This window comes from Rattus rattus, chromosome 18 (assembly GCF_011064425.1).
Source record: "Rattus rattus isolate New Zealand chromosome 18, Rrattus_CSIRO_v1, whole genome shotgun sequence".
In the NCBI taxonomy this organism is placed as follows: Eukaryota; Metazoa; Chordata; class Mammalia; order Rodentia; family Muridae; genus Rattus; species Rattus rattus.
The window spans coordinates 34,355,937-34,428,025 of record NC_046171.1 but is presented as its reverse complement, the minus strand read 5'-3'; the positions used below and the strand labels follow the sequence as shown (position 1 = coordinate 34,428,025).

The 72,089-nt window shown below is 39.5% G+C and overlaps 1 protein-coding gene across 2 annotated transcripts; it reads right to left on the bottom strand.

The window, feature by feature from the left end:
* Positions 1–22,668: 22,668 nt before the first annotated feature.
* On the bottom strand, positions 22,669–65,282 carry Pkib (cAMP-dependent protein kinase inhibitor beta). Of its 2 annotated transcripts, XM_032888957.1 has the most exons (4): positions 65,211–65,282; positions 49,354–49,458; positions 31,906–32,082; positions 22,669–23,423 (listed from the first exon to the last, which is right to left on the bottom strand). In XM_032888957.1, the coding sequence occupies exons 2-4, from the start codon at positions 49,436–49,438 to the stop codon at positions 23,356–23,358; spliced, it is 330 nt and encodes a 109-aa protein (XP_032744848.1). In that variant the 5' UTR covers positions 49,439–49,458; positions 65,211–65,282; the 3' UTR covers positions 22,669–23,355. The 2 variants fall into 2 exon arrangements, with proteins under 2 accessions (XP_032744848.1, XP_032744847.1); XM_032888956.1 differs by lacking the exon at positions 49,354–49,458.
* Positions 65,283–72,089: the final 6,807 nt, after the last annotated feature.

Sequence of the window (72,089 nt, the reverse complement as noted above, 5' to 3'; positions counted from 1 at the left end):
CCATTTGTCTATGAATTTCATGAAGTCATTGTTTTTGATAACTGGGTAGTACTCCATTGTGTAGATGTACCACATTTTCTGAATCCATTCCTATGTTGGAGGGCATCTGGGTTCTTTCCAGCTTCTGGCTATTAAAAATAAGGCTGCTATGAACATAGTGGAGCATGTTTCTTTGTTGTATGTTGGGGCATCTTTTGGGTATATGCCCAAGAGAGGTATAGCTGGGTCCTCAGGTAGTACAATGTCCAATTTTCTGAGGAATCTCCAGACTGATTTCCAAAGTGGTTGTACCAGTCTGCAATCCCACCAACAATGGAGGAGTGTTCCTCTTTCTCCACATCCTTGCCAGCATCTGCTGTCACCTGAGTTTTTTATCTTAGCCATACTGACTGGTATGAAGTGGAATCTCAGGGTTGTTTTGAGTTACATTTCTCTGAAGACTAAGGATATTGAACATTTCTTTAGGTGCTTCTTAGTCATTCAGTATTCCTCAGCTGAGAATTCTTTGCTTAGCTCTGTATCCCATTTTTAAATAGAGTTATATGGCCCTCTGAATTGTAACTTCTTGAGTTCTTTGTATATTTTTGATATTAGCCCATTATCATATGTAGGATGGGTAAAGATCTTTTCCCAATCTTTTGGATGCCATTTTGTCTTAATGACAGTGTCCTTTGCTTTACAGAAGCTTTGCAGTTTTATGAGGTCCCATTTGTCAATTCTTGATCTTGGTGCATAAGCCATTGGTATTTTGTTCAGGAAATTTTCCCCAGTGCCCATGTGTTCGAGACTCTTCCCCACTTTTTTTCTATTAGTTTTACTGTATCTGGTTTGATGTGGAAGTCCTTGATCTACTTGGACTGAAGCTTTGTACAGGGTGAAAAGAATGGATCGATTTGCTTTCTTGTACATGTTGACCTCCAGTTGAACCAGCACCATTTGTTAAAAATGCTATCTTTTTTCCATTGGATGGTTTTAGCTCCTTTGTCAAAGATCTAATGACCATAGGTGTGTGGGTTCATTTCTGGGTCTTCAGTTCTATTCCACTGATCTGTCTGCCTGTCTCTGTAACAATACCATACAGTTTTTATCACTATTGCTCTATAATACAGCTTGAGGTCAGGGATGGTGATTCCCCCAAAAGTTCTTTTATTGTTGAGTATAGTTTTTGCTATCCTGGTTTTTTGTTATTTCAGATGAATTTGCAAATTTCCTTTCTATCTCTATGAAGAATTGAGTTGGAATTTTGATAGGGATTGCCTTAAATCTGTAGATTGCTTTTGGCAAAATGGCCATTTTTACTGTATTAATCCTACCAATCCAGGATCATGGGAGGTCTTTCCATCTTCTGAGATCTTCTTCAATTTCTTTCTTCAGAGACTTGAAGTTCTTGTCATACAGATCTTTCACTTGCTTGGTTAAAGTTTCTTCTAAAGAGCTCCAAAATTAAAATACAAAGTATTTGCTTGTTTATTATATCTGAATTTTCACAAAGAAACTTGAACTCATGGAAAAGTTGCTTGTGATGAACTTTTAGGTGGGTGCATAGATATCCATCAGGTAATGATCAGATTAACAAGATGTTTAGCAAAAGAGCCCAGGGTGAGTCAGAATAACACAACAGTCCAGAAATACAGTCAAAAACTTTGCTTCTAACCTAATATTTCCACAGGGTTGCATTCATCAGCTAACTCTTGCTTTCCTTTTTCTTTCAGCAGAGCCTTTGTTCTAGACAAAAGACTTCTGATGTTGCTACTATGGGCATCTCAGATCCTCTCATGATTAAATCTAGAACAGGTTTCTTGCTCTGCTTAACTGCCTTTAACATTGATGAGTTTCAGAGGAAGACCCATAAGTCAGGAAGCTCCTGTCCTATCTTCCTGTGCCAACCCTAGTTGCAGATGAGCCCTCTGTTTGTTTTTACAGCAGTAAGGAAAGCCAATATAGGTCAATGAATGATTGGCCTCCAGATGATCCAAGATGATTCATTATAAGAACAGATCTCAAGCAAAAGGATCAAATTGTCCCAGACATGATTTGCTCTAACTCTGGTGGGTAGGGAAGAAAATAACCTCTCATAGTATTTAAAAAGGGTGTTACACGGCCAACCATGTTGATAGTCATCTCCATGTCACATGACTTGTCCTAGTTTGAAAAGTCAAACCCAGCTGAGACAAGCAAAACAAAAGAATGCGAGGCCTGTTGACAACTAAACTGAACACTGACTTGAATACAACCAAGCCAGATACAGAGACTGCATATATTCAGAGCTGAGCAGCATTATGAATGCCCATAGAACTCCTCATCAGAAAATGCAATGACAGTCAGATACACAAATCAATGCTTTTCTCTCCCCCTTTACTTAAATACAGTGTGATTTGAGTTTGTCTTGCTATCAAAAGTACAGGTGAATGCTTCAAATTCTCCACAACATATTAGGTTTCTAAAAAAAAATGTAGCTCAAGATGACAGACACTATCTGGAAACTACAGTTAGAGGCGGAATATGGTAAATGCTCTCATTTTCAGGGGATGTGCAAGCCCTGCACACAGGCTAGAAAAACTAAGAGATCTTGAAGCTACTTACTAAATTAGGGCCCACAAACCCAAGAAACTTGACTTAAGGGGGCAAGGTTAAAATAATGACTGGTTACATAGTCTGAAGAGGATGGGCTCACCACTGAGAAGAAAGTCACTGTTGGGCCTTCCATCTGTACTACCTGTACTTATTAATGATGTACCCCTTCTAGAGAATGCAAGGCCCAGAAAGGGTAGGGCAAGCTTCATTATTGAAACTGTTTTAGTCTGAGAAATGTTTTTTTAACATGACAAAGAAATAAGAAGGCAGCAAAATTCGAAAAAAATAATAGAAAATGAGGTGTTTGTGAAATTTCACTTGGTTTTAATCACCACTTTATTGAAGCATGGCTGACATAAAGAAAGCTGTGCATATTTAGCATAAGTTGGGAGCTAAAAATACATAATGACTATTAAGGCATATGTGAAATACTAAGAGCTAGATGAAATGTTAAGGCCTAGGTAAAATGTCGAGTCCTGGGTAACTTACCTTGCCAGCCTAACATTTTGTTCATGACTAATACTCTAAGGAAGCTTTCACATACGTTGTTTCTTCCATTACTAGGAAATTGCTTCATGCCCAAGTTGACTACATATGCTGTTATGTTTGGTGCCCTTGGAAACCAGTCCCAATAGAAGTCAGTAGAACTGCTTTGTCTACTTATCCACAATAAGGCTGAACCAACCACCCAGCAGCTCTTCTGCATCTATGTATAAGCTTTTATAATATCTGTCCTTATAAGCTGCCTTTGGGATGGACTCCAACATAAGAGAGACAACTGCATCTATTTAAAATAAGACTTCTATTTTGAGTAGAAGTCCAATGAACTTTAAGTTCGTAGACATTTCTGGGAACTGACATTCTACTTGACAAAAGAGACATGTACGTGGGTAACTGACATCTAGGTTGGCAGGTTAAGACATGAATATTAGACAAGTCCCATCCTGGTATAAAAGTTAAGACATAAATATTAGGAAGGGCAAGTCTCCTACCACAGTTGAATACCCCAACCAATGGAAACAGGATAAATATATAACAAAGACATATTTCTAAGGGAATTTCTACTCCTAAATCCTGATTGGTGGAATAACTTGGCACAGGTGTTTGTGGATTTTAGGCTTAAAAATGCTAATGGATCTTAACTCAAGACACAGGCCAGTTCCCTAATCTGAACTTTGGCCTTGATCAATCAATCTTGGGGCATATCTGTCTGACTAAGATCAGTGTTCATGTGGTTTGTGAGGTGATTTCTGGACTCCAACAATGACACCATCACCACAGTTTATTTTATAGATAAATCTACTACTAGATTTGAGTAGAAAAATCTCAGGGCAAGCATGTGAATCCCAAAAGCTATCTTAAGGAGAAGTATGGGGGACGGAAGGAAAAAAACATATCACTTGTGCTGACATCTAGTTCAGACAACATGGCAGACAAACAGACACCTGACACGAAGAGATGCTCTAAAGAGTAAGGAAGCCCAAAGGAAAGGATCAGAGTGTTAAGAAAACACACTTGGCATCTGAATAATACTCCACTGTATAAATGTACCACCGTTTCTTTATCAATTCTTCATCTGAGGGACATATAGGTTGTTTTCAGTTCTGGCTCTGATGAAAATCTGCTATGAACATAGTTGAGCAAGTGTCCTTATGATAGAATGCAGCATCTTTTAGGTATATGCCCAGGAGTGGTATAGCTGGGTATTAACATAAATCAATTCCTAATTTTCTGAGAATCTGCCAGATTGATTTCCAAAGTTGTTGTACAAGTTTGCACTCCCACCAGCAATGGAGGAGTGTTCCTTTGTTCCACATTCTCACCAATATGAGCTGTCACTTGTGGTTTTGATCTTAGTCACTCTGACAGGTGTAAGATAGAATGTGAGTCATTCTGATTTGCATATTGAATTTCTCTGTCAATGTTTCTTGGGGATTTGAGATTGCTCTGTTGATGATTCTCTGTTTATATCTGTACTCCATGTTTAAATGGATCCTTCCATTTGCTGATGCAAAGTTTCTTGAGCTCTTTATATGTTTTGAATATTATCCCCCTGTGAAATGTGGAGTTAGTAAAAAAATTGCAGGCAAATGGATAGAACTAGAAAAAAAATCATCCTGAGTGAGGTGACCCAGACCTAGAAAGGCAGATGTGTCTTTCTGTACTCATTTATAAGTAGATAATAGTTGTAAAGTAAAGGGTAATCATGCCACAAGCCACAAATCCAGAGAAGCTAAGTAACAAGGATGGCTCCAAAGGGAACACATGGATCTCTCTGGGAAGGGGAATGAGAATAGATTTAGAAGATGGACTGAGAATTGCTGGGGATCGGAACAGGTAGGAGAGTTGAGGGGAGAGAGTACTTAGAAAGACTACTGGAACTGGGAGGGGACATTTCAGGGGCAAGGTAGAAACCCAGTACAATAAAAATTTCCAGGAATCTATGAGGGTGACATGACTGGTCCACCTTGAGACCCATGTCATGAGAGGAAGCCCATGTTGGAAGAGCAGAATCCAGAGGTTGGCTAGACTAGCAACCTAGGGTAAAACCAAATATGGCTGGAAACAAAAAGATAACAAAAGTCAGTGAAATGGTTCCTAATGATACTCTGCTATATTGTAGAATGGAACCCAGCATAATCTTCACCAGACAGGTTTCATCCAGCAACTGATGGAAACAGATGCAGCAGAGACCCACAGCCAACCATTAGATGGAGTTGAATCCTGCTGAAGAGGGGGACAAAGGATTGTAGAAGCCAGAGGCGTCTAAAATACTACAAGAAACCCCACAGAATCAACAGGCCAGGGTTCATAGCAGCTCACAGAACTTGCATGAGTTTGACTGAGGCCCTCTCTGTGTATACATTATGGGTGTGTTGCTTGATCTTCCTGTGGGACCCTTAGCAGTGTGTGGAGGTGCTGTTTCTGACTTTTTTGTCTGCTTTTAAGAGACTTAGGCCTCCTACTGGGGTGACTCTTCCACCCTTAATATGAGGAAAGAGGAATGAAGGAAGCTGCCTAGTCTTATGCAACGTGGTATGCCATGTTCGGTTGACGCTCCTTGGAGGCCTGCCCATTTCTGAAGAAAAGAGAGGAGTAGATCTGGGGAAGAGGAAAGAAGGAAGCTCCAGAGAGACTAGGAGGAGAGGAGAGAGCAGGATTGGAGTCAGGGTGTAATATAAGAGAGGAGGAGAGGAGGGGGGAGATTAGGTGGAAAAAAAGAAAACTTACTTAGAAAATAGAAAACAACAACAACAACAACAACAAAAAGTTCTGTGCTTTTAAATAATGCAGAAAAGCCAGCTAACTTACAAGCCATGGAGATATTACCATGAATCCTTGCAAGCTACTATATGAGGAGCAAGAATTCTGTTCAGGAAATGTATAGCATATCATTAAAGGGGTAGTTATTCCACCTTTTAGCATGGTTTAAAGTAGGACTTCCTTTCTAGGGGTGGCCCCTGAGTCAAAGTAATAAACCTAGATCAATTGGAATGTGGCCCCACCGGGTCAGAACTTCTATACTTTTAACGTTATTTTCATTCTAAAAGGTCCCTACTAATAAAAACCTTACATCGCATAAAGAAATAAGCAATGTGGTTAAATTTCTGGCTTGTTTTATGTGATAAGTAGTAATACCAGTGCACTTACCAATCAAATAGTTGACTGAGTCTAGACCATACGTTGGCTTTTTGTTGTTTTTGAGGTAGGCACTTGAGGATTGTATCAATGATTATTACAAATAATTTTAAATAATCAACATACCAGCAAATTTAATTTTGGTATACAGAATGTCATGGTTAATTATTTAAAATTAAATCTAGATTTTATTACAAAACAGATAAAACTTCTCCTTTACTCTTTATGAGGATTTTTAAAAACCATTTTAACCTTTGTTCTTTCATGTGTGTCTGTGTGTGTGTGTAAAATGACATACTGAGTCAAAACAGCTTAGAACTAACTAGCCTTTGCTCAAGAAATATCTAGGAGCATGCAATTTACTTTAGCCCCAGACTGGAATATCTAGGTTCACTCTTGTATTAAACAAACAAACAAAACCTACTCAATGTATGTCAAATACTATTAAATATGACATCAATATCACCTATTTTTTAATTAAAACATCTGTACTCCTCTACATTTATATTCACTTGAATAACAAAGATCTATTTGAATAAAATATCAGTTACTGTGCTAACTAATAATTCAGCCAATTCACTATTAACCATTCTATGATGTGGGAACTATTTATATTTCCAGTTGGAAGTAAGGGATATAGATTTGCCTCACGTGTGTGTGTGTGTGTGTGCGTGTGTGTGTGTGTGTGTGTGTGTGTGTGTGTGTGTGTGTGTGTATTACATGACCATTTCTATCTGATGCGTCTTCTTCTTTGGCTCATGGTTTGAACCACTAAACCATATCTTTAATGTTGGTAAATAAAATTTTTTTAAAAAAAGATGAGATTGTATTGTTTTAACTTTTTAAATTTGATTGTGTGTGTGTGTGTGTGTGTGTGTGTGTGTGTGTGTGATGTAAATGTAGATGTGTCTGCATGTGCCATGATGTTTTGTATAGGTCATGACTCAGTTATTTCTCTCTACTATGTTTTTGAGGCAGAGTCTTTTGGTTCTGCATTGTATGGTCTTGTAGGCCTACTAAGTTCCAGCACCTACTGCCCTCTCTCCCTCCTCCACCAGATTGCTGGGATTACGGGTTTTCACAGGGATGTGTTCCAGAACATAGCACAGATAGTCATCTGTGGGTGGCAAGTGCTTTTAGCTCCTGAGCTTTCTTGCTAGTTCCTTTTATTATTTTTCAAACATTGGGTATCTTTTTGTTGGTCACTTATTTTAGGATTTGAATGTTTGAATTTTTATCATTTTATTTTACTATTATCTATGTAACTAAGAAATACTTCCCCATTTAAAAATCCTCCTCTTTGTTTTTTAGGTAAGTGATGCTTAAATAGAAAAAGAATTTAAATAGGGAAATAACTTTGTCAGAACATTTTAATAGGTGATCCAGACCAATTTCCTCAGGTAATTGTTGAAAAAACAGGAAAGTCACAGATTCCCCTAAATTCTGGTCTTTGAGTAAAGCTAGGGGTAGGGGCATCACATAAAGCACACCAAAGATTTCATCTTCCAATTATTAGTATTTCTAAAATTATTTCCAATATTATATTTACCATTGTTCAACTTAGTGTTTTCGTTAAAAATAGAACGTTTTCATATAGTATATTCTGATTAGTTTCCTCTTCCCCAATTCTTCCCAGATCCTCCCAACTTTCCAACACATCCAAATCATACCCTTTTTCTCATTTAGAATACAGACAAATGTAATAATGATGATGATGATGATGATGAAGAAGATGATGATGATGATGATGATGATGATGATGATGATAAAACAAAACAAGACAAAATAAAAATAAACCAGAATAGGGCAAGACACACTGAAGAAAAAAACAAAGCAACTAAAGAAAAAGTACAGACACAGAGATTACTCACATTAAACACACAGAAGAAACATAAAAACAAAACTGAAAACCAGAATATACATGCAAAAAAATCTTAAGGTTAAAAAAATCACTGCCACTGGGGAAGAGAGGATATTAAAATAAAATAATGCCCAGACAAAGCACTGTCAGATGAAAATCATTTACAAATGTCATTGAGTTTACATTGTATTGACCATCAACTACTGAGTATAGGACCTGTCCTTCAGTGTAGTTAGAATATCTATTGAGAATCCATTGGAGAAAACTGATTTTTCCTTTGTGAATGGTTATCAACTGGACAAAGCTTCTGGGTTAGTGATAGTGTCTTCTGTCTATTTCCTCTATGTCTCTGATATTCTATCTGAAAGGGTCAGGCTCCTTTGGCCAACAACTTTAGGATGTCATTTAGCTCAAGCATTTCTCTGTTTAGTTTTGGTCTGAGTGACCTGTATATTGGTAAGAATGGGCCATTAAAATCACTCACTCTCATCGTGTGAGAGTCAATATGTGATTTAGCTATAGTAGTGTTTCTTTTAAAATCGTGTGTGCTCTTCTAAAAAAGTTTCAAGCATCCTTCTTTGGGCCTCCCTTGTTATTTGGCTTTTGGGGGTCTGTAGATTATAGCATGGTTGTTCTGCAATTTATGGCTAATATCCTCTTATAAATGAGTACATACCATGCATGTCCTTTTGGATCTGGTTTGCCTCACTCAGGATAATATTTTCAAGTTCCATAAATTTGTCTGCAAAATTTATGATATTTTTGCTTGTAATAGCTGAGTAGCAATCCATCGTATTAATGAACCACAGTTCCTTTTTTTCCTTTTTTCTTCTCTTTTATGTTAGAATTTTTAAATAGGGAGCACAGAGATTGTTAGAGGCAGAGATTATGGATGACTTCAAAGAAATAGTGCTTTCCAGATACAACAGTGCAGGTGCACCTATGGACTCCCAGGGACTGTGACCTCACACACGAGATCTACAGAAGCTCCAGCTACACAAAATCTCAATGTGGAGGAGGGAAGGTAAGCATGCAGTCTCTCCCTTAGCTCGGATGCTTGTGGCACTGAATTCCTCCTGGAAGAAAGTCAGTTTTCTTCAATGGCGTGACACCCGGTTGCTGTGTTTTATAAAAAGCCAAGGATGTTTGACAGAGTGCAGTATGGTTTGGTGGAAGGAAGTCATAACCATGATGAGGTACCCCACACACATACCCATAGGACAAGTGTAAGTATAGAATAGAGTTTATTTGGGGGTGTGGGAAGGGGAGTTGAGAAGGGAGCAGAGGTAGAGAGAGGGGAGAGATGTCAGAGAGAGAGAAAGAGAGAGAGGTCATCTGGGAACACATGGAGAGAAAGAAGGAAGGGGAGAAGGGAAGAGAGGGAGAAAGAGAATCAGAAAGAAAAGAGGCAGAGAGCAGAACCATAGATTTTATTCATTCTTCAGTTGAGGTGCATCTGGGTTGTTTCTAGTTTCTAGCTATTATGAATAAAGCTGCCATGAATAAAGTTGAGTAAGTGTCCCTGTGGGATGGTGGGGAATCTTTTGGGTATATGCCCAGGTATAATTGAATCTAGAGGTAGAACTATTCCAATTTTCTGAGAAACTGCCAGATTAATTTCCAAAGTTGTACAAATTTGAACTCCCATCAGCAATGGAGGAGTGTTCTCTTTGCTCCAGATCCTTCTCAGAGGGGAAAATAAAATAGGTATCAGAGGTGAATGGAGGGAGAGATCGGGGTAGGAGGAAGATCAGGTATAGGGAGAGAGAACAGAAATCTGGAGGTGGGGGATTTAGAGGTGAGGAGTATCTCTAGGACATGGCAGAGACCTGGGATGGGGGGAGGCCCCAAGGAGTCTATGAAGGTGACTCTAGCTGACTTTCCTAGTGGTAGGACTTGAAGTGGCTACCTTCTGTAGCCAGGCAAGACTCCCAGTGGAATTATAAGGACAGAAACCCACACATAAAAACCTTATACTTAAAATGTGTCCTGTCTAGAAGATTCACAAGGAAAAAAGATGGAGCAGAGATGGAGGGAATGACCAATTAATGAGTAACCTAGACCAAGATTCATCCTACAGGCCAGAACCAATCTCTGGCATTATTAAGGATACTCAGTTATGTTTGCAGACAGAATCCTAGCATAATTATCATTGAAAGGCTCCACCCAGCAATGGAAATAGATGAAAAGACCCACAGCCAAACATTAGAAGGAGCTCAGGGAGTCTTGTAGAAGAGTTGAGGCACTGATTAAGAGACCCAAAGAAGATAGGGACTCTACGGAAAGACCAACAGTGTCAACTAACCTGAATCCTTGGTGGCTCCAGAGACTGAACCACCAACTAAAGAGGGAGCACAGGCTTGACCTAGGCCTTGTGAATATATGTAGCAGATGTGCAGCTTGGGCAAGTCCCCCAACAACTGTAGCAGGGGATGTTCCTTAATCTGTTGCCTGCCTGCTTGCCTGTGGATCCTGTTCCCATAACTGGGTTGCCATGTCTTACCTCAGGGGGAAAAGATGTGCCTAGTCCTACAGTGACTTGATTCTTAGAGTGGAGTAATACCCAGGTGGTGGGGCCTCAGAAGAGAAGGAGAGGGTGGAATGAGGGGAATTGTGTGAAGAGGGAAATGGGAGGAGGGGGCCGATATTGGGATGTAAAGTGAAATAATTAATGGAAATAATTGTGCTCCTGTGTTTGATGCATAAATATTTAGAATTGTAAAATCCTCTTGGTGAATTTTTTTCCTTCGGTGAGTATGTAGTGTTCTTCCTCGTTTCTTTCATTATCATTTTGGACCATTCATATCATTAATTTTAGTGTGAATTTTTTTTTCAGACATTAAAATGGGTACACCAGGTTGATTCTTTTGTTTGTTTGTTTGTTTGTTTGTTTGTTTGTAATATCTTTTCCCATACTTTTACCCTGAGGTGATGTTAAGGTGTGTTTCTTCAATGCAACATGATGGATTCCCTCTTTGCATTCATTCTATCAGTGCCTTTTTATTGAGGAACTAAGACCACTGATGCTGAGAGTTATCAATGAGTATTTGTTAATTCCTATTTTGGTGTGTGTGTGTGTGTGTGTGTGTGTGTGTGTGTGTGTTTGCGTGCGCGTGTGTTTCCTGCTCTTGATTTTCTGGTCTGGAATTATAAGATTAGTAATACATTCTTGAAGTTTTCCTTCTATCACCATCTGTAAAGATAGATATGGAGATAGATAGTGACAAAATTTGGTTTTCATCATGGAAAGGCTCCATCTATTGTGATGGAAGTTTTGCTGGGTATATGAGTCTAGTCTTAGTCTGTAGAGTATCTGTTCAGGCCCTTCTGGCTTTTAGAATCTCCACAGAGACTTTTATTGAGAAGTCACGTGTTACTCTAATAGGTCTGCCTTTATATATTACCTAAAGCTTTTAATATTCTTTCTTTGTTCTGAACATTAAGTATTTTATTATATTTGAGGGGTCTTTCTCTTCTGATACAGTTTATATTTTATATTGTGCTCTGTATACCTCTTGTAGATATCTCCTTTTTCAGATTAGGGGGTTTTTCTTCTGTTTTTGCTCAAAATAGTTTCTATGCCTTTGATCTTGGTTCCTCCTCCTCTTCTTTCTCCTCTTCCTCCTTCTCCTGCTTTTTCTTCTCCCATTTTTTTTATAAACTTAATCTTTTCAGAATGTCCCATATTTCTCAGATGTTTTGTGTCTGGCTGGATTTTTTTAAGACAATTTCTTTGACCGAGGTATCCTTCTCTTTCATTTTTGTCTTCACTGCCTGGGACTCTCTATCTCTTGGTTTCTCTTGGTAATGCTTATCACTGAAGTTCCTGTTGGAGTTCCTAAATTTTTCATTTCCAGAGTTCCTTCAGGTTGGGTTTTCTTTACTGATCCTAATTCTACTTTCAAGACTTGAACTACTTTCTTCATTTAATTCTAGGAGAGTGTTGTGGGTGAGGGTTCAATGATAGGGAGTGCTTCTGTATCCATGTCAGGAGTGGCCTCTAGGGAAAGAATGTGTTTCTAGGCATTAGGGTCTATTATGAAGAAATGGGGATGGCGTGAGGATGTTCCTGAAAGGATCCACAGAGAAGAGTAAATGTAGGTCTGCCATGAAGATCTGAGAAATCCCCAGGGAGTGAAGTAAGAGAGGTGAGACAGGCCCCTCTAGGTGGTCTGCTGCAGGGCTGGGGAAGAGTTTTGAGGAATTTCCAAAGGTGAAAAGGATGGAGAATGAAGTCTCACTTTTACTACATTTCTGGGCTTCCACCTTATTATTTCTTTACCTTTTATTTTGAAAAATATGACCACTTCTGCTTAGAAGTTTGCCATGGGAAATTCAATGTTCAATACGTCAGTGCCTATAATGTGTTTATTTTCTAGTTACTACTAGTAGAGCCAAGAAGGCAAATCACTGTATCCCTCAACAAACATTCAGGAGAGAGAGAACCTCTCACAGTTATATTCCCTGAGTAACCATCTTGGGAAGTTTATGTAGCTCATTTTCTGTTTTTCTAGAACTGTTTCATTTTCTCCATACATATTTTTCTTTACTACTTAGTATTTCTTCTCCTATGTTGTCCTCCCCAATCCTTTTATCTGTCAATAGTGATCTAGTAATTTTCCTTTTCCCATTGAGAACAAGTACACTGAAGTTGTCTTCAGACACACCAGAAGAGGGCATCATCAGATCCCATTACAGATGGTTGTGAGTCACCATGTGGTTGCTGGTATTTGAACTCAGGACCTCTGAAGAGCAATCAGTGCTCTTAACTGCTGAGCCATCTCTCCAGCCCCCTAAACCAGTGTCTTCAGGACTGAGACCTTAACTACAAATGATCCTACTACATTGCCTTTCCCAGGAAACAGCAGCCATGTCCTTTTTATCCAAAAGCTTGTTGTGAACAGCTTATTAAGCTCCCATTTTGCTTCTATAACCAGGCTTACATGCAAAATTCACCACTTTCTGGTTTTTGCCCAATAAAAAGAGTTGAAAAATTGGTTTGGGTGGATCTCAATAGCCCTTGCCTTAGAGGGAGACACCCACAGATTCAGTTTGGGTGTGTACACAAGTAAAGCTTGGTTTAATTTGGCCATGATTTGGGTTGATTTTCTTTTTCCTTGTGTCTGTGGGGTTAACAGTTATTGCTTTGCTCTTATCCATTGCTTTGCTCTTCAAATTCTCCTTAAGCATAGAAATTCTACTGACTTATGCTACCTGAGTGAGCCTGGTTTTGTGTTAGTGTTAGGGCCAACAATAGTTCAGAATCCAGTTTTGTTTGCCTATTACTTCCAATGCTATTTTTTTTTCAGGCAATTCCAAAACAAACAGAGAAGCAAATTTTCATCTAAGGAGAGACTGCTTTTGTCAAGAGACCATCAACTAAACGAAGGTAGATATGCAATAAATGTATCATGTGTCATCCAAGAGGTAAGTGTGAATAATGAGCAGAGAAGTCTGTGTATCAAAGGATTGTGGGTTTTTTATTTTGTTCAGTCAGATTTACTAATACCTTCCAGATTTTCTAACGGGACTATCTTTTTTGTAGTCAGGTAGGTATCTTTGTCAACTTCACCCAGCCTACAGTCATCTGATAGGAAAGTCTCAGTTGAGAAATTTTCTAGATCAGATTGGCCCATGAACATGTCTATGGGTGGAATTGTCTTTTGTTACTTGATGAAAGAGGGCCCAGCCCACTGTTAGGGTGGACCTTCTTTAGACATGTGATCATGAGCTATATGAGAAAGCTGGTTCAGCTTGAGCCTGTGCATAAGCCTCAGCTTAGGAGTAGATTTCCTGTATTTCCCTCAATGGTGAACTGTGACCTAGGAGTTTAAGCCCAATTCTTTCCTCCCATAAATCATTTTTGTCAGAATATTTTTATCATCTTAACAAGAAGGAAACTGCAAGTCACTTTTTGCTAATTGTCATTCACTTCACATTTACTGACGAAAAGGTAGGATTGGCTTTTGAGTGCATTTGTTTACAAGGGGAAAAAAACACAGATGTCTCAGCCTGGTCTTCCTGGGTCTTCAGGATCTTTGCAGAACCTCATTTTTGATGTTGAACCTTGTGTTTCTCATTGTTTCTGTGTGTACCGCTGTGTGTACTGCAATAATCCAGCTATGTGATTCTGTATCCACTCAGTACCTCTTGTGGGAATTATCTGCCATTCCAGCTGTGTTCAGCCTTCCTCTGTGAGTTCATTCCATTGCTTCGTTTGTACCCTTCAGTTATCACAGCTTACTCTGTCATGTGACCCACATGGATGCTGCTGCTCGTCATCTGGCTGATCCTGAACTGAGGAGACAGCAGAGGCTCTTCAAAAGCATCCAGAGACGCAGCCACAGGGGAGGCCCTCTTCTTGCTCTCTGGCCACTGAAGACCTCAGAGTTCAATGAGAGCTTCAGAGCCATCCAGAACCAGAATGGGCTGTGAAAGGAATGGGAAGCTGTTTCCACAAGGAAGGAAGTTCTTATGAGTTCGGTTCACTGACGTGGGAGGGCTCATCACCAAGGCAACACCATGTAACATGCATGCAACCTAGGAAAGTGAGGCAGGTGTCAGAATGAAACTAAATGTTTCTATATCTTGGAGAGGCAGTGAGGACTGAGGAGGGCTCAGCAGACACATGTAGAACTAAACTGACATGTAGCATTGAAGAACTTGTAAATAATACTTCAGTCAATGTTGAGAAGCAAAGCCACCAAGTTTGAGTGTACTTTAGTAGAGATCCCATACAATATACCCTATGTGTCTCTTCTCAAACTAGAAAAAAAAATCAAATAGTGCAGGGTAAAAATAAAATATAAATTTGTTTGCAAGAGTGCACATATCATCATTGTCAATGTTTTATTCTTTCAACTATCTTCCAAAATGAATCCCAAAACTCAGATTATCAAGTCTATGTTGTTAAATGGTTTTCCTATAACTTCAGTTTAAGAAAACTGAAAGTCTAAGAATGTGCAATAAGAGAGTGTCTGCAAAGAATCAAACCACTCTTTATTCCTCTTTTGGATTTGGTGACAGAATTACCCACCCGCTGAGCCTCATTTTCTGCAAAGTTAACTGACCAGTTCTCTGTTCATCAGGGAGTAATCATTGCCTCATTGCCTCCTGGTCCATTTCCTAAACTTCCATTTTCTTGAAACAGAGATGTTCTGATATGAGGAGAGAGACTGTTCATTTGTTAATTATCACTGGGAGACGAACGCATGATCCAGAGACCTATAGACAGCCTGACTGTGTCAACAGGAAATACTAGCAAAGACAGGCTGATGACAGGAAGCAAGCAGACATTTGTGTCATGGTCCTGCAACCTTTTGTAAAACTAGTAAAAACAGAATTACTACAGGGTGTGGCCTTCAGTGCAGAGGAAGTGAACTAAGTCCTGCCTTGTTTGTTCTGCATGTTTAGTGACTGTGTGTGTGTGTGTGTGTGTGTGTGTGTGTGTGCTGTCTGTGCTATGTGTACTTAAATCCTAGTTAATAGGTGCCAAGAAAAGAACAGAGATGATAGAAATCCAGTTTGAAAGCTTAGTTTCTAAAGCCAGCCTGCCTTGCTTTAAAACCTGGCTTTGCCCCTTACTTTGGTCATCGTGGGTAGCCACTACTTTGGGCCATGTCCTTTCATGCATAAGGCTATAATCAGAATGAAGCTATTATATATAAAGCACTCAGGATAATAGTCAATGCTTAGTGTTAGACATTACATTCTGCTTCTTCTCATGCTACCCACTTGCATGTGTTCTGTCTAGGAAAAGCACTTGCATGGTACCAGCAGATATACTCATGGCCTTTATCCTTCAACAGTTCCTTGCCAAGACATCTTGGCCAGCATCCTCTTTGTGCACTCAATGTTCCCACACAACACACAGTGAGAAAAAAAAATCCATCTCTCCCGTCCCTCATCCTGGAAAGACCCGGCAAATCACTTAGTCAACCTCATGTCCTTTCCTTTAGGAGTCCCATTTTCTCACTGCGGGGCTGTGCTCTGAAAGAAGATAGTCTGAATCAAGGCAAGAATAAAGCCACCCATTCACATGTTACTCACTTCAGCTCAAGCAGCTTTGAGAGCTCCAAATAAGTCTTAATTGGAAATAGCGCCGCTAACTTGAAAGGCCTCAAAGGCCTATTTGAGTGTTAAGGTTTTAGACAATTCAGAATTGTAATTTGATTTTAATGAAAAAAGTATTTGTGCACAACCATATTAAATTAATAAAAATAAAAAATCCAGCCGGTTGTGTTGCATATAAAAAAGAAACTCTTGGTTGAATAGAAAAAGCTGTAACCTTTACACACGCCTAAGTATATTTTAAAGGTGCTTTATAGCCCCCTCTTCTGGCACCTAACGACAACCGTGTTTCCTAAAATTGAAAAGAAACCAGTAGCCAGATTAGAGTACTTTATTATAGTCTAATAAACCATCTTTGAGGGAGAAATGTGTTTGAAAAACTGTAGTTTTGTGATTCCACACCTCCCCGCTTAAGATAATCCCCACCAACGCACAGCAGAATCAGTAAAAACAAAGCAACAACAAAACACCCTGAAACCTAGGGCAATTGGACAAAGGTTGGCTTTGATGGGTTAACAATGGAGTGACATCGCCACCTCGTGTCAGTTTTAGGAATTTTCATACATAAGCATTCAATTCGTGAACATGTAAGCAAAGTAATTTACCCAAGAAGCAATATAATTTATCCAATTTTAGGTAAAAATCAATCCAAATCCACATAAACTTGGCCGCCTTGCTCTGTCTCTCTTAGTAGCCATCACTTTGCGACACCAAAAATGGAGGGAAAAAGTGATTGCAACTCCACATCCCTTATTGTGATTGCAAATCCAAATCCGGCTATTTTTTCTTTTTTAATAAAACAGGGATATCTGAACATCTATTTGATGCACTGAGAGCTCTCATAGAACTGCCAAAGTCAAGTCCGTGGAGTCTAAGGAGGAGCAAGTCCTTTGTTCTTAATGTCTTCCTCTCTGAAGAACGGCTCCCTAAGGCCTCAACGACTTGACTAGCCCGCACCTCAGAGAAGCTCGAAGTCCCCGCTGCAAACATGTGCCCAACAAGACACAGGGAAGAGCACACATGAGACCAGCTCATGTGCTCAATGTGCTCTTTTTAAAATATTCGTCAGTGGATATCAATTGTTTTTATGCTTCCCCTGCTACAGTCTGCATCTTGACTGTACCGAAAGGGGTTCCTTCATTGGAGCCGTGGAACTACCCAGAGCGGTGGGAGGCAGGACCTATGACAGAAGGTTAGAACTCTGAAGGAAGCTTGTGACCTTGATTTTTTTGCTTCCCAGCTGCTGTGAGACGAACAGGTCTCCTAGACACAGGCTGCCACCACGACCTTGCACAGAAACCTGTGAAATCGCAAACACACCTGTTCAGTTTCTCAGTGATCACAGGTACTTTTGCTGTAGTACTCCGAAGGTGCCTGATACCGTTTCAAAATGTCTGCCCCAGGACACACAGAAAGGGTTAAGCTTGGGAGCAGCGCTTCTTCTCCCTCCCTTCTCAACACCTCACCCTTGCTTCCTGCAAGTGCTGTCATCTACGCAATCTGTGGGTTTCCTGTTCTGAAGATTAATGATAAGTTAAATGATTCTTGTGTTTGTCATCTAAAATCTTCCGTGTGTTGGAGGGGAAGAAGAGAGAGGGAGGGAGAAGAAAGAAGAGGGAAAGAAAGAGAGAGAGAGAGAGAGAGAGAGAGAGAGAGAGAGAGAGAGGAGAGAGAGGAAAGGAAGAGGAAGGAAGGGAAGGAAGGAAGGAAGGAAGGAAGGAAGGAAGGAAGGAAGGAAGGAAGGAAGGAAGGGCAAACAATAGCTCTTGAGCGATTCTCCCTGTATACAACTTTTTTGCTAGGATTGGGGCAGCCTGAATAAAACTTTTGCCTGAATGAATGTGGATAGAGTGGCCTTTTGGTTTAAGAGAGGCAGTGCACACCCTGGCTTAAAGAGTTCTGCCCTGGCTACTGTGTGAATTCTCAAGGCCACCCTCCGAATTCACTTTACTCACTTGTGCAAGTCAGCAGCAACACTTTTGTGTGGTTATTTCCCTGAAGCTTCAAATAGCTCTATTATGTGCTTAGCAAACACCAGTTCTCCAGAAGCGTGAGTTCACGGTTTCTACTGATCTGTGCTCAATGAGAAGTTGTCTTCTGGATACAAACAGGTGTTAACAACTCAAGCTTCAACCTTTCCTTTGAGCCAGGGATCTGATCCTTCAATAGTATCGAGTGATGTTCTGTCACTAGTAATTGGGCAGAGAAAAGGAAGGCGCTAATGAAGCAGTCGTAGTTTCAGACAAAATGCTGTGAAAGTGGAGAAAAGACTAAGGAGGGAGAAGGGACGTCTTGATAGATAACCTGGAAATAAATTGAGGACCTTAAAGCTGCGGCAAGCCTCTATGCTCTGGCAAATTGCAATTTCTGTTGTGTGGCACTGTGCTCAGAATTTTGCCAATATTTGATTACTTGACTTTCATAACAATTCGCCAGTTTATACATTAATAAATTGAAACAAACAGCATAAAATAATTAACCAGGGCCATGAAAGCAAGCGCAGCGCAGGGCTTAGAAGACGCCAGGTATGCAGAGACAGGCTGCGTTACATTCTCAGCACACCTTTGTCCCGCCCCTCTCCCACCTTCTCTTCTTATCTACTCTCCCATCTCCCTGTCCTTTCTCCTCTCCTCCATCGCCCCTTCATTCTGTCATCTTTTTTTCTGTCTTTCCTCTCTTGGTTCCTCTCTTTCTCTCCTCTTCTCCCTCTCCTCTCCTCCTCACCCTTTGCCTCTCCCTGTCTGTCTTCTTTCCCCCTTCTTCTCTCCCTCCTCCCTCACTTCTCTTCCCTCTTCTTTCCTCTCCTCCCCTTTTTCTTACTCCTCCTTCCTCTGCTCTCTTTCCTCCTCCTTTTTCCTCCCCAATCAACCTCTCCCCTCCCCTTTCCCATGCTCTCCCTCACCCCCTGTAATCCATCCAACATGCCCGAACCCCTGAAGATAATGCATTTCTTTTTGCAGTAAGATGCTTGAACCTTAGTCACATCCCAATAAGACCCCCCCCCACCCTCACCCAGATCACAAAAATATCTCCGGCACATGACACATAATGGATCACTTTCATTCTTTCTCTTCGTCTGCAGAGAGTTAAATTTGCGGGCAGCCACTTGATAGCTTTATTGTTCCACTTTAGCCTCCTTGTCTGACAGGGTTAATTAAGGCTGTCTAATAATTAACTCAAGCAGGAAGCTTACACAAAGACAATGCAAAATTTGGCTGAAGACTTTCGTCAATAAGCTACAACTGCCCAGCCAACCAATTTCTGTTGAAAGTGTCTACTTCCCTAAAACATAATAGTCTTTACACTAAAAACAAACTGATCATGAGAAATTTCAATTTTGTCTTTAAATAACTTCTAACCTCAAATTCTCCTTTGTCTTGGCTCCTCAGTGAAATAACAAATGCATTCTTTTTCTCTAAAATATTTTTATCAGCATGTCTGATATCTTTATAAGACAAACATACACATAATATATACATATAATATACAATATACACACATATAATGGGGCATTGTATGTGTGTGCGCACTATGTTATATTGTGCTACAGGAGCTACACAATACACAATATTTATCACTGCTAGAAATAATGAGGAAAGACATTTCGGGTGTAAGTGAAAGAAAATGCCATTATTAGATTATATGTTGCTTATTTTCCTAGAAAAAAATTACTCATTTAAAGACTGACTAACAATTATTTTGTTGAGCAACTGTCGTAAAACCCTAGTGGCATCCATTAAAAAAAAGCAATATTCAAATATTTGATCACATTGTGAACCCTGAGATTGTGTTATTTACTGAAAAACCTGTTTTTAGTTGTGGTGTGGTTCATTCCCTTGCACTCACCTTTAGTCCCTCTGCAGGAATACGGACACACCCTTAGTACACGCCCATCATTCCAAACAATGACGGGCAATTTAGTCTGTTAAAGGAAGCAACCTTGTTTAAAAGTGATATCTAATTGAGTGGCAGACAAAGTGATAAATCAGAGGAAGATTTGACAAGATAAGAAATGCCCAATTCTCAGGAAATGAGAGGAAAGGGAAGCTACTTAAGAGACCAGTGTACCTCATAGTCCTCCCTGCCTTCCTGCTATGTTCAACTGTACATCCCTTTCAACAGTGAAAAAGTACATCCCTCCTCCTTAACTTGATTGTCTAATGCGTTTGATCATAGCCACCAGAAACTTCAGAATACTGCTACCAAGAACAGAGTTGCCACGATAAACCTGGTTATGTGCTTCACCAGCCTTTACAACCAGCTTTGAGGAGGAAGAGTTTTGAGCTCCAGGCTGGAAAAAAAAGCCCTAGAATGTTAAAAAGCAGTGCTTGGCTGACATTACTGGTAGGCCTTGGTTAGCAGCCAGGGCAGTAAGCCAAGGATATGACTATTCTATCTGGCAAATACAAGACACATGTATACTCGTCACCTATCAGAAACTTATTAATATGACTGAACTTTCACGGATGTGGTAAATACTTCCAACTGTCCATTTCTAACAGTATCTATTCTCCCAACACTATGAATTAGGGACACTTGTAAAATTAGAGTCAACTGACCAATGAAGCTTCCTACTCACCTCCTGACCAATCAATAAGACCAAGTGCAATAGAGTGAAGCATGATGATAATAACAGCTAATATTTATCAAAGCATTTCTTCCAGGCATTATTCAAGTGCTTTACATGTACAGTCTCATTACTGGTTACACCCCCTGCTTTAGTTTACCAATACTGTTGTGATAAAATACCCTGACAAAAGCAAGTTGGGAGAGACAGGGTTTATTGTAGATAACAATTCCAGGTTACAGTCCATCTCTGAGAAGAAGGCACAGTCCTAGTTCAAGGCAGCTGTCCCATCACATCCAATAGTCCAGAGCAAAGCAGAAATCAATGTAGGCATACCTTACAGGTACTCTGCCCATTTTCTCCACTCATGAAATCTAGGAGCCCAAACCTAAGGAATAGTATCATCCACAACAGATGGGGTGTTCCCATATTAATATAATCAAGACAATCTCCCAGAGGTAAGCTAATATAGAAAATTCCTCAAAGAGACTCCTCCCCCAGGTGATCCTAGCTGTGTCAAGTTGCTGATCAAAACAGACCATCACACTCACTATAAAATGGAGATTGTTATCAGTGCCTTTCCGCAGAGGATAACTTAACAGACAGTATCTTCTTTGCTCAAGCTCCCATCGCTAGTGCATAGGAATGAAACTCAACCCCAAGGAGTTCTTTCTCCAATCTCTCCACCTCAATAACACTGACAGCAAAGGCTATACAACCTTGCTGTGGAGGCTTCATAAAGGCTGCTACCTGTTAATAGCAGCATCTTAGCCCTGCCCTCTCCATTCCAGCAGCAACTTCTTCCCCACTTCCTTTCTCCACTGGTCTCCAGACTGTGTCAAAGTCCTCTAGGAGGCTGAGTTGTAATCCCAGCCCATTTGGAAACAACTGTTCTCCCTGTCATGCTGATCATTCCTAAAAAAAAACTTTAAGAACTAATATATTTTGTTGAATATTAACTTAATACACACCTCATACTAGGGTTGATAATTTTATCAAAAAAGGTAAACCATGAAGCTCTTGGAAATCTGCCTCTGGTTGCCACAAAGTTGACCTTTATCCATACAGGCACCAGCAGCAGGGAACTTAAGATCCAAGACCTCCTCAGATCTTTCCTGTGTAATGGTCACTTTTTACCCAGCCCACTTCAGAAGACAAAATGAGGGAAATTTCTATCAGTTATGAATTTCTACTATGGAATATTATTCAGTTACTGTTTCTGTTCTCTTTTGAAAAGAAAACTATTCTGTGGAAGATGAGGAGGAAAGATTGTAGGAGACAGAGGGGATGGAGGATACCAGAACATGGCCTACAGAACCAGCTAAGCAGGACTCCTGTGGGCTCATAGAAGAAGCAAGCACAGGGTCTGCAGGGGTCTGAAGCGGATCTTCTGCATGTATGTTGTGGCTGTTAGCGTCATGTTTTTGTGGAACTCCTAACAATGGGAGTGGGTGGCTGACTCTTTTGCCTACTCTTGGGACTCTTTTCATCCTACTGGGCTGCCCTGTGCAGACTAGATCTGAGGGCGTTTGCCTTGTCTTAATGTATTTCCTTTTTGTGTGTGTGTTTCCTGTTGTCTCCTGGAGACCAGCTCTTTTTCTGAACGGAAAATGAGGGAGTGTGGATCTGAGTGGAAGAATCTGTGGGGAGGAACTAGGAGGAATGGAGGAGAGAAAATTGTGCTTGGAATGTCTTGTATGAAAGGAGGATCTATTTTCAATTTAAAAAAGGAAAGAAACTTATATTTAAACATATATTAAAAGCATTTATTTTGCTATTTTAACTTATAGTATTATACTTTAGAAAAAATATAAAAATTAAGACCAGCATTCCTGATGAAATTACTCTAGCAACAATTTGCGTACACACACAAAAACCTAGAGACAAACAGTCTAAGAAAAAGAGCACAATATCGTGTACAATCCACATTAAAATGAGAAGCACACGTATAACCAAGTTAAGGAATATAGTGAGATTTATTCAATACACATGTTTCATATAAGCAAGTTTGTCACAAATTTTATGTTATGTGGGTCCATATGAAAAATCACAATACATCCAGACTAGATGCAAAATACATTAGACAAAAACATCATAGAGATGTTTAAGTTGTTACAACTTTTACAATATTTCCAGATCTCTCCTAATATTTTGCAGGAAATATGGTGCAATTTTAATGAAAAATAAACACATTTTATAAGAGTGATTTTTTTACTACTAATTCTATCTCACCAAAAATATAATTTCCTACAAATTCTACAAAGTATTAAATTAATAGGTATCCATTTATACATACCAAGAAAAAGGTTCTAACTTGTTAAGACAGAATTAAACATATATCTGACTAAGTAAATCCCGAGATAGACAGATAGGATATTGTTGGGATATAAACAGTGTGTCCTTCCTTGGGTGCAATTTGAAGGTAATAACTTTTAATATTCTATTTCAGTATCATAGCTGCAGTTTAAGGATAGCATCATAACAAGTTTAAGGATAGCATCATAACAAAATTACTGAAAACACACACACACACACAGAGGTTACCATGGGTTACCATGGTTACTACCAGATCAAACACCCCAGGAATGCATAGCTATGTCTCTCAATGCGCATAAAATCAACACCCTTGATAAAGTCTAAGCCTTTATTTGTCTTTGTCTAGAGGCTTTTTCGGTTGGCCTTGGTCTTTCTCTTCATTCTTCATTTTTGCATCTGCAAAAAATAAAAGATTTCTCAATCATATGCAAAATATGTTGAAGTACATTCTATGTTTAGAATGTAAGTTCTTTTGTCCTTTGCCTCCTCATGTAGTTTCCATCCTGACTAGATCATATTTTGCCTTCAATATGGATAAGAATCTGCATAGAGAGGAAATACTTGAGTCCTTTATAGGTCTTTCTCCTAGTCAACTTCAGGGTCTATAGTTACTCCATGCCAGGCCAACTCTTAAGATGTCATTATACCCTCCACCAACAGCAGTGTTTCTCAACCTATGGGTCGATATCAGATAACTGCATATCAGATATTTATATTACAATTCATAACAGCAAAATTATAGTCACAAAGTAGCAATAAAATAATTTTACGGTTGGGGCAGTCACCACATAAGAGCTCTACTAAGAGGTCACAGCATTAAAAAAGGTTGAGAGCCACTGAACTAGAGGGTAGCAAACTAAAGTAGAATCAGATTAAATGACTTGTGGAAAATCACAACTTGAACCTTGATCAATTGGCTACTTGGGCCCTCAATCATTCCCCTATCCTGGGACATACTTTCTCTGTATTCTTTGTATTTTCTATTTCCTTTATTTCTTGGAAATACCCTTACATTCTGCCCTTTGTGAAAAGTAAAATAAACGCCATCTCACCTTCCTATGACCAAATGCCTAAGCTCTTCTGTTACCCAGACTTATTTCTGCCCCCTCCCGTAACAATGGAAAATGTGTCTCTCAGGAATCATCATAGAACTCATTGGCACTCATTGGAAAATGTAGCGACTGTACTGATAAGCTGTGAAGAAAGAGAAGAGGGCTAAGCAAATGCAACCCTTTGTGACTGCAGGACCCTGTTCATTGCCGAGGACACGTTTGCTGTTGGTCCTAGTAATGCTCTTACTTCCAAAGTCTAATGCCCTCATGGCTCCAAGTCCTGTCAGTTTCAAACTCATTAAGAAGCTGACAATTCCAGCCAAACTTCCCTACTCTTTATTTGACCGAACTTCCCCTTTATCTTATAGATTCATTTTAAATCACTACTATCTTGAGACATTCCTCCCCGCCCACCCCCAGAGAGGATCTCACTGTGTAGATCAGGGTAGCCTCAAACTCACTGAGATTTATCTGCCCCAGTTTTCCCCGTGATGGGATGGAAATATACAGCTCAGTTCTCAGTTGCAATGCTGTTTTTCTCTTTCATCTTTTGAAATGTTCCATATTTGGCTGTCTTCATTTAAATGAAATTATTTAAGTCTCAACCATTCCCTCAAACTTTCTCCTAACAAAACCATCTTTAGTATTTTGAATATAAGTCTGATATTTAGGAGTTTTCGTTTGCCAGCAAATTATAGCAACCTTGGCTATATAATGAGCTGCAAGCCAGCTTGGACTATAATGTGAGACTTCCATCTAAAAATAAAATTGTACCAAGCTAAGCACATGTAGCAGTTCTCAGGTAACATTCAGTTAGCGATGTGAGAATGACAATAAACAAAATATGTGGACTGTATCATTTTTAAGAAATGAGGTTATTAAATCAGGAGTAGAAAATAGGAATGGTTAAGCTGTCTCCAGGCCTGGACTTCAAACTGATACACAGTAAGCTGGAAATAACATCTAAAAATGGAGGGATTTTAGTGAAAATCTGCAAAGGGAGGGTAGTGTACACAGTTTGTATCACAAGAAGAAAGGAATTTTAATAAGGCAACAGTAAAGTCCAAGTCAGTGATTTGTGAGAGAGACAACAGAAAGAAATGAAAAAGCATGAGACGGAGCACCAGGTAACAGGGAGAAAAATGGCAGATGTATGGACCAGTTCTGAAAGCGTAGCTAAGAGTATCCATTAAATGATGAGAGACAGAATGTGCAAAGTCAGAGGGAAACACGGATGAACCAACACTCCTCCGCAACTGGAGCTGTCAAATACCTGCTCGCAGTGATTGGGAAAATGCAGGAAGAATGGGTTTCCGAAGGAAAATCCAAAGATTGCTTTTATGCCCACTAAAGTTGATAATCTTGTTCTGTACCCTAGCAGTGAAGTCATGCAGGTAGTTCACTCTATGAAAGCAAACTTCAGGGGCCTCCAGCCTGACATCCATGTCATTAATTAATGACAGTTAATCTTCCCTATCAACTTAAATGGATGTAGAATTACCCAGGAGATATGCCTCTGAACATATATGTGAGAGTAGCTCCAGAGAGGCTGAACTCAATGAGACTTATCCTGAAGACGCACAGCATCCCTTCACAGGATCCCAGACTGAATAAAAAAGGAAAGAGGAAAAAGCCAGCTGAGCGTCAACATTCATATCTCCCTGACTCATGCCTGCAAAGACAACAGGAATATGCACCTCGCCATCCTTCCTGCTATGTTCAACTGTACATCCCTTCAAACAGGGAGCCAAAGTACATCTTCCCTCTTTAATTTGACTGTAACACATTTGGTCATAGCAACAAGAACTTCAGAATACTACTACTAAGAACAGAGCTACTGTGATTAACCTGGCTATGTGCTTCACAGCTTTGAGGAGGAAGTTTTGAGCTCCAGACTGGAAAAACAAAAAACAAAAAAACTAAAAGTCACCAACCAACAAGTGATTTACTGAAAGGTCCACTCTATGACATGGGTGCCTTGGTGACATGGGTGCCTTGGTGACATGGAACCTGAGACTAGATAGCCCAGGGACATAGCATAAAACCAAATGCTACTGTTATTAAAAAAAAAAAAAAAGGAGCATAAAATGACTCCCAGTGACACTCTGCTATACTCATAGTTCAATGCCCTGCTCAGCCATCATCAGGGAAGCTTACTCCTGTCGCAGGTGGGAATAAACACAGCAACCCAGAGCTAGACATGCAACAAGTGAGAAATCTTGGAACACTAAGCCCTAAATGGGATATCGCTATCAAATCCCTTCCCTCAAGATCTAGGAACTCGGCATAAGAGGAGACAGAAAAAGTGTTCGAGCCAAAGGGAATATAGGACACGCACGCGCACACACACACGCGCACACACACACACAACACCACTGCTCTCTGAGTCAGCAGAATGGAGGCAGTTACAGAGACTGAGGCAATATGCACAGGGCCTACATGGGTCTGCACCAAATGGGGTCACAGAGCTGAAGGGAGAAGTAGACTCATGCCCCTACCCTTAGGCCAGAAGCAACTGCCATAGGATAGCCACTCCAAGGGAGTCCCAATGTAGAAACAAAGTTCTCAATGGTAGGCCGCAGGCCCAGCAGGGAATGGTCAATGAGAAATGAACTCAAAGATATTTTTGGAGGTTCCTTGTCCCATAATACTGGTCAGGGCTTTTTAAAAAATTTTTATCTTATTTTTAAAAATTTTATTTTATACATATATATTTTTTCCTGATCTTTTACCCTACAAGTCCTTTGCATACATATTATGGTTTCCAGTTTAGTGTTTTTATGAGATTTCCAAGGGTATACATGTGTGGGTTTATACTTCTATGTCTGTTTCTTGTGCTTTTTCTTGGGCTATTTTCCTGTTTATTTTGTCCTACTCCAATGTGTTAACTTTGTTTTATCTTATTGTATTTTGTTTTATTATTATCCCTTAGAAGTCTGTTTGTTTTCTAGTGAAAGACAGAAAGAGAGTGGATCTAGATGAGAGGGGAGGTGGAGAGGAACCAGAAGTAGCAGCAGGAGGAAAGTGTAATGAGGATATAATATGGGAGAAAAAAATCTGCTTTCAAAAAAACATTCCTTTCTTATGATTTTGTCAGTCTGTTAGTCATTGCAACAAGAACAGTAACTCATACAAGTTACTCAGTAACTCATAAATCTTGGAATCAGTAGGATAGAAACTATCCAAGGAGATCAGATAGCATTAGAAGCAAAAAAGCATTGACCAAGTTGTCCAAAAACTCTACTTTTTGCCTTCTATTCTTTTAAGTAATTAAGAAGATGAGCAGAAACCCAAAGTGAAAAACATCAATGAGTGGGGGAAAAAAAAAGCACGAGAGCAAAGTGTCCAGGGAACCAAAGGAGGAAAACTGTTTAAGGGAAGAAGTAATAACCAGTCATGCTAAATGCTCTAAAAGATTTCACGAGAGAAGAGCTAAGAGTTGACCAAGAAATATAGCAAAGGCAATGTCATAAATGTATGTGTGATAGGTTGACATCTTACTAGGAATAGAGGAAGAATGGAGAAAAGAAAATTAATAGTCAAGAAAGCAACACATTCTCATGGTACTTTTCTATGAAACAAAAACAGAGATGCAAGTATCCGTTATAAGAAGACTTGGGCTACGAAAGCATCTGGGTCATGGTCACAGCCAGTTTCTTTTCTGAAAGAACATGGTAGGCATTTCATTTTGTCATCACTGGTTCTGAAGCAACCACCCACAAAACATCCTTCTGGGAAAAGCTATTAGAACTGGTAATCCTAGACCATATTGGCTTCTTCTATAAGCCAAAGGAGCAAATTATTCTGCAAATTATATTCTTAGTCACGGTTGGTCAAATGAGGTAGTGGTGTGAAGGCTTCCTAATTATTCTTCTTAAAACCCAACTAGAAACTCCTAACAGAAGAGACAAACAGGATAGCACCTATTGAGAATTACTGATGAGACTATGAACAGTGTCTATGCCATCTGACGAGCTATTTGCAATGGATGGCTGCTGGGATGGCAAGAGTCAGTTTTCCTCAGGGATGCGTTCCATAGTCCAGCAGATATCCTTCACCCATGCACACAAAGGTAGCATGAGGAGGACTCAATGAATTCTTGTTTTTGTTTCTGTTTTTTGCTTTTTAAGAGCACAAAACGTTGTGAGGAAGAAGTGTAAGGAAGACAGGGGAGGAGTTGAAGGGGAAGAAATACAAGCATAATCAAAATATATTATATGTGTGTATGAAATTCTCAAACTTTAAATATATTTATTATATATATCATATATATACGTGTATACCTATACCTATACCTATACATATATTGTCGTAGTCAGGGTTTCTATTCTTGCACAAAACATCATGACCAAGAAGGGAGTTGGGGATGAAAGGGTTTATTCAGCATACACTTCCACATTGCTGTTCATCACCCAAGGAACTCAGGACTGGAACTCAAGCAGGTCAGGAAGCAGGAGCTGATGTACAGTTACTTACTGGCCTGCTCCCCAGGCTTGCTCAGCTTGCTCTCTTATAAGAGACTACCAGCCCAGGGACTGCACCACCCACAAGGGACTGGGTCCTTCATCTTTGATCACTAATTCAGAAAATGCCTTACAGCTGTGTCTCATGAAGGCATTTCCACAACTGTGGCTCCTTTTCCTGTGATAACTCTAGCTTGTGTCAAGTTGACACACAAAACTAACCAGTACATATATATTACGTAAATAATTAAATTCAGGAGACTCTCCATGACAGTATGTTGAGAAAGCTGGTGCTGAGTTTAGTGGTCTTAAAGGTAGACACCATGATGTCCTTGTTTTGCACATAGCCCATTAGGGCTTAACTCTTCACAAAAGAATATATAAAAGTAAGTAAATGGAAAGATTAGTAAATACCCTGAAGAGAACCATAACACTGAACTGCCCTACAAACCATGATCCTGTTGACTGGGCGTGACTCTTGCAGGGAAGCAGTGGATAAAGACACTATAGTAGCTCATGTGGCACACGGGGTTTTTGTAGCTCCATTGACCTTGTCTCCCCGAAGTCCCCTGGTGAAAGGGAGGCACAGAGAACTGACCCCTAGTCTGTTTTACCACCCTGATAAAGAGTCCCATGAAAGAAGACTGTGCTCCCAGGCTGTCTGCTGACTTTCTGTAACTGTACACCGCAGAATAGTCTGGGATTGCATGTTTCCTTGTGAATACAGAAGTTTAATTTGGCCTAAAAAGATTTTTTCCAATGGGAATTTTACATCCATAATCTAACATAAATGCCTCCCTACCACCCATTTCCATTTCATATTTAAAGAAAAAGACTTTAAACATAAATCAAACGCCAACCGATCGCTAGACCTCCTCTCCTTGGAAATGAAAATCCTTTTCTCCACCCACATTTCTAAAATTTCACAAGATCCGGCCCTTGCACCTGTGCCCAAAGCTATCTTGAGGAACTTGTTCTCTCACTCACCCTCAACCCACAGTGGCCAGTTTTTATTTCTAGACTGCATCAACAGTTCATTCTGCATTCTTATTCTTCCTTCTCCTCTATCCATCACCTTAGAGCTGGATTATTATTGTAGACACGGAGGAATCATTATATTTTCATTTGTTTTTAAGTATTTTAGAAGTTGTGAGTTTCTTTGAGGACTTCATTCATGCACACTGCATCTGAGAACTTCATTCATGCACACTGCATCTGAGAACTTCATTCATGCACACTGCATCTGAGAACTTCATTCATAAGCACTGCATCTGAGAACTTCATTCATAAACACTGCATCTGAGAACTTCATTCATAAGCACTGCATCTGAGAACTTCATTCATAAGCACTGCATCTGAGAACTTCATTCATGAGCACTGCATCTGAGAACTTCATTCATGAGCACTGCATCTGTAGTCACTCCTTTCTCTAAGATCCTTCCTTTCCCACACAAATTCACAACCTCTTTTATTTAGTGTCACATGTATATACACATATACATACATATTAACATACAATCATATATGTATATTCACTTGTATGTATAACCTACTGAGTCTATCTGGCTTGTGTGTGTGTGTGTGTGTGTGTGTGTGTGTGTGCACGTGTTCAGGGCTTACCATTAGGGCTTGGGCAAACTTAGTGGGAATTCCTCTCTGGAAGTTAACTGACTCTTTCTCAGTGGGCACTGACCTTCCAAAGATCTACTTAATGATAGGACCACGTGGAATTTCACCTCTGCCTTGGTGTACAAACTGATATTGTTATTATGTTGATTTTGTTTGAGAAAATATTACATTGTAGCTAGCACAGGCTGTCCTGGAACCTACTGTCATTATAAGATATTTGAACTTGTTTGTAGTTAGAGTATGGCTCAGTCCTTAGCCATACCTTTAACCCTCCTGGCTGAAATACAGACATGCCCTTAGTATACACCTTTAATCCCAAACAATGAAGGTAAAGTTACTTTGTAAAGTAAGCACTCATGTTTGAAAGTGATGTCTAATTGAGTAGCAGACAAAGTGACAAACGGGAGAAAGATTTAGGAGAATGGGATATGCCCAACTCTCACAAGAAGGGAGAGGAGAGGAAAGCTACTTACGGGAGAGACAGACAGTTCAGGAGTAAGAGAGAACAGTACAGTATAGAGTAGAGTTCTTGGAGAGCAGTGCAGCAGAGGTGAGAAGGAGAGTAAAGTAGCACAGAGAGGGAGAAGAAGGCCATTTTTACCAGGAGAGTTTTATAGAGACAGATTGAAGAGAGAATAAGCTAGACTCACATAAAGACAGAATGAACAAAAAAAAATGAGCAGACAGAAGAATAGAAAAGACTGCTAGAGTTAGTGTGAGGCCAAACAACAAATTTGGAGAAACCGAGAGAAGCCAAATTGGGAAAGGGGTTTGAGCTAGAACAGATGAGTTGAACCAGTCAAAGCTCAGAAAGAACTAGAAAGGGTGAGCCTCTTCAGCAGTCAGTCTCAGAGGCTGAAAACATTTTAGGTCTGGATAAGATTGTACAGAGGCTAGAAGCTTCTAGGACTAGGCCTAGGCTAGCAGACTGAGATAGTAAGCCACCCGAATGACAATTATACAATAGAATAAAAGGGACATTATACTGTGTATTCCTGGATAGCAACAATCTAATAGCAATCCTTCTGCCTCAGCCTCATGAGTTATTCTGATTTCAGTGATTTGATGCTCTGATTTCTTTTGTAGTCACTGAGGAACTCTCTACAAAGCACAAATTCCAGTTTTCTGATAAAGCCTATCATTGTTAGGTTATATATTTATTCATTAAAAAACCTAGCATTCTCATTGGACTACATTATTGTCAGAGTTTACATCTGCCCTACTCAACACTGGGGTTCCTAGCATTTAGCAGTTGTAAAATTGAACAGTAGACGACATAGCAATGATAGAAGTAAGAAAGACACCATACGACTAGGATCACCTCCTATTGCCTCTGGTTATGTTAGAAGATATAGAAGTCATTGGTTTCTGAATTAGGCTCTCAAACTGGAAGTGGCAGATTAAGACAGCCAATGAACTAGCTATGAACTACAGTATTCAAAAATCCAGTTAAATGATTAATATTCATGATTACTTAATTACTTTTGTATTGGAGGTTGAACCTAGAATCCTAGCACCCGATCATGCACATCCAATAGTCAAAACTCCAGTTTCTATGTTCACCCTTAGGCCATAACAATGAAAGCCATAGAAATCCACTCAGCCTTAAAACCTAAGAGTTTTTAGTCAAGAAGAAAAGAGGTCACTTATAACTAGTTAAAAGGCTGCTCTACAGAAAATGATTAAAAAGAGAGGCATGACCAGAGTTTTATTTCCAAGGATTGGGAGTTTTACCTTCCTTCACAGCCAATGCCTCCAGTTTCAGTGCAAGATCAGGGGATCCACCTGTAGCCAGTGAACTCTGGATGTCGGGTAAGGCATTGCGGCGGCCCGCCCTTGCTGAAGACGCGAAGCTGCTGATCACGGATTCCACATCAGTCATCTCCGATGAATCTGTCCTCATCACAGAGTCTACAGATAGAATGTGTACATTAAAAAAGGAGCCTGTTCAGAGGTATAGAGGGTCACCTTAGAGACCAATGGCTATATCAAAATCGCTACAGGCTCGAAAAGCTGATCTTAGGTGGCACAGTCAGGGTATCTGCGCCTTGGCTCCAGGATGCCCACGTGAGCATTTGCTGAATAGGGCAGGAAGTACTTCTGTGAACCAGATTGCTATAAATAAATCCGGGTCCCAAAGCACCACTCGAACGCTTGAGGGTGTAGAAAGCCTGGACTTTTGTTCTGCTTTTTTACGGAAGAATCAGCCGACCCAGGGCTTGGCAACCAGTGAAGACAGACTGGAGTGGCCACTCCCGTAGAATTTGTTTGTGGTACTTATTTGGGCTGAAACCAAATCACTGTAATTGTGGGGAATAAACAAAGCGCGTTTCCTTACTCTTTAGAAAGAAATTCTGTTTTATATCTGAGGGTTTTTTTCCCTCCACAGTTGTGACGTCATTTGTACTGATGCAGATAGGTTTCAGTAGGCTCAAGTTTATGCTAGGCAGTTTGGCTTGCCTTTGAGTGGACATAGTGGACATACCACCTAGCAATGACTCCTAGTAACCCTCCTGGTAATGATCCTTCTCTGACAATTCCTAAGAGATGATTCATTGTATATGAGGTAGCAGTTAGTACATGTTCTGAAAAACTAAGCTGACTGTCTTTCGAACAGGATTTTTTTTCTTAAGTTTTCCTAAGAATTGATTTTGAGCTACAACTCAGAGGCTGTGATGGCAGAAGGTATTTGTTGTATTTGCTGAGTAGGTATCACGTGTGAAATCTTAGAAAGGCCTTGAGAATGCGCATATATATATATATATATATATATATATATATATATATATATATATATATGGAGAGCATCTCTCTCTAGCCCACATTGCTGTAAGGCAAAGAAGTTAATGGTCTAGGGTCTAGCTCTCCCCTACTCACACCCTGTGGCCAGCTCACTGCCACCCCATGCACCCTCCTGTGCAGCTCAGGTGAGGAACAAGGCCCACTCTCCCTAGTGTAGCTTCGAGCTGCAGAGACACCCCTCCCGCTCCCATGCCTCCAGGGCTAGCTCCCCGATGGATGCTCAGGCAAGGGATGGTGCCAGCTCTGCACAGCCCTTAGACATGTCCCTGGGTTCAATCCCAGACCAGGGAAGTTCTCCTGGCCTTTGGTGGTAACAGACCCCCTTGCAGGTTTTTGTACTCAGAGGGAAAGCACAGGGTTATCCTTTCTGACAAATTGCCTCAGAACACAAAATGTTCCCGGTGCCCAGCAAAGGATGGCTTTAATCCTCTTTGGTGTTTATGATGTAGCAAACTGTGACCTGAAGAAACCAAGCCAGTCTTCTCTCAGTAGTTGGGAGGACAGCTTTTCACAATCGATTTCCATTAAGAAAATGCTAATAACAAAGTGAGAGTGTGAACATATGATGCATCTGGAATTAGGAACACAGCTTTTGTTCATCACGTGTAAGAATTCGTGTGGTGCCCTATGTGTTCTCAGGAGTGTTGTTGTAGTCTAAAGTGCCCTAAAAGAGGCCTTCTCTTACTGTGCTAGCTAGTCTCCTTTTGTGAGCATCATATAAGGTTTACAGACACAATCTGGAATTAGACTTTCAGCTATTTGATACTGTCAAGTGTCTGGCATTGATGGCTTGGAGAAGTGCAACGAACAGTGGACTATTAGTTCAAAAGAATCCACTTGATTACAGAGCTGCAAGGTGATGGTGGGGCAGTTCATTTAAATTTATAAGTCATAGTTTCACTTCTACAAATCAGCCATGACAATAACCCTGTCTGATTCACAAGATTATCTCGACAGATAATGGGTAAACATTTCTCTGTTCCTGTGAGAACAACTGACAAGTAACTATATGTATCATTGTTCATCTCGTCCTATAGTTTATCTGACCTTCCTCCTGTGTATCCGTTGTTCTCAAGAGAAGCACTTTCTTGCTAGCATTCTCTTGAACTTCCTAATAGCGATACCAGCATTTCTTCAATAATATCTAGAGATATTTTGTGTCTATCAGCTCATTAAACTTTGCTATAGCTCTATAAGGTAATAGGGTATGATCTAGATTTTATGAGTGTAGTCATTGGGACCGAGATATTCTATGACTGACTTATAGGTACATAACCACTAATCTAACTGAAGCACAGTCCAGTTAGCCCTGAAATAAAAATGACACGGATCATTAAGAAGAATCCTGGTTATATATGCAGCTAGCTGCCCATACGTTTCCTTCAGATTCTGTTCTTTGTTAACTTTGAACAGGGAATTTTCCCTGTCTAAAATTCTCCCTCTGCTTTGAACAGTGTGTGTGTGTGTGTGTGTGTGTGTGTGTGTGTGTGTGTGTGTGTGTGTGTGTGTGTGTGTGTGTGTGTGTGTGTGTGGTGTGTGTGGTGTGTGTGGTGTGTGTGTGTGTGGTGTGTGTGTGTGTGGTGTGTGTGTGTGTGTGTGGTGTGTGTGTGTGTGTGTGTGTGTGTGTGTGGTGTGTGGGGTGTGTGTGTGTGTGTGTGTGTAAAAAGAGATAGTGTGAGACAAACACAGGCATTATCTTAATTATTTGGTAGTTTGTAAGAACCCCAACCCATGATGAATTGATTTCAGTTTAGGTTTCTTATCTATAGCTTGTGAAGAAGTAGGTGATAACATCTTGAAAACAGAGTCGGTTCTCAGGCCCCAACTCTATCCCCCATCAGTTAACACTGCCTCCGACATGATGGCCATGTTCAAATGCTTCTCTGCAAAAATCACCTCTCCCTGTAACTAGAAACACACTACGATTGGCTTGGTGGCCCAGACCCTGATTTCATGTTTGCTTGTCCATAGTCTTAAAGCTGAAGATAACAACAGATAAAATAACATTGAGATATAATATTGTAAATATTTAAATATTACATGTTACATAAAACGATACATTTCTTACAAGGTAAGAAAAGTTGAAAAGTTTTTTTATCTATCAAAAGAGAACTTCTAATTACGTTTATATTTTGAAATTTTTCACAAATCTCAACTCAAAAATTAAAAGAGAATTTCTAAAAGATGGATATAGCCATCAGTGTGGAAGTAGAGTTCTAGGCCTTTGTTATGGTTTGGTTTTGCTGTGTACTGCAACGCTAAAGATTGCAAGGCCTGGTTGCCCCAGTAACAAGAGAATCCCCCTGTGGACCCTAATGCTGCTATGTAAATTTGCCTCCCAGTTATCCCTGATTGGTGAAGAAAGATGCCTTCAGCCTATGGCTGGGAAGAAGAAAGGTAGGCAGGGTTTTCTGTTCCTAAGCAGGAGACCTCCGGGGTGGGGGTGGAGGGAGAGGGAAGATTGAAGGAGAAGACAACATGGGGTAGGAATCACATGACCATGAGGGCTCACCAATTGGCCATAAGAGCTGCCCAGATGGAACATAGCAATACTCCTGATGGAGAAGTAAATTCTAATAGCTTAGAGGGCAGATATCCACCCAAGTCTAGTGCTAAAAGGCTTATTATAAATACAAAGGTTGTGTGTCATTCGTACGGAAACTGAATGATCAAAGGTCCGGTAGAAGCCTCCAATTTGAGATTAAATAATTAGTGCAGCAGGCCCCGAGTTAATGTTTTTGCTATGTGGGAAGTTGTTCCTTTTACCTTTACAATGATTACACCCTGATGCAATTTCCTAAACAAAAACGTTTCAAAACTATCTGAAAGTGTGCCAGCTACATTCAGTAAGGAGGATCATACTGAATGAGAGAGCTCAGCACTGGCAGGTCATGGAGAACCAGAAAACCAGCTGCCTTCCTCTGGGGCTTTGTTCTGCTGTTTCTCAGTTTACATCTCCATCCAGTTCTTCTCAGGTCCTGGGATACAAGCTGATCAAGATACTCATGACCGACAGACCAGAGAGATCATCGTCTCAGCCCTCAGAATTGTGGGAAGATGGGGCATTTTATAATGAAAAGCCCTCCATCTTTCTGATCCAACATGTGGTGGTATACAGAGAGGAAGCAGGGCCCTTGGTTCTGACTTCAGTTTAGGATTCTTGGCATTCCTGGCAATAGGCTCCCTGTGGCCTTGGACATAATTGAAAAATTCGTTATAAAAATGTGAATAAATTGTGTACACGATGCTATTAATTTTATACTGCTAGGTTAAAGAGAAAGTGTCAGCGCTACAGACAGAGCATGCCCATAATACGTTTTTGAAATGTGAAAGTAATATTTGTATTGTAGGAACAAAAAGGAGAAAACAACAAATATAAAGTCATCTCGATTTTGTCCAAAGGGGAAAACAAGACCTTGGGAACTGCAGACAGAACAAAAACCATACCAACCAGTTTTTAGTTCCCTAGATACTTTTTAATGTGTAAAAACCGAACAACATATATTACTTTTATAGTTAGAAAGATTGAAGCTAGACAAACTATGAGTCAGCAGACAATTCTAGCACAGAAAGGTCCTAACAATGCTATTTTGAGCATATAATGAGCAAATCACAAAGTGAATGTTCCTCCCTTCCCCAAATAGCCATTTAATTATGTTTTTCTATGCAGTAGTGCTTTTTATATTTTTTAAAGAATGGTATACATAGAAAGGCAACTGCTCTCTCTCTTAATGCTTTGTGAAATTTTGTTTTAAAAAGCATAGTTCATAGGAAGATGAGGTAATACAACCAAGGGAAGTGATCCTGAGAGAAGCTTCTAGGCATTTTAAATTCTGTGAGCTTAAAAAGCTAATTACACGAATGTTTGCTAACCAGGGTGGCTGACTCACTGGCAAAGCTTCCTCTTTCTCATTTTCAGAGGTAGCAGAGGATTCTAGTTGAAACGTCCTGCTTTCTTAGCTGTGCTGCTGGCAAGAGCTGGAACCATTTGAACATTAGAAGATCCTACCGAAGCCATGTATTCCGACATGTATCGCTCTGGGAATACTGGATCTTACTAGGAATATAGCTTTTAACCAAAGACCATAATACAGTCATGCACACATGCACTCCAGTCGCTTTGCAGCCTCCAAAATATGGAGGGAAAAGCATGAACACAAATGGAGACAGCAAGATGTTCAAGCTAAATAGAGTACTAGATTTATACATACGTACATGCATGCATGCATACATACATGCATAAATACATGCATAATGAATGCGTGTATATACATAACTGTGTACATGAATAATCAGTAAAATCCCAAGAGACTTAGGAGAAGACTAGAACACGGTGTGTTTCTTTGTTGAAAGCATAGCTACAAACAGATCTTAGGACAGTGCACCCTCTTTCTCACACCAGCCTTTCTGCAGACGCCCTTACTTGGAGCTGAGAATATAAGGAGGCTGATAGTGTCCTTCTTGTCTCATCTCTTGATCCCTCCCTGTTACCCTACTTCCCACGGTGAAACCCCTACTTATTCTGTGCATAACACTTCAAATGCTTTTTACCTGCTAACTTAGTTCTTAGAGGGGTGCTATGAGTCAGACTGTCTGGGGAAAGGAAAAGATACTGGTCTCAGCTGACATTTACACACTAAGGACTTAACTCGGGGATAGAATAAAGGCTTAGCATGTGTGAGGCTTCAGCAAGAACACTTTCCATAGAAAAGGAGAGGGGAGAGGAAGGGAGAGAAGAGAGGCAAGGTTTTCTCTATCTCTCTCCAGCTCTCAATAGCTTTATACTTTATGCTAGCTTTTCTCCAGTTCTCTGTTGGTAGAGATCCTTATTCTGTGGTTCTCTGCTCTGTATACATAGACTTCCTCCAAACATGGTGAAAGACATGGGAAAGTTGCTTCACTGGGTATCTACAGATCGGATTTATCCATGCAATCACATGCAAGCCCTGTACCATCCCACAAGCCACAAAGAGGAAGCAAAGTTTACTGAGATGAGACACAGTCTGCTTCCTTCAGCCACCTGTCCTATTGTTTAAAAAAATTAAGTAAAAGAGTTAACCCACGTGACAACTCCATTTCAGGCTAAAGAGAGCTTAGAAGTATTTACATATATATAAAATGACATTCTTGGGGGTTGGGGATTTAGCTCAGTGGTAGAGTGCTTGCCTAGCAAGCACAAGACCCTGGGTTCGATCCCCAGCTCCGGGGGGGAAAAAAAAGAAAATGACATTCTTACTTGGAGATATGCCTCTTTGAAATTCCTCCATTTATGGCATATCTATGTCTCTAGTATAGGACAAAATAAATGAAATTTTACTTTACATTTTAATGTTTAGATTCTTCAAATTATCAACAAATATTCATATGCATATTAAAGTTGTTCTAACACCAAAAAAATTTAAGCACTTAGGCATTTAGTACTCAAATCTAAACAATTTTAGTCTCCAGTAATCTTCCAGATGAAGTCATACATACCTTTTCTGTAGTGTAATAATTACTCTTTCAAAACAGGACTACTTATGGTAGTAATATGACATGAAATGGAGTATGAGGAAGCACTTCAGTACATGTACAGGATGTTTAGCTATATGTATGTTGGTGTAAGGATAGGGGTCCCCCTCTATAAATAATTCCAGAGGCCAATCTGTTATAAGGCCTCCTCAAATCCACTGCAGCTTCCCAAAGGAACAGTCGAATTCCATCTTAAGTCAACATAAAGCCAACTTGTCACCCTCTTCCCAAGTCCAGATAGCATTCTTTCATTCATCACTATCTTGCTTCCTCCTGCTCTATTCCCTTGCAGAAGAAAGCAGTCATTGACAAGGAGAAAACTTCCAATGCACTAAAAGTTCTCCTTTTAATACATGATCTTTCCCTACTCCCCCAGTGCTAGAGAGATTAAAACTAGAGCGTGTGTGTGTGTGTGTGTGTGTGTGTGTGTGTGTGTGTGTGTGTGTGCATGTTTCATGTTTATGCGTCCCTGTATGTTGTATGTGCTGGGCAACATCTAGAAAACAGACAAATGTGTCCACTTCCTTTTTAGACAAGTGCCATTTTTTTTCTAGGAATAAACAACAGCATAGCTTTCTTCTGTTTTACAATTTCTATCACTTCAACTGTCCTCTTCTCACCTTTCTAAGAGATTCAAATTGAAAAAAGAAAACATGGCAAGGATTAGAAGAGACCATTCGCATGAGAGAAAGAAGACAGAAAGAAAGAAAATTGAAAAAGAAAAAGTCAAAACTAAAGGAGCACCACACCAGTTACTGTTCAGGGACATGGAGACAAGACAGGATTCCCAATTTTGACTGGTAGCTCACGAGAACCACATTCTGAGCATCTCAGCTCTACCAGGTGAGCAGAGGGCAAGCTTTATTCCAACACCAGAAGTGGGTGTGACTCCACAGGGAGCAAGCTAATGGGCGTTAGAGACTGACCTGCTATCTGCCCCAACTCACCCGTTTCTTTTTCTAATTGCTTCTTGACACAAAGTAAGTATCCTCATATCTCAAAACAGGAACAAAGACACCCAACATCACATATTGAACTTGTGGGGGAAATAATACACTTTTAGAATTCTTAGAACTAACTTACATTTACCTCAGGTGGATTGGCTTCTCTGCTAATGACATAGCTTTAATGTCAAATGACAGTTGATGACATCAATAGAGAGGTGAGAAGGAGAAGTTGATAGAACCATCATGGTCACACTAGAAGTGTTTTGTGTTTCTCTGATTTGTGTAAAGCCCGGAGGGGAAAAGCTGCTTAAGAAATTCACTAAACAAATGTGAATCACAAGCTGATACCTATGCCACCTGTGAGTCAGCCAGCAGTAACGTTTACTTTCACCTTTCTAAAGAACAAGATAAAAAACAAGACTGCAAGTCAAGGTATCAACCACAAAGTAGATTTTGTTACACTACCACATTCAAATAGCTCTGCATGAAGACCATAAGCTAGGAAAATACAGGGTGTGTGTGTGTGTGTGTGTGTGTGTGTGTGTGTGTGTGTGTGTGTGTAACATTAGTTATCATTTGCAGAGTCATAATTAATGTAACTCTTACAGCATTAACTGTTATCCTTAGCCAGGCATTCAGTATTCCATGCTCTAACACAAGCCTTCTCTAAAAGAGATTCATTAAGATTAATTGAACCTACTGACACAGATGAGGGACCCCTTGGTTGCAGCTAACCATTGGACTGAACAAGGGGACCCCAATGAAGGACTTAGAGAAAGACTAAAGGAGCTGAAGGGTTTGCAACACCTTAGGAAGAACAACAATATCAACCAACCAAACCCCAACAGAGCTCCTAGGAATAAACCGATGAGTACACATGGAGGAACCCATGACTCCAACCGCATATGTGGCAGAGGATGGCATAGATAGAGGGAGGAAAATCCCTTGGTCCTGTGAAGACTTGTTTCCCCAGTGTAGGGTACTGCCAGGGCATTGAGGTTGGAGTAGGTGGGTGGGAATGGGAGCATCTTCATAGATGCAGGGGCAGGGGAAGTAGGTATGGAAGAGGGGGGAAATGGAATAACATTTGAAATGTAAATACATAAAATATCCAAGACAAATAAAATTATTAAAAAAGTGATTAAACTGGACAAACTGACTGATCAAAAGTCAATAGCATAACCCATGTCATAGGTTGTCCTTAGAGACTTAATCCCAGGATGGTTTAACACAACATTGGTGTTCACTATACCTTTAATCTGTGTGGTTACTAACCAGGAACATTTAAAGACATTGGCTGCATGAGTCCAAGAGGATAAAATGGGTTATATCAACCTATTTTGTTATTAATAGGAATTTAGGCAGTAGAGAACTTCAAAGTTTTGCTGAAAGTCAAGAGACTATAAAAATAATCATGAGTCAATTTTGGAGATGTTCCTTTTTGGATAATTGGAGTTTTAACTTTTGTGTGTGGACTACATACATGAAAGGACCACATCGGAGGCAGGTGTGACTTAATGTGGGTCAGTACTGGGCACTGGTGTCCTTAAGAACTCACATCAATGCTCAAAGTGTGCATTGAAGTCCTCATTTGAAATGGTTTTCCATGTGGTATTTCAAAACATACACAATATATGTTAAATGTATACATTCACATATATATTATATATAAAATATACTATATAGATAGTATATTTGTATGTATATATTATATATAATATTTATATAATTTATATGTATAATATATTGAATTGTCATATCTATGTCAACTTGTATAATATCATACCTATATATCAACTTATTATTGTATATAATGTAAATATATGTATTATATATAATACACACATATATTTATATATGTATATTATATAAATATATTTATATAAATATGTGTATTTATATAATATATAATATGTTATATTACATTTATATTTATTTGGTATATTAATTCTTAGTAATGAATCTCATTTTTTCCATTTAATGAAAACCTCAGAATGTATCTTACTCCTTCTGTGAAGGAATATAAGTTCCATCATTTCTCCCTGGCTGCAGTGAAAGAGAGAAAAAAAAAGGTCGCACCCTGTTGAGTTCTGGTTTGTTATCTCATAAGAGAAGAAAGCATTTTAATGTTTGATCGAGCAAAAAAACAATCAAAATCACAGTAGCAAAATTTTAAGTATTTAGAGGACTCCTTTAGGTCATATATTAAAATCAAAACAAGGGTTGGGGATTTAGCTCAGTGGTAGAGCGCTTGTCTAGCAAGCACAAGGCCCTGGGTTCGGTCCCCAGCTCCGAAAAAAAGAAAAGAAAAAAAAAATCAAAACAAAACAACAATAATAAAAACTCAAACAAATAGCAAATACACGAAAAATTGAGTTTTTAAAATATTTCTCTCAAATTATGTGTATAATAACCTATAATCAAACTGAGTAGATGAAAATGTATTTATATGACCTGTATAAAATCTTTTGCAAAATAAAAATGTCACTATTTTTGTTATATAAATATAATGAATTCATGAAAAATGATATCCAAAAATATGCTTTGACAAGCAAGAGAAAAAATTAAACTTGTACAAATCTATGACTTTGAAGTGTGTGAGGAGACCACGGTGATAGACCACGGTGAAACCACAACAGTAGTCTCGTGTGGTAGAGTTGCTGCGATTTCTTGTCCTCTCTTCCAGGGTCATTGTTTTACAAACTGTCTGTTAATGACGATTTGTTAAAATGAAAACTCTTTTCTTAGTTTTCGAAATTACAATGTAATTACATCCTCCCTCTCTTCCCTTTCCTACCTCCAACCTCTCAGATACACCCACCCCCTTGCCCTCTCTCAAATGGATGGCTTCATTATAGTTGTTGTTACACAGATCCATATAAACTTTTATAGGGACACTGACGAAATCATGTTGAACATGCACGTTTCTTAAGGTCTTCCGTGAAAATTTTCTTGTGTGATCCTGTGTGGTAGGGTTGCTATTACTAAGTCTATTTTAAAGGAAAGGAAGCTGAGGAGCCTCGATATGAATTAGCTTCAGCCTAGAAAGACCATTACTCAGCCATCCTCACTAATTCCTTAGTTGCACCTCCCGGGACAGTTCAGCTTGTCTCCTTTATCCTTGTCTTATTGGGAATCTGTGGAGCAGTTTGCTCAGTGCCAGATTCTAAGGAAATAGTGACAATGCGACTAAAAATTGTAATATACACAGTAGACACCCAAGTATAAAATTTAAGTTCCCACTAAAGAGGGAAAAGTCTAGCTAACATAGACTGGTACGGAGTTGGGACATCTCATTACTGGAATTCTTATTACAAAGAAACAAATGTCATTAAAATGCATGAGTATATCTTTTCTCGTGGGCACTGGGGAACCCTGAAAATCTGCCAGTTACATAGGAAAGATGAGTATGAGAAATATTGTCTAGAAATAAAGACCAGAGTCAAGGAGAATCATTAGAAGGCTATTAGAAAAAAAAAAAAACTTTTGTAAGTAAACCTACTATAATACATACCATTTACAAATGCAATGACCAAGAACAAGAATAGTTTCATATTAAAATTAAGGCAAATATAAAAACCTTAAACTATCAGTCCAGATGACATATTAGAAATAGAATGTAAACAATAAATACTACTAGGTAAACTTCATGCAAAAATTCTGTAAGTAGTGGGATCAGATGATTTTTACAATTTCCTCAGATTCTGTCTTTATGTCTCCCTTTTCATTTCTGATTTTGTTAATATGGACACTCTCTGTGTGCCCTCTGGTTAGTCTGGCTAAGGGTTTATCTATCTTGTTGGTTTTCTCAAAGAACCAGCTCCTGGTTTTGTTGATTCTTTGTATAGTCCTTTTTGTTTCTACTTGGTTGATTTCAGCTCTGAGTTTGATTATTTCCAGCCTTCTACTCCTCTTAGGTGTATTTGCTTCTTTTTGTTCTAGAGATTTTAGGTGTGCTGTCAAGCTGCTAATGTATGCTCTTTCCAGTTTCTTTTTGGAGGCACTCAGAGCTATGAGTTTTCCTCTTAGCATTGCTTTCATTGTGTCATATAAGTTTGGGTAAGTTGTGCCTTTGTTGTCAAAAATTCTAAAAAGTCTTCAATTTCTTTATTTCCTTGACCAGGTTATCATTGAGCAGAGCATTGTTCAGCTTCCATGTGTAGGTGGGCTTTTTGATGTTTTTGTTGTTATTGAAGGCCAGCCTGATAGGATACATGGGATGATTTCAATCTTCTTGTATCTGTTGAGGCCTGTTTTGTGACTGATTATATGGTCAATTTTAAAGAAGGTACCACGAGGTGCTGAAAAGAAGGTTTTTTTGTTTGTTTGTTTGTTTGTTTGTTTGTTTTAGGATGAAATGTTCTATAGATATCTGGTAAATCCATTTGGTTTTGTTAGTTTCTCTGTGTCTCTGTTTAGTTTCTGTTTCCATGATTTGTCCACTGCTCAGAGTGGGGTTTTTAAGTCTCCCACTATTATTGTATGAGATCCAATGTGTGCTTTAGTAAGGTTTCTCATGTGAATGTAGGTGCCCTTGAAGGACAACTACAGTGTGGATGCTTCAGTCCTTCTTAGAAGGGGGAACAAAAATACTCATAATAGGAGATATGGAGACAAAATTTGGAGCAGAGACTGAAGGAATGGCCATTCAGAACCTGCCCCACCTGGTTATCCAGCCCATATACATACAGCCACCAAACGCAGACAATATTGCTGATGCCAAGAAGTGCAACCTGACAGGAGCCTGACATAGCTGTCTCCTGAGAGGCTCTGCCAGAGCCTGACAGATACAGAGGTGAATGCTTGCAGCCCACCATTTAACTGAGAACAGAGTCCCCACTGGAGGAGTTAAAGGACTGAAGGAGCTGAAGGAGCTTGCAACCCCATAAGAACAATAATACCAACCAACCAGAGCTCCCAGGGACCAAACCATCATCTAAAGAGTACACATAGACAGACCCATGGCTCCATCTGCATATGTAGCAGAGAATGGCCTTGTTGGGCACCAATGGGAGAAGAAGCCCTTGGTCCTGCCAAGGCTGGACTCCCCTGCCATCAGTGTAGGGGAATGTCGGGGTGGGTAGGTGAGGAGTGGGTGGTTGGGTGGGGGAACACCCTCATAGAAGAAGGGGGTTAGGGGATGGGATAGGGGGTTTATGGATGGGAAACTGGGAAAGGGGATAACATTTGAAATGTAAATAAAAATAAGTAAATAAAGAGTTCACAAAGCTAATATTCCAAAATCTAAACAACCCATTCAAAAAAATGAGATGTAGAACTAAACAGAATTCACAACAGAGGAATCTCGAATGACCAAGAAGCACTTAAAGCAATGTTCAGAGTCCTTGATGATCAGGGAAATGCAAATCAAAACAACCCTGAGATTCCACCTTAAATCAATTAGAATGGTTAAGATCAAAAAAGCAAGTGTCAGCACATACTGGGGAGAATGTGAAGAAAGAGGAACACTTCTTCAGAGCTTGTGGGATTGCATACTGGTACAACCGTTCTGGAAATCAGTCTGGAATTTCTTCAGAAGATTGGTAACCTAAAGACCCAGATCTACCAGTCTTTGGCCATAGACCCAAAAGAGCCTATTCTTTTTTAATGAGAGACAAATACAGAGTAAATCTAGACTGGAAAGGAGATGGGGAGGAATTTGGAATAGTAGAGGGAAGGGGGATATTATTCAGATTATATTGTATGAGAAAAGAATCTATGTTTAATAAACTGGAAAAATCTCTTTCTCAAAAAAATTCAATAAATATGCTACAGATAGTATAGTTTAGAAATATAGTTTTCATCTAGTACACTTTGCATTATAAGTATTTTCATTAAGTTGAATGTTACCTGGCCTTTTTCCCTTGCTGCTTTAAATATTTTTTCTTTGTTCTGTAGGTTTTGTGTTTTGTCAGGGCTGCCCACTCTCTCCCTATCTATACAATATACTAATGAAGTCCTAGCTAGAGCAATGAGACAACTAAAAGAGATCAGGGGATACAAACTGGAAAGGAAGAAGTCAAAGCATCAATGTTTGCAGATGATAAGATAGTATACATAAGCAACCCCAAAAATTCTACCAGAGAACTCCTACAGCTGAAAAACACTTTCAGCAAAGTAGCCACTTTGGATACAAAGTTAACTTTAAAAAATCAGTAGCCTTTCTTTATACGAATGAAAAACAGGCAAAGAAAGAAATTTGGGGAATAACATCCTTTACAATAGTCACCAATAGCCTAAAATACCTTGGTGTAACTCTAAGCAAGCGAAAAATCTATATGACAAGAACTCCAAATCACTGAAGAAAGACATTGAAGAAGATCTCAGACGATGGAAAGCCCTCCCATGCTCATGGATTCATAGGATTAACATAGTGAAAATGGCCATCTTACCAAAAGCAATCTACACATTCAATGCAATCCATTGATGTATTCATCAAAATTCTAATACAATTCTTTACAGATCTTGAAAGAGTAATTCTCAACTTCATAGGGAAGAGAAAAACCAAAACCAAGCCAAACCAACCAACCAAACAAACAAACAAAAAACAGGATAGCTAAAACAATTCTGAACAATAAAAGAACTTCTGGAGGTATCACCATCCCTGACCTCAAGCTGTACTACCCAGTTAACTATTTAACAGCAATAGTTAAAAAAAAAAAAAAAACACCAGTAAGGAAATGGAACCTGAAAAGGCCACCTCCTGTAGCTACGCAGGAACCCCAGTGGAGCAATAGAGACACCAACCTTCCACTCAAAATGTATTCTGTCTACAAGACATGCAAGGAAGGGGATAGACTATAGGCTGAGGGAATGGCCAACCAATGACTAGGCCAACTTGAGACACACCCCATGAGCAAGCATCATCTGTTATGCTTGCAGACAGGAGTCTAGCATGGCTGTCCTCTGAGAGGCTCCACCCAGCAGCTGATTAAAACAGATGCAGAGAGCCACAACCAAACGTCGGACGGGGCTCAGAGACCCCTGTGCCAGAGTTGAGGGAAGAATTGTGGGCCCTGAAAGGAATAGGACATCAACAGGAACACTAATGGAGTCCAACTAACCTGGACTTTTAGGTGCTCTCAGAGACTGAACCACCAACTGAAGAGCATACATAGACTGGACCTAGGCTCTGTGAACATAAATAGCACATATGCAGCTTGACAATCATGTGGCTCCTCCAACAGCTGGAGCAGGGGCTATCCCTAAAGATGTTGCCTGTCTGTGGAATAATGCTTTCTTAACTGGGCTACCTTGTTTGGCCTCAGTGGGAAAGGACACTCCTAGCCCTGCAGAGACTTGATGTGTGAGGATAGGGTCTAGTCTGTAGCCTAGTCAAGCTGATGTGAAACCAATCGTTGCAAAAGTCAAATTCCTTACTGGCCAATGTGGAATGATGTGAGATTATGTGAGGTGCTTGCTTATTCGTGTTCAACTTAGAAGAGTCATTCCTGTTAGAATGAGGGTAAAATAGACTTTGAGGGAGGGTGTTCAAGACAGGGTTTCTCTGTATAACAAGTCCTGGCTGTCCTGGACTTGCTTTATAGACCAGGCTGGCCTCAAACTCACAGAGATCTGCCTGCCAAGTGCTGGAACTAAAGTCTCATACCACCGTGCCCGGAAATATTTTTAATGTACAAAGATCAGCAGTCTCCATGAATTTTTAAAGTTTATGCTATAATGGAAAACTGAGCTATTTCAGGGGATATAACATATAGTAAAGAATTTTGTGGGGGTTGGGGATTTAGCTCAGTGGTAGAGCGCTTGCCTAGCAAGCACAAGGTCCTGGGTTCGGTCCCCAGCTCTGGAAAAAAAAGAAAAAAAAAAGAATTTTGTGAAAAATATACCATGATTTTATGGATATAAATGATCTGCTCATAAATAGATACATATATTATGTCTTTAGATTATAATGTCAAAATAAGTGGCCTTATTTTATGTACTTGAGTTATAGGAGTGTGATTACAAGAATTACCACAAACTTTGAATTGTTCAATGGGATGGAGGGGTGTATACTGCAGTTCATTCAACTTGTCTTTTTAAAACTTAATTAATTAATTCACTTTACTTCCAGATTGCTGCTCCTCCTCCTAATCACCTCTAAATCCCTCCCCAATTACCCATCACCTTCTCCTCTAATAGGGTAGAGGCCCTCCTGGGTATTAGCCTGGATATAGTTAAGAGAATGCCTTCAAATGAGGCTTGATGTCTAACATAGTGGCCCGAGTCAAACATATTATTCTTCTCACTAAAAATGGAGTGAGGGAGAACTGGATTCTCTGCCTGTGCTTGACTTACGACCTCACTTTTCCTCTGCCACTGAACTCAGACTTGGATTGGAGCGATAGTCTTTCATCCTGGACCTTGGACTTGGAAATGAGACTAGAATAAACAATTTATCAAGAGTTGAGGAGAGAGAAACAGAGAGACAGAGACAGAGAGAGACAGAGAAAGAGAAGGGAAAGGGCCTCATTTAGCACTCACCTTGATCCTTGTAATTTTTCATTCTTCTGAGCTTATGAAAAAAATTATCATACTTATTTTCCAAGATAGCTATCACTTAAAAGAGAGTTTAAGAAATATTTGATCCTAACATTAAAATGTACTGGGTTTTCATGGTTGTTGTATTTTGGGGTTTGCTTATTTGGTCATGAAGTCATCCGATACTTCTAGAAAAGTTAGTTCTGGCTTTAAATTTCAATTCTTCCAATCCATGTAATAGCAAAGTTTCCTTTTCATTTGGTCACACATCTTCACATATACAGATGTTCAAATACGTAAATGCATCGTTCTTTGACAGTACTTATTTTAAATCTCAGGTCTTCATAGTCTTGAGAGTCTTTAACCCAAAATATCATTCATTTTCACATTAAAATTTATCCTTTCTGCACATTTTGGGATAATTTATGACCATCTACAGGATTCATTCCTTCATGTGGCTCATAGCATTAAAATTAAGGTATGCTGCCCCAACCTCTGATAAAACGGCAAGGGCTTCAATTTACTTAATGCCACATTTCTCTCTACTCTGCTGCCACAGTAAAACCCTAGTCAAATCATTCTTAATGCAGGGAGCAGCCACTGTTCCTGCTTATCCCGAGGCCACAGACTTTAGCTCCTAGTTAGCACAAGGCAAATCCTATCCTCTTTGGTAACATATGGACACCATATTCTCATTGCTGTTCACAGATCCTGGTCATTCACTCAACCTTCTCCAAGTCTTTGGGTGGATTGTAGTGTTCTTGGCCTTGTGCTATGAGCATCTGTGACCCCAATCTTTTGTGGATCTCATCTGTCCAGTGTTAGATATGTTCAGCCAGTGCCAGGTCTCCAGAGAGGGATTTGCCTCAACAAGAGGATGGTTAGGAAGGAAAGTAAGTTACTGGTGTCAGGAACTACATAGCCTTCCAAACAGTCACAGCTAAAGAATATCTTGTCAGAATAAATTTACTTCTTTTGGTTAATTGGTCCTGAGATATGGCAAAAGCTGAAACAGAACATCTCATTCCTGGAGATTCTGAGGGGTGGACTGTATGTTGTCTCGGTCAACCAGTCCAGTACTGTCTTTTTCCACACTATGAAGCCCTTGTCTCTAAGATGAATATTGTTAATCACACCCTGATGTCACATGATAACAGGTTGAGTTTCTCTCACAGGTGTTCCTCTGAGGCTTCTTCTTCTAAGGGTAGTTCCTTGACCAAGCAGAACTTCAGCCCTGCTTACTAAGGTTGAGGAAAGAGCTGGCTGTATCTATCCTGGTGACTGTCCTGGGTTCATTGAGGTTACAATACAGATATTGTAGTTGTACATACAAGGGACAGACCAAGGGACAGCACTCTTTGTAAGGTCTGTGGAAAGGAAAGAAAGCACTGTCCTGCAGAGAATTAAGGCATTCCAGTTGTTGTTCATGCAGGGTAGTGACCTTGCTGGGCTCCTGGGCTGTCGCCTCTCATGCCGTTCTCCACTGTTTTCTTTTGACCCCCAGGGGCATCAGGGTGCATATCCATGGTGGCCTGTGGCCCAGGTGCTGATGAAAACAAAAAGGGGATAGGGAGAGGAAGGAGCATTTGGCACTCAACCAATCTTGGGATGCAAAACCCATTGCCAACATGCCCTGGGCTCAGCACTGTTGCCTAAAAGCACACCAAAAATCTAATTTTGCAATCCCAAACCCAAGACCACATGCAAGTCATAGAGAGATAACTTTGCTGGACATGGACGTCTACCCCAGGGTGATGAATTAGGATTCCTAGGAGGAAGAGGTAGACACTTAGAATGTGGGTCAACAAGTTCCTGGACCTTTTCCCGTAACTGTACCAAAAGTCTGTGCCACAGACAGTTATGTAGACACAGAAATTGAAGTATGAATTTATATCTGTATAGAAATCCAAAATATTCCCAGAGAGTTATTTTTCCATTAAAAGTTGGTAAAAGGGAAAACAGGAGTGTTTACCCATATAATAGAGAATGTGGAGCTGTTCTGCAGGGTGGGCTTAATCAAGTTTGACTTGCAGATCAAGCATCCTTTCCCTGCACCATATTTTTGACTGTGCTTCTGTTGAAACAGAAACCCTAATCCATGGGGTTGGAGGATAATATCCACGGCATCCTGTAGGTCACACGTTGGCAACCTTGGGGCACCTGTTGTAGACATCAATCCAAACTCAGTATCTTTAAACATGCAACTCAACTATTACCATGAGGCAGACTTGTAAACTTGAAGATATTGATTTTAGGAAGAAACGTATAAATATGATAAAGGTGAAGGGGACCCCTCCCAAATATATCCTGTCCTCGCAATCACCACACACACACAAAAAAGAAAAAAGAAAAAAAGAAAAAGATAACGACTGAAAATGCAAATACAGAAAGAGGAAAACAGCAAAACTACCTGAAACAAACCTGTGTGAGTTAACCTAGCTGGAAATCCAAAACTGAACTGAAAGAATTTGTAGGTCAAAGGTAAAAGGGCTCTGATCTACTTTTGTGTCTCTCCAATATAGGTTAATAATTTACAATGTCTGCTGAAATGAACCAACTGGCAAATTACCATGGCTTTAAATACTTTTAAGGGGGCCTGAAAAAATATCTCAGCAGACTGCTCTTTCATAGGACCTGGATTCAATTCCCAATACCTATATGGCAGCTCACAACTGTCTGTAACTCCAGTTCCAGGGGATCTGATATCATCAAATGAGAAATATATTTAAAACACCAATGAACATAAAATAAAGGAAATAAATCTTTTTAGCCAGGTGGCAGTGGGCCGTATCTTTAATCCCAGCACTCAGGAGGCGGAGGCAGGCAGATCTCTAAATTTGAGGCAGCCTGGTCTACAAAGCAAGTTCTGAGACAGGCAGGGCTACATATAAAAACCCCACCTGGAAAAAAAGATAAATAAATAAATAATAAATAAATAAATAAATAAATAAATGGCCCACTAGTAGGTAAATCTGAAATCCTTACTAAATTTGAACATATTATTTCCCATAATCTTAGGGAGAATAAGTAAGGTTAAAAACAGAACAACTTGTTATTGCTTTATTTATTAGAACTAATATCTTACCCAAATTCCTATTATAATACAGCACATATTGCCTTAAAATATCACATGGTAGACATAAACATTCTAACCCACTGCAAATTAGCTCTTAGACACAAATTTGTCTGCAAAATGAGAAATCCTAATTCTCCTGTCAGGAGCCATAACAGGACGAGCTAATAACTAGCGGGTGATCATCCTGAGATGGCCAGCCTCAGATTATCATATAGTCTGGGACTGGTTTGCCCTTATTAAGCAAGGCTGTAAGGGATTCATCTTAGGAAAGATTCCTGCTATTAAAAGGCTTTTTCTGTTATTATTAAACACATATAACAATCATTAAGTAACAGCACACCCCTTTGGTGCAGATCTCTGAAAATCTATGAAGATATACTGTCTTATAGTGATGCTATATAGACAAACAGATGACTTCTTAAGTCTTATTATGATCCTATAAGAATTCCTAAAATTATAGCATGATTATTAACCTCTTTTATAGTGGGACCGTTATTAAGTCTTTCTCTGATAATTAAAACTGCAGTGAGAACTCTGCCAGTCTCCCAGGTGTTACCAGTTAATTGCTCTTAATAGTAACCAGGCTTTCTCCTACTCAGAACACATTCGAAGAGGTTGTATCAAGAGTCATAAAAGGAGAACAAGCGATTTGTTACAGGTGCAAGGACAGAGGATACGGTATCACCTGGGTTTATCTACACAAAACTTCAATAACAACTTAGGTATGGTTTTAGACCTTCAGTGAACCTGTAGAGCTGACACTGGTGATGAATGTTTTGCCAGATAATTACTCCTGATGGATATGCATGTAATCATTCTCTGTTATAAACTTCTATTTCAATTTATGCTTTGAACTCTTGTATGAACTTGCGATAGACTTTGTAACACGTGATCATGTATTCTGAAAGATGTATAAGTACTGAGGACAAAGAGAGAGAGTCTCCCCCACCCCCACCCCCGTTAAGAACCCGTTTTCCTTCTTCTTAGGATCTTTCCTCTTAGCTAGTTTTCGTAAGAAAACCTTTTACAACTTAGTAATAAACATTATAATCACTTTTCTAAGTGTCCCCCTTTCTTCCTGCGACTTCTAACTAGCAGGCTTTAAGTTAGAACCCAGAAGTTCCTGCTGAGATAGTGCAAGGGCTATTTACTTAACCCTTTGTTATTTTTAGGAAGAAGTGCTAAGTGCTAGAGACTGCAGTCTCTCGCCTCAGAGGAACACAGAAGACTGGTCAGTTACAGTAGCAGAGCATAGTGACTTAGACATAGATAAGTAAATCAGCTACAGTAACATAGTAACTTAGACTTAGATAAGTAAACTTATTATTATACAGCAACCCTAAGTATCTCGTATGACAAAGTCTTACCCTCTGCCAATGCTCTAACCCCTCCACTGCCTCAGGAAGACCCAACAAGAAAGAAGACCTCCTTCAGGGCTGGCCCTGGCATTCTCCCGCCCCTAGCCCCATGAGGGCTCACTTAATTTAAAATAGTACCCTCAGGGATTAAAACTTCTTATATAAGAGCTGATGGGTGAGGGAGTGATTATCCTGATTCTCCATTTTAGTTCACTTGGACTTTTTTGTTCTGCTTTACATCTTGGGGAGAAGGACATGATATTCTACAGTGGATTTCTGCATCTCAACATAAAGTCCCTTTCCATAAAGCCCCATATAGCTAACAACCTGATGACTAAAAGTGCTGACCAATAACTTACAAATATTTTATTACTTTTAATTTGACTAATATGATGAATTTGCCACACATTTCAACAGTCTCTTGGTCATAGTTGCTTTTTACCTACAAAGAGTCACAGCACATATTACCTGGGCTACTTTGGGGATTCATGAGCACCAATGCTATTTCACACTTTCTTTCCATGCACGTGCTTAAAATATATGTATTAATGATAGAAATAGCAAGAAAGAGCTTACAAAAGCATGTGGGTCAGTACATCAGACATCAAATACTTGAAAGTCACTTGTTAGCCCATGAGCCATTCCATCCCTGACACTGTGTGTCCACAACTGAATACAGGTTCAACATCTGTGGTGGTTTGAATGATAATGGCTCCCAGAGGTTCATATGTTTGCATACCTGGTTGCTGTTTGCATACCCTGTTTGAGAAGAACTAAGAGGTATGCCTTTGTTGGGGAGATTTGCCTGTGTTTGAGACTCAAAACACTTGTAGCATTCTCAGTATGCACTCTCTGCTTCCTGCTTTGAAATCAAGATTTGAGCCCTCAGCATTTCCTGATGCCATGTCTTTGCCTTACTCTCATGGCCTTAGACTGCTGGTACCACAGAACAGTTAAATGCTTTCTTTTGTAAGTGACGTTGGCCATGGTACTTCATCACAGCAATAAAATATAAGACAATATATATCATTCTTCTTCAGGTTCTGGAGGCAACATACTCATTTAGAAACATTAATATTACTAAAACGTTGGTCATGTTGAAAAGGAATCCTTCCAGTCCAAAACCAGATACTCTATCCAAATTGCAAGGGATTAGCAACAGAGACTTTGACCACTTCCTCTCATACCCTTTGTCTCTGGGTTGCCTACGATGGTTGTAAATTACCCTTGGGATTCTGATGGGGAAAAAAAAAAACAAACCCAAGCATGCTTTTTCTGACATCATACTATATTCCAGTAGAGTGGCAGACAGTGAAATTAGAATAAGTTTTGGAATAGAATCTCATAGACCTTGAGTCTGTACTCAAGCATCCAGTACCCATATGCTCTGGGTCATAGAAGCAGTACATTATTACCTTGTCATATCTCCTGAGACAGAATGAAGTAACATCTACACATTTTGACAAATTCTTTCCCCAGGAGTAGTGGTCTTCTTGCTCTATCATTTGCCAGACACCATGTTGTTCATGGTTTGTCTATGAACATTCTCCCATTTCCCAATGTTCTTTGCAATATGACAAATTTCTTTGGATGAACTAAGTAAATACAGTAGTAACATTTCTACACATAATGAGTCTTTATGGAGAGTTATTTCCTTTTTTCTTTTACCAAAAACATTTCTAACAAAGGATAAAGCCAAAGGAAAGTTCACTGAACACACTGCCAGCATTCACCTTAGCACTGCATTCATTAGCCCCATCTGAACACATTTGACAACTTGTCAACCATTAGGCAAGAGTTTCTCTTTTAGGTAAAGGAATTTCTTGCATTACAGATTCAGGGTTAAAGCATGAACCAGGATAATGCATTTCTCTTAGTAGGGTTACACCACAATATAAGCCTATCAGGATACTCCTTATCTGACAAGGAGTGCAAGAGGGTAATAGCAACCTGCGAAATAATCTTGTGACGAAGACATTTAGTGGGAATTCAACCTCTCATAAAGACCCAGAGGTGACCAGACCTGGGATGGAGCCAGTGTATGCAGCCATGATCTTTCCAAAGAATTCCTATTTTAAAAACAAATTGAAAAATGACACCCCAAATCCCTGGCACAGGCCCTTTTCATCACAGGCATAATCAAGTGTCTAAAGATGATGAGTTCTTCATCAGTGTCACACAGGTCCCTAAATCGCCATTATTAGCTGGACAAGAGGAAGTGGAGTAAAGTTCATGTTTTCAATTGCCGACTCAAAATATTTTGTCTTTTCTTTGTCAGGTGGATACTTCTCAACCAAGTCACAATGCTTTCACTTGTTCCTAAAGGTTTTGCTTAATGTCTACTTAGAAATGCTTGTCTATAATCTCCTAACTCAGGAGGCAGATGAAGAAAGATCGACACAAGTTTGAATCCTGCCTGGTCCATATACCAAGTTATAGGGCGTGCAAGATAACATAGTGAGGTCTTATCTCAAGACAAAATGAAACAAATAAAAACAACCAACCAACCAAGCAAACAACAAAATTAACTAACTAACCAATGAACTAACTAACTAATTTAAACAAAACAAATGGACAAACCCCCCAATGTCAGGCATGAATTCAGGAAGAAGACCAAAATTCAAGGCTGAACATTTGATACAATACCTTGCAAATGACTCAGCCATAATTCCCTCACTATTCTTGCTGTAGATAAAATTTCTGAGCCAGACACATGTCCTTATCAAAGGGACAAAATACCCCAGCTTTTGAAAACCCTGCCACAGCAGGTTTCTATTCTCTCCCTGCCTGCATAATTGATCAAGCAAACCAATTACAGCCTTTCATCTATAGTGGCACCTGGGTATCTTTATATATAAAAACTTCATCCCATAGTTATCCTCTAGATTTCCAGGTGTGGTTACTGTGTGGTCCTATACAGGGTTCTTTCCATGCCCATTCCTATCCCCATGCTCTCACTATGTGTGACTAATGAATTGCCCTCAAAGTTATGTCTTTAGTGTCAGATGACATTTGACTGTTTTTACCAGCAGTGTGAATACATTAAGACACTCCAGAATACCAACACCCCTTTTCTCCCTTGAAAAAGAACCTGAAGGACAGAAGAGGAAAAGGCATTGGGTTCATATATGTCCTGGGTCCACAACAACCGTCAGTGGGGTACAACTTACTCTAGTCTGCACACTGCAATCTCCAGTTGTTGTTTTAACTGTCTCAACTCTAACATTGAGTTGAAATAATTGCAGCTACATCCTCTGCTCCAGCCTAGGATACTTGGAGCCTAATGTTTATTTCAACGACTCTTTGGTGCTTGAAACTTATTGAATTACTTTGGTGTCTTAACCATATTTCCCTGAGAGCCCAAAAAAATCCAAGGTGACCTTTAAGCTCATCTGCCTAGGTGTTTCTGTCTCCCATGACTTCTCTGCCTTCTGAGGGCCACAGCACTTATGGAACATCTCTATCGTGCTCAGATTTTCCCTGGGAACTAAGTTGTAATTTTTTCTCTTGGATTTGCTAACCCCATTGAAATTTCCATTGCTATGTCTTTGCTGCTCAACCAAGAGGGCTGGAAATCTGGAGACCTCAGATAAGTTAACCATAACTAAGTTCTCCTCCTCATAGCGCGAGTTCTCCCACCAGCTAGTAAATGATTCATTTCCCTTCCCAGAAACATAAAACCTAATCCTTTTCTTTTTTATTGGATATTTTTTATTTACATTTCAAATGTTATCCCCTTTCTCCCATCCAACAACCATCCACCCCTTCCCCCCCTCCTAGTCCTGACTTCCCCTACACTGGGGGGGGGGGGCAGTCAGGCCTTGGCAGGACCAAGGGCTTCTCCCCGCTTTGAAAACTGAACTCTGATGACATTGTTTGCTTTTTCCTCCTCTAAGCCACCCTGTTGTCATGTTGTCAGAAATAATCTTGGCTCTCAAGAACATGACTCTTCATTTCCACGTAAGCAATGATAGAAAAATAGGTGACTGTGTGTATCATTTTCAGCTAACTGTGTCTACACAAAACACTAAGGTTTAACGGGTTAAGAAATCTCAGTTAATAATTAAATTGTTATCACCCACACAGATTTAGCAGCTCTTCCCGGCTGAGCCCTTAACGAGGCAGTTGCTTTATATACATTTATAAACTGTATATTGCTTTATTGCATTATTTAATGTAATCATTACCACAAGTATCAGCATGCGCGTGCGTGAGAGAGAGAGAAATTGAGAAAACTCATAATCATGAGATGACTAAAACTGAGTTTTACAGAGATCAACAATCTTACCCTATGTTAGTATATAAATTTCTTATATTTTTGGTTGTGAGCCTAGCCTTTAACGGCTGAGCCATCTCTCCAGCCCAGTATATAAATTTCTTATATGAAACTCTAGAACATGGGTTTTTAGTGAATTCATTAGGTTCTATCCAGCCTCTACTGGCCTTTATAAATTTTGGTAAGATTTGAATAAAACAGAAGTATCTTAATTTAAAATTATAAGCCACCTGAAAGTTACCTACTACAGCCATTTGCCACGTGCATGAATCTCAACCAAAACTGTCCTTCTATGACCCAGATATTCTCCATAGTATTTCTATTTCTACTTCATTTTATCTCTGTGTGTATTTGTATCTGTATGTGTATAACTTTGTGTGTGTGTGTGTGTGTGTGTGTGTGTGTGTGTGTGTGTGTCATACACTAGTGGTCATGGAAGCCAAAAAAGGAAGTTAGAACCCTGGAGTTAAAATTATAGGTAGTTGCAAACTGCACAGTGTGGGCAGAAAAGACACACCTGAATTAAATTCAGGTCTTTTGCAAGAACAGAAAGCACTCTTAACCACTAAGCCATCTCTGCAGCCCTGTCTCCATAATATTTTCCCCTCAAAACACTGCTTAAGTCACTCATCTAATTCAAAACTGGTTTGAATTTGCTCTTAAAAATTGATTTGCAGCCTGGAGAGATGGCTCAGTGGTTAGGAGTACTGACTGCTCTTCCAGCGGTCCTGAGTTCAATTCCCAGCAACCACATGGTGGTTCACAGCCATCTGTAACGGGATCCGATGCCCTCTTCTGGTGTGTCTGAAGACAGTGACAGTGTACTCATATACATACATATAATAAATAAAATCTTTAAAAAATGTTGATTTGCTCCTAAAAATGTAAATCACAAGACTGAAGAAAATACACATAATTTTGAAGACAATATATATTCTTTATGCTACTATAATTCTTATACAGTTTATATATGGGAATACGCAATTCCATATTCATTAAAATTCTTTCATAGAATAAATAGGAAGAGAACTGCTGTTTATACAATAATATATTTACTGTATAAACTTCTCTATAGTATAACCATTGCAAATTTCTAGGTGAGTTAATTTTACCTTCCACCTTATTTTCCATTCACAATAGGTACCAGAACTCGTTCGTCGAAAACAGTATGAGGCCAATATAAACTTTTGTTTTTAATAACCTTAAGCTTTTTTCAAATATTATTTTAAAGCTATTCAGATATTCTTTATCCTTATAGTTTTTATTAGAATATAAAATTATTGATGTTTTATAAAAAACGTTTTTCTTTTCTTGAAAAAGAAAATAGACACACATAATGGAATAAAGAAATCACACCACCGTTTGATGGATGCTCAACCTGACAGCTGGGGACTGAATGCTATTAGCCAGTCCTTTGAGTCACTTCCATACACTAAGGCAAACTCGCATGAAGCACTGTAAAGTTCTGAGATTTCGCCTTTGAAACATAAGATTTAATGGCCTTCTCCCAGCTACATATACGTCCGCCTAAAGAGCCTTTCTGCTCAGCAGCTGCTGGATGATCCGTCACTGGACTGCATCTGTCTGCCCTAGCAGTGACCTCGTCAAACAGTAAAGGCTTTAGATACTTTTATAGCTTTGCTAACAGCATCATTTTACCTCCTGATGTTAGGCAGTATAAATTAGCTCCTCTTCGTTCTTTTATACTGTTCCACCAAAAACTAGATTCTTGCCTTTGTACTTGATGAAATTGTGGAAAACAAGGTCTCAGGAAGTTGCTTCCCACCTGTGCCAGCCTGGAGCCTGACAAACTGAATTTTCAGCAAATTAGCTCTTCCTGAGATCTTTTTAAAAATCTTCCTGTGAGAACCAGGAGTAAATATGGGAGGAGGGAATGAATCAAAAAAGAGGAAAGAAAAATCCAAACAAGCCCTATTTGGTAAAATTAATCGTATGCTAGAAGAACGAGGGCAGCATTTGCCAAATTTGTGCATAACTCTCAGTGGTGACAGTTGTTATCAATATGAAGTTCTGAGCAGTCCCAGAGCATTTCTGTCTGACACCATATGTATTCTTAATTCTGTAGCCAATTGATGTTAACACGTCTGAGAACAGAATCAAAACAAAGCTTAACTCGCTACATCTTTCTCACTACATCTTCTACTTTCCTACCCCTTCTCTAGAATGCATTGATTCCTTTATTTTCACACTACGACAAGATGTCAGTCACTTGGCAGGTTACAATTGGTAGCTTTAACAGTGTGACACTGCCCATATTCAGTCTTGGAGACCTGCTCGTTCAGTTTCAGGCCTGAGTAAACTTTTCTTTATTGTAAATTAAAAACTGAACTAAAAAGAAAACTAAGTGTTCATTGCACTTGTTACATCAGGATGTATGTTGATGTCTTCCTCTGCATTTCCACTTTTATTTCTCCTAAGCAATCGTGAGGTTTCACTGATAGAGCAATTTACCATCATGTCACTAAACACTTTGTAGGGCATCCCCCATGCCCTGGAGAGATAAAGAGTCCTGGGAGGCAAGAATGAATACTTCCTGTGCGTTGGCCATTGACATCAGAGGTTCAATGGAGCACTCCAACTGAACTTCATAACCATTGACCTTGTGTTGCTCTCATCACTTGAAAAACCTGTCTTTATCGGCAGAAAGTCTGGGGTGAATTTGACACAAGAATAAAACATCTGTTTATATTTTAAGCCTTCTGCTTCCATGAACCAAGAAAGACACTTTAAGTTATTCCACCACTATGATTACATTCAAATTCTGCACTGATATGCTAACGCACTTGGTAAAGGATAATGAAGAACTTTGGCATAGGAAAATTCTCCTAATTTATCTGAATTAAAATAACTGAAGAAATAACAAAACGAAACAGAAACAAATTACCCGAACAAACAAGTAGAAAAAGAAAAAGAAAAAGAAAAAAACCACCCAAGTCTACAAGTGTTTTTCTTCTCATGTTGCAACTTAAGGGAGAAAGCTGTATTTGTATTTATTTTATTTATTTATTTGTTAGTAGTTCAAGAGCAAAGACCATGGAGATGCCAGGATGTGGAAAAAGTTCATCACACTGCATTCACTTACAGTAAGAAGGCCAAAAATGATGAAAGCCTGCACCTACTCAAGTGCCTTTGTCTTCTTATCCAGCCCAACATTCCTGCCAGGAAACAGAGGGTCTTCCAGTCTCAAATAATACTGGTAATACAGGCCTGTCTCCCATATTCTGTCAAGTTGACAACTTAACACTAGCCATCACAATCAACAACCTACAAATTAGCCTTATTACAGACTATTCTCAGATGTCTTCCCAAGCAAAAGTGGTATACTGAAACATCAAAAAGACTTGCTCATGGGTCACTGGCACTGAAGAGAGACTGGCCATCCTGAATCTCTGAAATCTCTTTGGGTCACTTAATTGTGATTTTTTTTTTTTTTTACAATTGCTGTTACCAAGATTTAATTGCTTAGTTTAATTGGCTTTGTTAAAAAACAAAAAAAACAAAAAACAAAACTCAGTTTAGGAATTCAGACACCCCTTTGCTATCTGAATTTTCTTGAACAAAGTGACTTCAGACATGGAAACACCATTACACCATTATAAAACAAGGGAATTTTATATCACTCGGGTATTAAAAACAGTAATCAAGGTGGCTGAAAGTCATTTTGTTTTACCAAAGCAAAGGGAAATTCTGTTTTTGTTTATTTGCTTTGAAATTCTGAAGAATATTTTTCCTTACACATGATCAAATATAAGTTATTCACTTAGAAACTCACCTGAAAATATTTAATGGGTGCCAACTATATGCCTGATATAGAACTCTATAGAATATGTAATCATAATTAAGCACCAGTGCAGGTCTAATATGATTTACAACTACAATAGGTCTCAGGAAAACATATAGCACGGGAGCACTGCATCAACATCAGACTCATCAGTAGTCTCAGATGAACAAATAAAAGAAGGTTAGAGAAAAAGAGTATTTCATGGGAAGAGAACAACATGGCATATTTCATGGCTATAAGAAGACTATGCAAGGTGCTGGAGAGATGGCTATTAAAAGCACTGTTATTCTTACAGAAGACCCAATTTTGGTTCCTAGCACCCACATGCTGGGTTCCCAACCACTCTTACCTCTAGTTCTAGGGCACCAGATTTCTTCTTTGAACCTTTAAGGAATGCACATGGTATGCATACATACATGCAAGGCAAAACATGCAAGACACATAAAATAAAATTTTAAAACATAACGAAAGGGCACGTAGTCAGTTCATAGGAAAGATGCAAACAGCACAAGGTAAAGGGGCACACTTTGGTAGAAACCATGCCACCCGGAAATGTTAAAAATTATATGTGTACAGCAACAGGCAGTTATTGAAGGATTTTAAGAAATAGTGGACAATCAAACCTGCATTTCAGGTTGGTTTGGCTACAACAAATGGCATAGATTAGAAAGAGCAAAAATGGGTTTTAGAAGTGAGGTAAGAGGCTGGAAAAATAGATTGGCCAGTAAAATGGCTGCCACATAAGCACATGTACGTGTGATCCTCAGAAAACAGAAATGCTCGGTGTGAGTCTATATAACCAGCACTGGAGGAATTCCTGGAGTCAACTGGCCAGTCAGATACCTGACTAGATGATGCTAAGGTTAAAAAAGTGACCCTGTCTCAAGGTGGAGAGCAATGGAAAGTAGACATCCGACGCCAAGCTCTGGTCTCCACTGGCAAGCGCATACACATGTACTCTTAGCCACACGAACACACATCAACACATGTCAAGAAATGAGTTTGCAGGGACGGAAGAGATAACTGATCAGTGAAGTACTTGCTAGTCTGACCAGTGACTGTCTCAGCATGAATATTTGGGTTGGATTTCCCAAACCCATTTTTAAAAAAAAAAAAAAAAATGAAACAAAGAAGGGCCAAGGCATAGTGGCACACACTTATAATCCCAGAGCTGGTCAGGTAGAGGCAGGTGAACCCTGGGGCTTGATGGCAAGTTCCAAGAGAGTGAGAGACTCTGCCTCAAAATAAAATGTGCATAGTCACCAAGAAGCAACACCCAAGGTTGTCCTCTTCCCTCTACATACATACGTACCTACACACTTGTAAAATATGAGTTTAGAGAGCACTGCAAAGTCTGAAAGGTGAAAATAATTTGCAAGATAGCTCGTATGCCCTACTTAACAATTTATAAACTCTCAGGTTATTTGCATTTAAAATTGACCTGTTTTCACAGAATTACATGCAGCAGAGCTAAAAAGAATCAGCAATGAAGCGTGAGGCACACAGGCTTTGCAATGGTTTGTCATCTGAGCTCCATGCTCCTGCTTCTTACATAATACCTTGGGCAAGCTCATAGTAGGTCTAAGCTGCTTCCGTTTCTCTGAAGTTCACAAAACAAAACCTCCCAAAGTTTGGGAGATTAAATGTGACAAATGCATATGGATTCCTACTTGGGTGAACAACCAATTCGTGTTGAGGAAACCGAGGACAGGTTACCTGGTGGCTTCCTCTCATTTGAGAGATGTGCATCTCCCTTCTGAAACCTGTCCTTTCCTTCTTAGCAAAGAACATAGTAGTGGAGCTTGAGAAGAGGCGGGAGGGCCACAGTAGGGGTGGACAGGGGACACACAGCCTGCCCATGGATGCCTTCTTGCGTAGTGAGATTCTATAAGGATGACACTCTTGCTTTCCAAATGCAGATGGACAGGTGAGTCAGAGCCCTTTCTAGCTCACTGCTCCACTACTCAGAGAAACTAGATTCACTAGTGTTACTGGTTCCTGAAATGGCAGAGGCAGAAGTCAGCCTAGTATGATAGGGGCAGAGTGGAATTGGGAGAAGAAATAGGATTTGTAATCCCTGTCTTCTTCTAAGACCGTGGGTGAAGCACTAAGCACTACTCTACGAAGAAGAGACAAACTAGATGGTCTCCAACAGTCCTTTCAAGTAGGGAAAGTCGGCCATTTAATGATTTCACATCTGACTTTAAAAAGAAATATCCTCTCATGTATTATATCCCAATTACATTTTCCCCTCCTTCCTCTCCCCAATCTCTCTTCCTACCACCTTCCCTCACCTCCATATCCACCTCATCCTGCCCCACCTCAGACAAGAGCAGGCCTCTTGAAGACATCAACCAATCACAGCATAACAAGCTACAATAAGATCATGTGCATACCATCACATCAATGCTAGACAAGGCAACCTAGTAGAATTAAAAGGTCCCACAAGCAGGCAAAAGAGTCAAAGACAGTCCCTGCTCCCACTGTTAGAATTCCCACAGTGACGATTGGGCCACAACATATACGCAGGTCAAGGATCTAAGATGGTTGGCAAAAACAACAGCAAGCACGGCCAAGAATCCAACCTGAAACAGTTTTCAAAGTGATTCCATAAAGACCACCTTAACTCATAAGAGAGCTTATATATGTTTATTAAGAAAGTCATCATTGGATAAAAGGGCAAGGTTTACGAAATGACATAGAAGAGATGGGGAAATAAATTGTAATGTAGACGTCTCCCATTTCTATGTAAGATAGTTTCGTTGGCTTTTTTTTTAATATATTTTTTTCTCCATCTTTATTAAATTGGGTATTTCTTATTTACATTTCAATTGTTATTACCTTTCCCGGTTTCCAGGCAAACATCCCCCTAACCCCTTCCCCTCTCCTTCTATATGGGCTTCCCCTCCCCATCCTCCTCCCATTACCACCCTCCCTCCAACAATCCCGTTCACTCGGGGTTCAGTCTTGGCAGGACCAAGGGCTTCCCCTTCCACTGGGGCCCTTACTAGGCTATTCATTGCTACCTATGAGGTTGGAGCCCAGGGTCAGTCCATGTATAGTCTTTAGGTAGTGGCTTAGTCCCTGGAAGCTCTAGTTGCTTGGCATTGTTGTTCATATGGGGTCTCAAGCCCCTTCAAGCTCTTTCAGTCCTTTCTCTGATTCCTTCAACGGGGGTCCCATTCTCAGTTCAGTGGTTTGCTGCTGGCATTCGCCTATGTATTTGCCATATTCTGGCTGTGTCTCTCAGAAGAGATCTACATCTGGTTCCTATCAGCCTGCAGTTCCTATTGCAAGCTGGGAAGGAAGCCTTTTAGCCTGCACTGTACTGTCAACAGTATAGTACCCAGCATTCAGGTACTTAGCCCCAAGACCAGAAAATGAATAAGTGGATGGATTAGAACCAAAAAAAGTAATGTCACACCGATAGGAAACAGATCGCACTGCTACGGAACGTTTAAGAGTTGAATATCCCTGTTAACTAAGCAATCTGCTAGATCTTATCTGATGAGGCAAATTAAAAATACATCAAATTCCTGTTGGCTGGCTGTATTGGCTACTCCAAAAATGTTAAAGTTATAACTATTAAGTAACAGTGATTTGAGAATTTCCCTTGATCATAGAAAGATCTGAAGCAGTTATTATTATTCCAGGTCAATGCATCCACAGACACAGATTTTACAGTTGTGAGGTCCAGGCATGTGCTGTACAGATTTCTTAGCTAGTGAGAGCCTTAGCTAGTGGCCTTGCTTTCTTGATCTCTCTTTACAGGGGCATTTCTCAACTTGTGGCTCTTGACCTCTTCGGGCACTGCATATCAAATATCTGGTATATCAGATAGTTACATTACAATGCATAACAGGCGCAAAAGTACAGATAGGTAGTAGCAATGGAATAATTATATGGTTGGAAGGGGCCAGTATCACCACAAGGAGGCAGTGTATTAAATGGTCGCAGCATTAGGAAGGCTGAGAACCATGGCTCTACAGCATGACGCCTAGGACCGTACTCTTGAACTTGATGTATATCCAGTTTTCTTGCAATAACAGGGTGTAAAAATGGTACCATCACAGATAACACTTATACGACACGTTTCTATTTGCTTTTTTTTTTCTTTTTCTCCCTGGTTCTTCTAACTTTACCTAATAAGACATCTGTCAAAATGCATGTTCATCCTTAAACTCCTGATTACATAGAATAGGATGGGTCAGATTGCACCAGATCCTGAACTGAACGATTAAGCTTAATTATTATACACAGTAAAAGGCATTGAAGAAATGTACTGAATGTATTGAAACTGATTAGGCCTCAGCTATGTTCAGTGCAGTATGAACCTTTAAATTTTTACTAAAACCGTTAAGCATACAAGATACACATTGCATGACTTTTAAATTCCCTTTCCTGTATCCATGTTCTATCAATTTTTTCTCCTTCTTACTTGTGTCATAACCATTCTAGAATATATGGATATAAGGTATGTCAATGCAATAATAGGTAACACACTAGCCTCATAAAACATGTGGACACACAAGAGAAAAATACAATGAAAATGATGTCAAGAAAGAGGAATTTGCCAAAGAATAAATGCAATATTCACTACTTGCTCATACACATGATAAAAGATTTTTTGACTGGTGCTTGGTTTCTTTCATAATATTCAGTTGCTATTTTTGAAGAGTGGTAAGTTTTTCAAATTTTCATGTCCATTCATATTGTGTAGCCAAAGGAACTATTTTTCCCCAAATTTGTATCTAATTTCTTAAGTAGGAATTAAAAGAATACTTACAAATCTGTGGTTAAAATGGGCTGTTGTTTCTGAGACAGGTAAAGGGTGAAGCTGAGAGGGGGGGTCTTTCCTGGAAATGAAAAAGAAAGAAGAAAACCTTTTTGAAGAACCAGAAAAAAAGATAATTACACTAATAACCAAATCTGAATATTTTGGATATGCTTTTTTAAAACAGGGTCCAAGTAATAAACTTTAGGATTTTTCTGCGTCCTTGGGGAAACCAGAAACTCTGAGTAAATGGCAATACTGTGTGTTGAAAATTCAAAGTGAATGTACTCCCAACACCAGTTGTACAGAAGATTATCAGCTACAAAATCTAGGGGGTGATTACTGCCTCCGCACTGATTAAAGACAAGTTGAGAAAAAAAAATCTCATAGACACGACACATCACATCGATGATCTCGTAAGAAAATACTTGGCATTGCTATATTTTTGAGAAGTTGTAACTATACGTATCAAATGTTTAGGATGTGATCTCATGTATCTTATTTTGGATTGGATATGAAATGTCTCCTACAGGCTTCTGCCTCTGAACATTTGGCCACCAGATGAAGATGGACCCCTAGCTGTGTGACCTGTAAGTGGGACCTAGGTGGGCTTTAAGATTATAGTCTGGCACTAGGTCCATCTAGCTATCTCTTCTTCTTTCTCAACACATAAGAAATTGTATCATCAGCTCTCACTACCTGTGATGGCCCCAATTGCCCCCTGTTTGTTGGTGTGATAAACTGTATTACCTACCTAACTGGTGACTCCGACTAAGTCTTGCCAATCTTAAACTGTTGTTTTTCTATCAGGCATCCTTCCACAGCCTCCAGAAATGTGAGAAAAACTGAGGCGTTGTATCCAGGTGCCTAGCACGGAAACCGCAGATAAGGAATGTAACCGTCTTCTTTCCGAATATGGGAATAAACTACATACATTCAATTCCTCTTCAGAGAATGGCCCCTGGCTCTTGGCTTAAGCATGAGGTGCAAAGAGGGTTGGAAGTAGTAGGAATATGACTCGCCAGTGTTTCCAAGGCAATAAAGGCCTGTAATTATCCTTACAAAGCAATAAAGTATCCTTATGTCCCAATTCATTGCCCCATTTATCTCAACGATCTCCTAAATTATATCCTTCTGTGCATGCTTCCTTCCAGAAGATTCACTCTGAATCTTCATGAGAATTACTTCAGGAACTCTGCTCCTGTTCTCCCTATTACTGATCATTTCCAAGCTTCCTATCTCTACTTAATCAAGCTCAAGACCCATTATTTGGTATAGGTTGTCCTATAGGGATTAACTCCATTCTGTTTGCATCAATGCTAATACTGTACCCAAGCATTGGGTTTCTATCTGCTGTTGTGGCTGAGGCTCTTTATCCTCAATTTTCTCTCACCTCTCGCTGGCATCTATCCATATATTCTGGGTCACCTCGAGGACCCCTTCTCAGAAGCCTTTCCCATCTCATTCAGACAAGGTAGAGCAATACATCTAATTGTACTTACCCCATGCATTGTAAATTCTTCACAATGACTGCCTTTCTTCTCATGAAAGGTTTTCTTTTTTTTTTTTTAACATTTAAGGGTATAAATGGTGACTCATTTGTCTTACCCCTGGCACACTTTTTTGGCAGGTGATGGGAAAAATGCAATAAATGTCGTGTTGAGTGTCAAAGTGCACGAGGTACCTTCAGACTTACAGTCGTCCAACTAAATACTTCCCCACCTTGTGCGAATCTTAAAAATCGAAAGAGGACACTTTTTAGCCTTGTTCCTATACACAACTTCTCATACGGTTTTGTATTGTTCCAGTCACTTAGGGACAGTTTCCCTTCAGTTAAGTCTAAGGGCCAAACGTAAGGAAGTGAAGAGAGGAAGTGTTGTGGTTTGCCCTGGAGTTATCTGTATTTTGATGCTAATTCCACTGCCCCAAGGACAGCTGCCTAGCTCAGGTGACTTCACTAAAACCTCCCCATTGATTTGTAAAATACAGCTGAGGGGCAAGTACAGGATAGAAGGAGGCCTCTCATTGGAGGAGAAAGAAGGATGGGCGGGAGAGAAGTTTGAAGGAAGAGGAGGAGACTGGAACGAAAAGGAAGGGAGAGAGGAGGGAGAGAGAGAAGCCGTGGCAGGACAATGGAGGCTGACGTAAACCAATGTTCCTAAGGGATGGATGGTACCGGGCTTGGTATGTTTTAGTGGGCAATTATATCTTATCAATAGGATCTAAGATTATTGGGTTGTGTGTTCTTTTATGTGAGGGTTTGAGTGTAAGAAAGTGTGCGGCGGCTGGAGACATTGGGCCGCCGCGGCGGAGTTGGGATGTGTTTCCGCAGAGATATCTAGCAGATGTCTTGGGACACCACGGTGCGGACCCAGCGAGATAAAAGACAACAGTACATTTTTTTTATTTTTATACTTTTACAACAACAAGGAAGAGAAAAATAAATCATGCAGCGGTCATACGGGAGGTAGCAAGAAGGTAAAAAAAAAAATGTAAACGTAAACATTTATACACTATACTGCCTATAAACATCATTAAAAATACAAATTAAAAAAATCTTCATAACTCCACTTTCCTTCTTTAGCCATTTGCATACAGTCATTGCCAAAGATTCAGCAGAAGTCGAAAACAGAAATTCACTATTAAGTCAGTTAGATAAATCCATGTATTGGTATTTGAGTTTTTAAAATGGTAGTTAAAATTTCTATTAATTTTTACATGCTTTCCAGAATCCAGAACATTAAATTGAATCTTAATGTTATAAATTTTCATCTACTCTGTCCATGACAGGATGAAATCATGAACTATGAATAGAAAAATTGTTTTTCCTCTTGACTTCTTTTTGACTAATGTTACATCTAAAATACTTCTTCTATGGACTTTGAAAATAGTTTTACACCCATTATTTTGCCTCTTCATATATCAAAAATCAGATGTACAGCTAATATGATAAAGTCAGTGAAAGTTGAAAACTTGTCTCTATTCATCCTTAATGATAAAAGCATTTTTTCAGGCAAAGTTCAAATATTCCTGAAAAAGTTTCAAGAAAATTGGGATGTACTTACTAGTTTTGTAATAGTGGGATAACCTAGAGTCATCCAAGAGCAGACTCTCAACTGAAGGATTTTCCAGATCAGATTGGACCATGGATTTGTCTGTGAGGGAATGCTTTGATTGCTACTTAATATGGGAGAGCCCATCCAGCTCTCTGTGGCTGCCCACTATCCAGCCCAGTAGCAGGCAGGTGGTCCTAGGCTATATAAGAAGGCTATCAAACATGACCTTGAATGAAAGCCAATGTTCATCTGTGGTTTCTGCCTCAAATTCCTATTAGAATCCACATGCTGACATCCTATAATAATGAAGTGTAGCCTATAAACAAAATAAACCATTTTCACCCTTAAATTGATTCAGGACATGTCATGTCATGCAACAAAAAAGAAACTAGAATAATATCTTACATACTTTTATTTTTATAAATAATAAAAACATATGCTAAATTATAATTGTAATATTTATTAAACACTTAAAGATAAATGTAAAATGGAGTAAATATGAGTGTTTGTGGTTAGTGAGTGAGAATGATACTGTGAGTTTATACATCTGAATGATTGTCTCTCGTCATCAAAACTGTTTTGGGAAGGATTAGGAGGCTTGGTCTTATTGGAGGAAGAGGAAGATCATAAAACTCTCCCTCTTTCTGTCTCCAAGTTATGAATAAGGATATAAACTCTTAGCTGCTGCTCCAACACCATGTCTGCCTACCTGCTATCATGCTACCTACTCTGATAATCATGAACTCACCTGGAGGAAGCACACTGTCCTTGTGCTCACAGATAAGCACTAGGAAAGTCAGGAATGTTAAACACCCAGGGTGGTCTCTTCAAAGGGAGAAGGTGTATAACCTGTTTTCTTCCCAGAAGGTTGAGAATGGAGGTGGTTAGTAGCCTGGTGATTTTTCCACTGTCCACATGATGAAGACCACACTAGATCCTCCCCAAGACCCTTAAGATGTAACATGTAGTCCATGTATAGAACCCATCTTAAGGAATAGGCTACATGCACTTTACAAAGAGTATTTTATGTTGTCATGCCTTAAGCTCTATTAGACTCCATGAGATTTAGTTAATTATCACCAGGAAACTTTTTCCCAAATCATGATATGCTTGAAATATGCCTGAAATAAACAATCTGGTGTCAGACTCTCCACATTTGGACCAACATCAGCTACTGAGTTGTATTGAACAGAACTTCCTTTTTGTCTGACACAGGATTATCACTCTTCTGGCTGTGATGTTTGCAGAGACCCCTATACCAACCCTCTAAGACTGTAATTAAACCCTCAATTAAATGCTTTCATAAGTTGCCTTGGTGATGGGGGCTCTTAATAGCAATAGAATAGCAGTTAAGATGTCCTAATATGCTTTTCCTGAACCTTAATACATAAGGAATAATTTTCACAACATGGATACCACACACAAAGTCTAATCCTTTCTGCATTATCTCTGCTTGAGTTACATTTGCTTCCAAACTTGATCAGACTTTGACAGCTAAGAGAAACAAAAGGCAAAAGAGCAAGTGACCTCACCAAGATGGATTTTATTCTTATCCTTGTAAGAAAAATGGCTCAAAATGTAAATTTAACAGCAGAAACCCATCCAGTTAGACAAAAGCACCTTGAGGATTGTGAGCTACCAGATCTTGACTGTCACCTCACCTAAGCAGACGGACGGCCAACATAAAGACAGACAAGCGAAGAACTGCTATGGACTCCACGGGCTCCCAGGACTGGGGCTCCTCCTTTTCCTCCTGCCACTGTTCCTCTTTCTGACCAAGGTTATGGTTAAGAGAACTAAACAGTCATTCGTTGTTACTGAGAGCTGATTCACTAGGCTAGAAATGGAGTCTGAGCAACCACTTCACAGCTGAATGCAATAAGATTGCTCTAAGCACGTGTTCTGTTTGCCTTCCCCTTTGGTGTTCTTCTTTCATATACTTTCTCCATATCTCTATTTTTTTGGCAAGTGCAGATCTAAATATCATTTAATAAATGTATGAATCATGAGTAAATAAGACTAAGGGTAATTTTGCCTCTAGGGTTAGCAAAATGATAAACACATTATCTCTGCTAAAATTATGACAGGTTGGTTATATAAGTTTCTATATCACAAGACGTTGAACTGTATTATGGAAATTTCGAAAGATAATCTTAATCAAAGGTGTGTTCCACTATAAAGATATGCATCAAGTGGTAGGATGGAGGATTGAAATAAGTTGTTTTGGAACAAATAATCAACTAGACACAGGATAAGATTTGGTCTAAGCTTGCATTGTACTGTTCCAAAATTTCCATGAGGTACTAAGGTTAATTATGGCTCCACCATGAAATAATTTAGAGCAAACAATTGTGTACTGTACAAACATATGTAAGTTGAAATGTGTCAGATAAGTACTATTGATCTCTGTAAGGCAAATTAACTGCTCCGATTGTATGAACAAGCTTTAAAGGGGTGTTCTGAAAATGGATTTAACCTCCCAAGCATGACAATGGTAGAAACAACCATCTGAAGAGAATTGTGGTGGAAACGAAGCATAGGTATCCAGGACCCTGCCTTCTACCCACAATCCAGAGAATTAGCTTAGGAAGATAGGTGAGACACTGCACATGACACGCAGGAGGCATGCGACACATGCCTGCTAATGAATTTATTAATGAACGTAGTAATGAAAGATGGGCTTTTCTAAAGGGCCGAGGACAGGTAGATGAACTTAATACTTAGAGAGTCTTAAAGATTGTATGCTTTAAGCTACTGGCAAAGTTTACCAAGTTTTAATGTTACACGAGCTTTTCCTTAAAAGAAAAAGGAATGGGTAGATTAAAAGTGAGCAGACAGAAACACACAGGAAAAGTCTCAGAAATGGGCAATAAAATCCATCAAAAGGTGAAGATAGTAAAATTGTAATGAAGAAATGACCCAGGCCTCTAGAGAACAAGAGAGCTTAACACAAGACGATTACTGTGCCCCCTGTGTTGTTAGGTGTGGTCATCCCAAAGGACTATTTCATGAAGCATGAGTTGTGAGGATACTAAATTACTTTTAGATTACATTCTGAAAGGAAGGCAGTTTTTTCCTGTTTGCGGAATGAACTGAATGTGCGGAGGTTTCCCTTAATTACGAGGTGGACAAGGACTCTTGTATCACTGCAGGTGACACAAGATGGAAGGAGTTTGTGACTGTATGTCCCTGATCACTTGGTCCAACTGTCTGGAAGGAAAGGCTAGGCTTATACTGTGGTTAAGCCACTGTTATCCTGAGGCTTGATTGTGAGTAGCATACCCATCTCCTAACAAATACATATGGTAAGGAAAACATTTTAAAATGGGAAAAATTCATGGAAAGTAGTCCTACCAAGTACTGGGTGAGGGCCAGCATGATCTAAAACATGGAAACATGTTGTAGGTTCAGTGTCTAGAGAAGGGCGATAGTATAATCAACAAAATGACAGGAGAAAAAAGGAATCGAGAGGGAAATTGAGATTTATCAGCATGCAGATGAGAGTAGATGAGACAAGGGAAGTACTCAGCCAAGAACTGGAACTGGGAGTCTGGACTCAGACACAGGGGCAAACTGAAAACTGGAAGATGAACAATTTTTTTATAGTATATATAGTTTACAAATGAGAAGAGAATGTCAGAATAAGGTATCATGTACTGCCTGTCCAAAACTTAATAATGGAGTATTTGCACACAAATCAGTAGGAAGCAGCAAAAAGATCAGCACAGGAAAAAAAAATGAAAGCATTTCTTACATAGGAATGCAAAATGATTAAAAACAGAATAGAATCAAGTCCAGCTGGCAAAGACATTTGAAGGATTTTAATGTTCTAGAT

Bases quoted from the DNA above. Each gene is read 5' to 3' on its own strand.
- Pkib (XM_032888957.1), bottom strand. From the start codon at position 49,438: ATGGATATGCACCCTGATGCCCCTGGGGGTCAAAAGAAAACAGTGGAG. The intron at 32,083-49,353 runs GTCACTACCCTG...TTCTATCTGTAG, and splicing joins CAGCCCAGGAGCCCAGCAAG to ACTCTGTGATGAGGACAGAT. The intron at 23,424-31,905 runs GTAAAACTCCCA...TATTTTTTGCAG, and splicing joins GGCATTGGCTGTGAAGGAAG to ATGCAAAAATGAAGAATGAA.